At 43.6% G+C, this 72,089-nt stretch overlaps 1 protein-coding gene across 6 annotated transcripts; it reads right to left on the bottom strand.

Annotated features, from left to right (window-relative positions):
• Window positions 1-30,114: 30,114 nt before the first annotated feature.
• On the bottom strand, window positions 30,115-53,017 carry LOC309702328 (uncharacterized protein). 6 transcript variants are annotated; one of them, XR_014275441.1, is made up of 8 exons: window positions 52,149-53,007; window positions 44,324-44,429; window positions 39,057-39,653; window positions 38,545-38,731; window positions 32,379-32,495; window positions 31,840-32,088; window positions 31,323-31,416; window positions 30,115-30,980 (listed from the first exon to the last, which is right to left on the bottom strand). XR_014275441.1 is itself a non-coding variant. In XM_082527006.1 (8 exons), exons 5-7 carry the CDS (start codon window positions 32,415-32,417, stop codon window positions 31,363-31,365), a joined length of 342 nt encoding a protein of 113 aa, XP_082383132.1. In that variant the 5' UTR covers window positions 32,418-32,495; window positions 38,545-38,731; window positions 39,057-39,653; window positions 44,324-44,429; window positions 52,149-53,017; the 3' UTR covers window positions 30,115-30,980; window positions 31,323-31,362. The 6 variants fall into 6 exon arrangements, 3 of the variants coding, with proteins under 3 accessions (XP_082383132.1, XP_082383131.1, XP_082383130.1); XR_014275442.1 differs by having other exon boundaries at window positions 30,115-30,984; XM_082527006.1 differs by having other exon boundaries at window positions 52,149-53,017.
• Window positions 53,018-72,089: the final 19,072 nt, after the last annotated feature.

The raw sequence follows: 72,089 nt of genomic DNA on the forward strand, positions 1-72,089 counted from the left end.
GCTTGACCTTATCACTCAGCCTTCTACAGCAGGTGTTGATGAACCGGGTGTGCCTTACCCTGAGACTCTGAGAGCCTCCCTGCAGGAAGCTCACGACCACGCCAAAGCAGCTTTGGACTATAGCCATGACAGACAAAAACATTACTATGACTTGAGACATCGACATGCCACGTTTCGTGTTGGTGACCTTGTGAGGTCAGACGCTCAGTCTAACTTTACTGCTAAACTTGCACCACTGTTTCAGGGACCATTGTGCGTATCTCAGAGACTAAGTGATGTTAATTACAGGCTCACTTGGGTGGACTCCGGTGTGGATGCAGGTGTTTATCATGTTGTGAACATGCAACCGTTCCATACCCGGGACTCTCTCACTTCCAAAGAACATTCTGTTTCATTGCCTGCTGAGAGAGAGACCGCAGAGGGTCTGAACTCTGACTCTCAGGCCCACCCTGGCCCCCCTGCAGACACTGACATTGACTCTGAGCCATTCCCCTTTGATTTACCGGACATTGACTTGATTTACCGGACATAATGTGTGGTAGAGGTAGCACTTTTATTTTTGATATTGTAAATAAATGAGTACTTTTTGGAAAGTCAGAAGCTGTTGCTCATTCGCTATCCACCTGCACACCTCCGCGGCTGGCTTCATCTCCACTGCACGTTACAATATGTTGATTTTTTTCGCCTATTCATATCATCATTTTTTTACTCCTGGTTCTGTATGTTCATGTTCTGTTCTTTTGTAAACTTCATCTGTTTGTATGTTGTATACTCATTGTGTTTCAATAAAGTTCGATTTAAAAAAAGGTACGTTCTAAACGAAGCTTCAGACGTCACTGATCACGTGACTCTGGCCAAACGAATCAAGCCTCGACACGGTGCTTCTGAAGCAGCGTGTTGATCTTTCTGACACACCATCACTACCTCTCACATCTAAAGGTGTCAAGGTAACTTTGAACTGAGTTCAGTCAATCTGGAGTTTTTCCAAGTTTTCTGTTGCTCTCTGTGAGAGAAGAGCGTTAAAGGCGGGGCTCTCCAGAGTCCAGCAAAACAGGAAACCACAGCTGGGTGTGTGTAAGTATGCAAACCAATAGAATGCATCGTGGTGGGGGGGCATCACGGGCATTGGCAAGAAAAAAATAAAATAATCGGTCGTACCCATGGTTCCCCGACGTCATGCCAACGCATATTGGGAAATTCGTAGGCACCGATCAGTTTTCTATCAGCCATTTGCTGGGAGTAAGGGCGCCCTCCGTTTGCGAGGTGCGCCTGCTGCTGGCGGCACAGGGAGGAGAGGGCGGGGCGGCGGGGAGTCTCTGGCTGGCTGGAGCGGCATCTAATAACCAACTCGCAAAACAAAATAAAAACAACACAACAAACAGATATTATGATACAGACTTATAATCTGCACCCATGTTTTTTCTAAATTCTATAAAGTGAGCGCGAGAGCCCTCGGTGCGCCTGCGCGCTGCTGAAGTCAAAGTAAACTTTATTGTCATCTCCGCTACAGACAGTCCAGCATATAGAGAGACGAGACGACGAGGCTGCAGTTACAGCGGTGCAAGTAAACAAACAATAAATATAAGAAGAGTAAGAAAATAAATCTACACTTTAGGACTCAGGGTAAAGGATCAATAACAATTTAAATTTATAATTTACAGTTTGATGATTTAAAGTCTCACACAACCCGTCAAAAGGGGCGGGGCCGGCTGCTTCCAAGTAGAGCACATTTCATTTATAATGATGTAAATCCAAGCCCATCATGGATTCACGATCTGAATCCTGGGTTGTGTGAAATCCCAGAAATCAACCTTAGACAAAGTGAATCTGTGAACTAAGGTGTAGGTCTGTTAGGTTAATTGTGCTGATCCTCGGGTTGGGGGATTTGTGTTTGTACTGCAGCGCAGAATTCAAACCAATGGAAGATGGACAACAAAAGTTCAAAGCCATCAGGTGCTCAGGTTAGAAAAAAGAGAAAAGATGCAGGTAAGCAGACGTGTGATTGGATAATGGCAGGTCATCCTGAACCAATCAGACTAAACTCCAAACAATACATTATGTTACAGATTTTAATATTAATTAGTCATTGTTACTTGTTGATTTGTCCTTTTCTCATTGTGTGACGAATTATGACGACTGTTTGGTAGCTGTTATTGTCTCTCTCTCTCTCTCTTCATGTGTGTTTCTCTGGTGAAACAATAGTTTTGTGTTAATGTTAGGGCTGCACGAGTTTGCATAAAATGAGAACCACGATTTTTTGCTTAGAATTGAGATCATGATTCTGTCATAACAATAAATAAACATAAAACAACAAATGTCTCACGTTTTGTTGTTGCAGCAAAATGTTGTCCTGCTTGAAATTCCGTCTCCACCGTTGCTCGACGCTGCGTGTACAGAGCAGGTAGTGCAACAATAGAAAAATAGTTGCGGGACGGCACTGTGTAGCGTTTGTCTAAGGTGTTGATCGTTTTCCTAAATCCCTCGTTTTGCACAGTGTTGATGGAGCCATATCTTTGGTCAGGTGATAAGTGATAGCCTCCGTAATGTCTTTGTGCCTGCGGGAGTTCGACGTGTATAGGGAAGCGCTGTATAAGGTTCCCGTTATTGATGTTTGGGTGGTTGACCGGGACGGATTTTCTCCTGTCACTTTCTCGTCATCCCTGACGTGCTCTCCGTTGTTGTTTCCCTGCTAATTTTAGCATCACACGGCACAGCTTCTGTATCACGTGGTATAAGGCTCCGCCCTTGTCATTTGTTGAGCAGGAAGAGTGAGCGCTTGTTTTCATGCAGAGTACGTCCTGGAACAAAATGTGAAGTTTTACAAATCACCACTTCTTTAGTGAATATCATTTCAGTCTCAGACAACCTCGTTTCTCTTACAGAGGTTGAATGCACCTTCTGCGGATGGCGGTACCACACAGTGTGCGTGGACTTCCCCTGCACAGAAGGCAACTACAAATGCTGTGAATGCTAAATAAACAGAAACAAATGATCCCTGTTGTCTTTGCTTGATGATTGGTTTGAGTCTTGACAATCCACATTGCTGGTGTTGCATCTTTCAATGCCAGCAATGGCAGGTATCAGTGCTCAAACCTTTTGTGTTTGTTTCCAACAAGTTGCCCACCTCGGGAAACAACAATGTGTTCTTTTACTTGTCAGATGAACATATGAGACACTTTGACTCTTCAGTGCAGTGTGGAGCCTAACAAAGATCTGTTTTGTGTCCCAGCTGATCAGCAGGAGGAGGAGAGTCTGACGGAGCAGCAGAGGAACATTTTCAGCTACTTGGACTCAGCTCAGCCACTACAGAGGAAACAATGAGCTCAACACAGAAGGTGACAGACAGAGCAGGACCATATGACCAAAGATATTTATCACCATATACATTTGAACATTTGAACACAGCTCAGATTAACAGTGCAGTGGATCCTGCTTGTGCCGTGATGTTCAGGACTGCAAACCGAGCAGCATCACTGACTTTCAGCTTGTTGTGTTTGTGGATATATGACTGACTTTAATTATCCACAAAATCATCACATTCTCTGTCAGATTAAGGTCGACTATTGAACGGCGTATATTTTAAAGGCTTTAAAACCAAGTTAACGCTGAAAGTACAAACATCACTAATGTCACATAACTCTGCCGACAAGGCATAGCTATGGCTATGAAATGCTCTTTGTGTATCACTTCTTTATTATGAAAGATGTCATTAATGCACTAGTAATGTCTCATCTGGAGTATTGTTCAATCATTTGGTCAGCAGCTAATAAGACAGATCTTAACAGACTTCAGTTAGTCCAGAATAAGGCGTCCAGATTAGTGTGAAGATGTTCATACTATACTAATATTGATCAAATGCATAATAACCTTTCTTGGCTTCCTGTACAGGCTAAAATATTCTATGGCTTACTTGTAGTTCTAAATAAAGCAATTCTGTTAAACACACCACATTTATTCTGCTCAGCTGCAGTATCCAGATGAAATACATCATCATATTACACAGTTTTCAACAAGCTGCAATTTAGTAAATGCTCGAGTTAAAAGTAACGTTTTGTAAAACTGTTACATTTAGAGCAACTTTTAAGTGGAATAAGTTGCCTTAAAAAATTAGAGAATTATTCAAAACTTCAATGAACACTTAAAAGCCGATTTACAGAGCTTTTAGTTTTTGTAAATATTGTAAGACATGATTTGTTTTTGAAATTTGTGTAATGTGCCTCAATGTTATTGATATTATTATTATTATTATTATTATTATTATTATTATTGATTGCTTATATTTGAACAATTGTGAAACCTCACTGTGGATGTAAGAGTGAAATTATGTGGATATCTTGAATCCACTTTATTGTGTAATATTTTATGTGAGTATTTGACGGAAGACGAGCAACATCTGTTGTGGAAGCTAACGGGGTTCCTTTAGAATAAACAAACATAGGATTTATTATCACTGAATAATTCTGTATAAATCTATACAAATTATAGAAATATGTAATAGGAAACAACAAAATAATCTAAATTATAAAATTGTGTGTGTGTGTGTGTGTGTGTGTGTGTGTGTACAATCAGGAGGGATGGGCATGATTTTAGTGTTTGAACAGTCATGAATTATCTTTAACAGCAGGTTGGATGTAATGTGTTAGAACTACCAGCAGGTGGGGATAAGAGACCTTTAAGGTGTTTGGTGCCACGCTCCACCTTCAGGTTTAAAACTAGTGTTAATGGAGTTTGAAGGTTGAGTTTGTTCCACGACTGCATTTCACTCACTGCCTCTGTTTGTATCTCTGTCACTGCAGGACCAACATGGAGCCAGAAGTCAGCGCTCTCAGGAGGCCGACAAACCTCACAGAAGAAAGGGAGAGAAAAAACACACCTGTGACGAGTGTGGGAAGGGTTTTACTGTGAGGGCTTCACTAAAACAGCATCAGGTCATCCACACTGGAGAGAGACCGTTCAGCTGTGACTTGTGTGGGAAGGGTTTTACTGTGAGGGCTTCACTAAAACAGCATCAGGTCATCCACACTGGAGAGAGACCGTTCAGCTGTGACTTGTGTGGAAAGTCTTTTTCCTTGAAGGGTTCCCTTAAAAAACACCAACTCATCCACAGTGGAGTTAAAGCGTACAGCTGTGATCAGTGTGGCAGAGCTTTTACTCGCAGTAGCCACTTACAGAGTCATCTAGTTACCCACTCTGGAATTAAGCCATACAGCTGTGACATCTGTGGAAAAACTTTCAGCTGGAGAGGGAGCCGAAATATACACCTACGCATTCACACCAGACATGATCTGTACTGCTGTGAACAGTGTGGCAAAGAGTTTACAACAGACGCACAGTTACAACGACACATATTTACCCACACTGAGGAGAGACCTTATCAATGTGACCTGTGTGAGAAGACTTTTAAAGCTCCACATGACCTGAGAGAACACCAACAGATCCACACCAGAAAGAGACTCTACAAGTGCAGCTACTGTGAGGTATGTATTTATATTGTTATCTTGTCATTTTAGCCTGACTGTTTGGAACAACTCTGCTCATTAAACTGTGTTAGCATGTTAGCAATTCTACTGCATGGAAAAGCAGCTCTGAGTGATTATTCAGATTTTCCTTTCAGTTATGATTTTAGTATTACTGTAGTATTATGGTGGTAGTATTCTAGTTATTGCAGCCCAGTAAACTGAGTGTGTTAACTAGAGATGGACCGATCCGATATTACGTATCGGTATCGGTCCGATACTGACCTAAATTACTGGATCGGATATCGGAGAAAAATAAAAAATGTAATCCGATCCATTAAATATCACGAAAGCACCTAGCAAAACTTGCAACACGCCGTAACTCGCCTCAGAACGTTAGCACGTCGTAGCAGTATGCATCACGTGATAGAGCGGCTGTGGCATGCGGGGGACCTGTCGGTGGTCTGGATAGCATTTGGAGCTTCGCTAGCAACCTGGCATTTCATCTCTGACAAAGTTATCCCCGAGAGAAGTAAAGCAAGTGTGTAAGTCCATCTCTGAATGTTTGTAAAGCATTCCCACGTTAAGCTTAACGAGCGACTGCCTCTCGCTCTCCGGCTGCTACTTCAATCGTGAAACTGCTTAAATGATCAGCTGATCGGCTTTTCTGTCGCGAGTCTGTCCCTCTTGTTTATTTTTGGTCCACTTTGCACCAGAAAGAGGAAACCAGCGGCTGAACAACAGCAGCACGTTTAAGCTTGATAAGCTGTTGTTACAATTTATTTAATATTACTTTCTACACCAGGATCTTTTTCTATGTAGCTGACGCTGGTAACTGTGCAGGGGCGGATCTAGCAAAGTTTAGCCAGGGGGGCCGATAGGGCATTAACTGGGAAAAGGGGGCACAAAGACATACTTTTCTTTCTTATTCTCATTTAAAATGTCTAGCTTTTAATAAATAATTATCTGACACCCAAAGTTTTAATTTGATGTAAAATGAATAGAAGTCAATTACTGTATATAGTAACTATTAAGTCTAATATATATACCCTAGTAAGCTATAGTACTTTTTCCTTTGGGAAGGTACCATCTGTGCAGTCTGCAATTTTGTTGAAGAAAGATGTTGAATCTATTTAATATTTCTTGAAAAATAATTGATTTCTGTGCATTTTTTTTTTACACTGCATCAAATTAAGGTTGATTACGTCGATTAAGCATCATGAGGTGGCGCGTGAGGGGTGGTTCCCTATTTTTTATTTATTTATTTTTGTTGTTGCTGGGAGTTGGAACCCTATTAGTTAGGTTGCTTAATATTTACGCTAAGTACTCTTTAAAATACGAGAATAGGGAGGATGGTGTAGGTCTAAGTTTATTAGATTGATCAGTATTGCTGAACTATGAAATATTTTTTTTTTGTATACAGGTATAACAGAATAGCTTTAGTGTAGTTGTTGTTTTAAACTTGAGTATGAACTTGCAGACTTGCAAAATGCAGCAAGATATTTTAAAAAACAGTTTTGTTGATTAAAAAACACTATATCGGATTCATATCGGTATCGGCAGATATCCAAATTTATGATATCGGTATCGGACATAAAAAAGTGGTATCGTGCCATCTCTAGTGTTAACTGAAACAGTCAAATGTAGTTGGACGTCTGCAGAGATGCTCTTTATTTCAGGCGACGTTCAGGATACAAATGTTGAAGGACTGACTTACACTGTCTTTGTGTCTTTGTTTAGAAGCAGAGCGACACAGATGGATCCAGTTCTCAACCCTGTCATCACTGTGGTGGTGGGAAAGACTTTCATTGTGACCTCTGTGGAAAAACTTTCAGTCGGCAAAAGACCCTAAAACTACATCAACGTAGACACACTGGAGACAAACTGAAATACTGCAAAGAATGTGGGAGAAGCTTCACCACATCGGATCACTTAAAACAACATGAACTGATTCACAGTGGGGTTAAAAAGCACCTCTGTGATCAGTGTGGGTCATCCTTCACCACTGCAAGTCAGCTTAAAACACACAAAGGAGTCCACACAGGAGAGAAACCACACAAGTGCAGACACTGTGAGAGAAGCTTCTCACAGTCAAGTAATCGTAACATTCATGAACGTGGACACATGGAAGGAAACTACAGCTGTGACCAGTGTGACAAGAGCTTCAGGAATCTCAGTTCATACTCTGCACACAAACGATCCCACGTTACTAATAAACTGTTTCACTGTTACCAATGTGCCCAAACATTCACCTCATTGTCTGCTCTGTGCAAACATCAGCGCGATCACTCAGGGCTGAAATCACTCCCATCACTGGATCACAGTGAATCTGAAGACACAGAAAGATCCTCTGGTTTCCTCTGGTCAGACTCAAAAAGCTTGAGATCAGGCTCCACAGAGTTCAGATAGAATCATTTAAACTTGTGTTGAACTGAACTGGTTGCTGGGATGAACTTCTACATAATACAGATCTACATGGGATCTTCTTTTCTGTTGTTTTACTGAGTCAGTTTTGTCCTTTTTTCTCTGTCCTGGTTTTGCTCATCTGTAAATGATTGAAACTCAGTCAAATAGTTCATTGTTCTCCAGCAAAACGTTTTGGAAACTCATGTTTAACCTTTAAAACTCTGACATGTTTTAGCACACAAGGCTTCATCGGGGAGTTCACTCATGATTGGACCATGAGAACAAAGGTTTTTAGTTCTTTCAAAGAGAGTCTTGGAGATGTTTGATGTTTCTGTTTTTCTGAAACCACCTGAAAGAAAAACTATTTTTCTTGCTTTATGTAGTGTGGAAGTTTTTAATGTTTCTTCATCTGTGATGTTCTTGAATGTGTTTATGTGAAGATGGTACAAATAAACTGTCCTTTCAGCTTTAGCTCCTAATTTATTCATTATTTATGGATGTAGCACAGCAGCCGTCTCTTGATTAACACATGGAGGGCTCGGGATCTGATGGTGTCGTCTCCCTAATTTGCCCACTCAGTAAATCTCACTCATGGCCAAGAAATTGAAATAAACCTTGTTTCCCTGCTGGATAGTGATCCACTGTAACTCTGCTCCTCCTTCCTGTTTAGGATTTCTGTGGCTGAAGTAAAATTCCCTCCATCCATCACTTATCCCAGCTAACCCAAAGTGAAATAAAGTTTTGCTGGTCTTAAAAAAGCATTACAATAATGGGCATTACCAATGCAAACTGAATGATACAGAAGATGAAAGAAGAGACTTTGATCAGTTAATAAAGCTCATGATCTGGATTCATTGTGGCTGCTACACAGATACTTCTGGGTCACTTCTCTCAGTTAGGAACCTTCCTCACCAAACTGACTGTTGGACCACACCCCTGGTTTCATGAGAAATTGTTTCAGCCATGATTTCTCTTCCTGTATTTCAGAGTAAAGACTGAAGTGACAAATGGAAGCATGTTTAAAAAACACAATGTGAGAGAGACGTTGAGGTCCTTAGAAGTTACCCTGGGTTTTTCTGTCACCCTGCTAGATGTTACACACCTTGTTATTGGACTGATTTCTACTGCTGGACTACTCCTGCGGAGAGTAACAATACTCTTACTAATTAGCTCCCTTTCACAGCTTTGGGGATATTTATTTTTGTGTTTGCAGCGCTGTGAGCCAGAACAGCGAGAGAAAAATCTGCAACAGCGACGAGCCGAATGCTTACGTGAATCGCAGCAGCTGCACATGTGCTACGCTGAATTAGAGGATATCTTTGCTCTGGATTTCTATTTCTACTTTTTCATTTCTATATGATTCTTCTTGCATCTAAACAAAGATGATTCAATTTGCTAAATGTTGATGGCTCTTCGTGCTCAGGTGTAAATGAGACGTAATATTTGCTCTTGGTTTGGTTCTCCTGTACAGAACCTTGCAGTACAACAGAAACCTAAAAACATTATTTGTAGTTGTTATTCTTAGTTGTTCTGCTGCCTAAATACCACAGGGTCTGATTATGAAGTTATTGAGCTGCACATTGTATCCTGTCCTACCAGACGGGATAAAATGTTGGACCTCTGTTACGGATCGGTGAAGAATGCTTATAAATCCCTCCCGCTTCCTCCTCTGGGATCTTCTGACCATAACTGTGTGCATCTTCTGCCCATCTATAAAACTGTCTTAAAACGAGAGAAGACAAAGACTAAGGATGTTGACATATGGTCAGAAGAATCTGTGCTTACCTTGCAGGAATGTTTTAAGTGTACAGATTGGGAAGTTTTTATTCAGTCTTGTGGAGATGATCTCGACGCTTTGGTGGATGTTACTAGCTCCTATGCAGTATTTTGTAAAGACATGATTATACCCCGTAAGTGCGTTAAAATTTACTCTAACAATAAGCCATGGGTCACTAAAAGTGTCAAATCCTGTTTAAGGAAAAAGAGACAGTCCTTTAAAGAGGGGCTGTTACCGATTTTCAGACAGCTACCAAGGAAATGAAAATCGAGATCTTGAAAGCAAAACAGACAAAAACCTTCTTGAAAGCAAATTTGCTGCAAAAAATTTGGGGTCTGCCTGGACTTGTATGAAAACCATAGCAGGGTTTCAAAATCCCCAGAGCAGCAGTCAGGTCATTTTAGATGGTTTTAATTCAGACAGAGATTTTGCAAATGCTTTAAACATGTTTTATGCTCGTTTTAGTTCTTCTGATTTCAGCGAGGATATTTGGGAACTGAAACAGAAACTGAGAGATACTCAGCACTTTATCATTGAACTCAGCGATGTTAAAAAGGCCTTTCATACAGTCAATGTGAACAAGAGCCAGGGTCCTGATAATATTAGTGGCCGCCTAATTAAATCTTGTGCTGATGAACTCAGGCCTATATTGCAGGTTATTTTTAACAAATCCTTGCAAACACAACATGTGCCCTCTCTTTGGAAAGAAGCAGTCGTGGTTCCTGTCCCTAAATCTAAACGACTTCAGGCCTGTTGCCTCACTTCAGTTGTCATGAAAGTCTTTGAAAAAATCCTCAGAAATGTGATTATGAAAGAGACTGAAGGTCAGCTGGATCCAATGCAGTTTGCATACAGGCCCAACAGAGGGGTGGAGGACGCACTTTTGACTTTACTAAATCTGATTCTTAAACATGTAGAGAGTAAAGGGACTTTTGCAAGACTTCTTTTCATTGATTTTTCTTCGGCTTTTAATACAACACAGCCCCATATTTTAATTAAAAGACTTTTAGAACAGTTTGAAATCAGGAAAAACCTGCTGGGCTGGATTTTAGATTTTCTAACTGACAGGTCACAAAGAGTGAGAATAAATGGGGTTCTGTCTGACCCAGTGTTCTCCTCCACAGGTTCTCCTCAAGGCTGCGTCCTATCGCCCTTATTATTCACTCTCTATACAAACATGTGTCAGGGCAGACATGAAAACAGGGTCATTATTAAATATGCAGATGACTCTTATTGTCAGCTTACTGAAAGAGGGTGAAACTAACCACGGCCCAGTCATTGATGACTTTGTTCAGTGGTGGGAGGAGTCTTATCTCCAGCTGAACATATCTAAAACAAAAGACATGGTTGTTGATTTTAGGAAACAACAAAATGGGCATGGAGTCACTTTAATTAAAGGTCAGAAAATAGAGCAAGTGCAATCATATAAATATCTTGGGACCATAATCAATGAAAAACTGAACTTTGATCAAAATTGCAAATCAGTTTGTAAAAAGGGTCACCAGCACCTTTATTGCCTTAGGAAACTTGTTCATTTCCACATTGACCAAAAAATTTTAACTTTGTTTTATCGTTCTTTTATTGAGTCTGTTTTATCCTTTTGTTTGGTGGCATGGTTCGGTCAGACCTCTGTCACAGAGAAAAACTCTCTGAATCAGATAGTGAGATGGTCCAGTCGTCTGATAGGTGAGCCACAGTCTTGTTTAGCCTCCCTGTACTCTGAGCAGGTACAGAGGATGGCTTTATCAATCCTTAAAAATGGTTCCCATCCTCTAAGGGGTGAATTTCAGCTTCTTCCCTCAGGACGGAGGTTTCTATTTCCGAGATGCAGGACAAAGCGTTATAAAAACAGCTTTGTCCCTGTTGCTGTCACTGAATTAAATAAGAACTGTTTTTGATTCGAAATATTAAAGTATGTGTCACAGTGAGTTTTATATATTTACTAGGTATGTGTGTTTTTAAAGGGATGTCAAATGCTGTCATTTTTCTGTAAAGCAAATTTACCTTGCCTTTGGGTATAAATAAAGTTACCTTACCTTACCTTACCTTACCTTACCTTACCTTACCTTACCTTACCTTACCTTACCTTACATACTTTACGACCTGCTTAAGTTCGAGGTCACAGCGTCTGTAGAGCAGCTGGAACATAATGAAGTCTACAAGGTTAAAGTTTTCTCTTCAGTTATTGTTCTTTCTGCTGCTTGGTTTGATGGATCTGAGAGCTTTTGTTTTTATTATTGTTATTATAATTATCATTAATATTTTACTCTCTAGAAGCTTTAAAATAGTGTTTGTGTTTGAAAAAATTGATTTAAGAATTGAACAGAAACATCTGTCCTTCTGAAAATCGCCCAAAGGCACGGAGACAAAGTCAAAGGATGCAACCTGTAACTTTCTCTTCCTTCATGTCAGGACCATCATCCATGATTTATATAAAATGCATATAGCAACAGTAGCACTTTATTTTGGACTTTATGATTTCTGTAACTGGAAAATATTATTTTGTTTAAAGACAGAAGTGACCGCATAGTTGCAACATCAAAGGGAAATATTAATTAATTAGCATTAAGTATATTTGTTGCTTAAGCGTTTGCACTATAACTTAAGTAGGATTATAACTTTTAAGGAAGAAAAGATTTCAGATATTTAGTTCACTGTTTCAGTTATTTTATATGAAATTAAAACATTTACGTTGGTCAAATATGATGCTCTAAATCAAATAAAAGTTTGAAAATAAATGATGTATTTTTAAATGCTGCAACAAATGTTCACAAAAAGTAACTATAATTAAAACCAGTTAAACAAAATCAAATGTTTGAATCATGCTTAACCAAATGCCAGGCTGGAGAGCTGAACCTAAAGTATACGTAGAAAGATTTCAACATCTGAGCAGTTTTTAATGTTTTTATCACATATAAATGTCACAGCAGTGGGTCCTGGCCCAATGCTTTGTGTTTTTGCTTTTCTTTGACTCTTGTTTTTCTTGGTTTTTGTTCTTCTTATTTATCAGGCTCTCAGTAATCTTAGTTCTCCCTCCCTCAGTGTTCATTTCAGCCTGTGTTTAGTTTCTGTTCCCGTGTCCCACGTTTCATCGTTTCATGTCGAGTCAGCCCTGTCTCTCTGTTTCCTGTGTCTCCCCAGTCAGCCCCGCCTCCCTCGGGCACTCATGTGTGTGATACAGAGTAATAAACCTGACTACATTTGCTACACTCTCTTTATTACCTGTTACTTTAAAATTCATACACTAATTATGTCTGCCCATCTCTCTAATGTGAAGGTCAAAGGTCAACATCCCAGTGACATAAGAATAATCCCAAAGGGGCAAAGGCAGCAGTTAATTTAGCACATTTAGCATTAAGGGTACAGCAAGGATATACTTTTACTTATTGTGGCAGGCTGCAGTGGAGGCTGGTGGCGGGACGTTGGACGGCACAGGTGAGGGTGATGGAGCTCATGACTCTCCCCTTTATAGTGACGGAGGAGACTGGCGTGGGGGAAGCGTGTAGTGGAGGAAGCCGAGGAGAGAGCTGGTTTCTGGCTACAAAGACGGCGTCAAACCAGAAAAGATTGCTCGTGGTCAAATAATGTGTCAATCACCTCAGGAAGACGACTCACTCGCTCTTCTTCACTTCCTCCTTAAACATGTGGAAGGAGAGCAAAGTGCTGCCAGACTCTTATTTCTGACAGGAACAGAAGAAACCACAGCAAACTGGTCCAGTTCTTCATCTTCATCACAATCTGTTTATTTCTGATGGTGTCTTCAGTCTGAGGTTTGAAGTTTCCATGTCTGTGTGATGTGTGGTGTGAAGGCTGCTGGTTAAACTGGGACTCACTGTTTAAAGCACTGAGTGCTCATAGAGAGATGCTCCAGGAGTCCCAGTACAGACTACAAACATGGTGGAAACTTAGCTTTGATAGCCACACACTCTGCACGTCTGTGAGTAACTGTGATGAAGATGTGCAGAGATCTGTGTCCAAACAGGAGAAAGACTGTAAAGACTCTGTGCTTCTAACAGCCTCTGTTAACATATGTGAGGCTGTTTGTTGTTGTTGCCATGGAGCTTTGCACTGTTTGGGTCAGCAGGTCATGTGATCAGGTTTGTTCTGCTGGACGATGGTTCAGTGTCAGGGTTTGTTTGCATTCATCAATAAATATCTAAATAAATCAAAGACTCCATGTTTGTTCTTTCATCATGTGACCTCTGCTCATCCATCTCTGTATGTATCAGGATACATTTGGTTCATAATACACAGAAAAATCAGAGTTATTACCTGTAATAAATGTGAAAGATTCCTGCAGTGATAACCAGGCAGGACTGAAACACATCCAAGCTGTCACCACGGTAACAGCACCGCCCATCCACAGGTGAGGGGAGGAGCAAAAAGAGGGACTTTGACCATTTTATACTAAAAACACTCAACTAATGTTTCTAATATGAAACAAATAAGCCCACATTAATGTGAGCGTTTATTAAATAATAATAATCATGATTTCCTCCTGATCTCATTTCCACAGCAGAGAAAACTGTGGTGTATATTGAGGTGGAGGGTGTGGTCTGTGGCTCAGGTGTAGAGTGAGGGTGGGGTGCACCACACAGTACTGAAACACTCCAGCAGAGGGCGCTGTTAAGTCCTTATTGTAACACAGTTACTGTGTGCAGTTAGACTTCATACATAATCTGCACTTATTTCCATCAGACATGCTGTCAGTAAATGATTGGTTTCTATTGATTCTACTTCCTGTTGACTCGTTTGATGACAGTGAAACAATCACAGCTGATTGTGTGATGATGTAAACTGTCACTGTTACATTCAGTGTGTGTGACATAATGTTAGTGCAGGCTGATAACAGCCTGGTTCTGTTAGAAACACATGAACGTGTCCATAGATCAGTGTGTGTTTAACATGAGAGCTTCAGCCCTGCTGATGTGTTAAATAAAGACATGCAGGAAAACTGATGAGACTCTGAAATAACTCTTTATATTTATAATGTAACTCTGCATCAAAAGAACAACAAAGGATCCCAGACAGGTTTCTGTGAACAAAGACCATTCTGATGTTTCTGTGTTTCTAACACTTTGACATTATTAGTAAACAGACTGCAGTGAGCAGCATTTATAAAGAGCTTCTATATAAAGATATGACAGCTGTTTGACAAGTTTATCACTCTGTGTTTGGACCTGATCAGTCCAGCTGTTTACTTGAAACATGTTCATTTACCTGTTCTGTTATATTCATGTTCTTGTCTCTGTTGAAAACACATTTTAATGTCCCTCAGATTTTTCTCCCAGATGAATAAATATAAAAATGACACAAACTGACTGCAGCTACTTTTTGTCCTTTCTGTCAAAAACCTTCATGTGACTCATGAGAGACACGTTTCAGCTGTTTGTGACAGATCAGAGGCCAACAAGTCATTTATAACACTTTCCATCATTGTTTAGCACAAACACATGTTGACACAGCAGCGGGGCCGCAGTGAGAGTCAGAGCGAGGAGATAAAAACTCCTGTTTGACCACAGCCTCAGTTTGTTCCTGCACTTCAAACACTTCCTGTTGTTGACTGGGTGGAGTCAGGAAGCCAGCGAGGCCCTGCAGGACTGAGCCTTCAGACTGGGACGTGCTCTGTGATGGAGATCAACAGCATCACTGACTGTTTCTGTGAGGACACCATCATCCCAGCAGGGCTGTTTCCCAACAACAAGCCCTGGACCATCAGAGACCTGAAGCTGCTGCTGAATGAAAGAAGAGGATCTTCAGGTCTGGAACAAGGACCAGCTGAGAGTGTTAATAACGTTACTAATGTTCAGCTACACTTTACTAGGTCACATCTGTGACACACGTCACTTAAACAAAGAAGGAAATATTGGCTCTGTTTTATCTGCTGGGCCCAAAAGTGACTCCTGTATTTAAACTGCTATGAAGAACTTGTTGGTCTATAATATGTGAAACATGTGTCAAATGTGTCCATCATGAAAGACATCAGGTCATCTTGAGCCACAAAAACATTCCTATCATGAGGTAGAAGCTGGAATCAGTTTGTTGCAGACGTTTATATATCCGATATTTATCCAGTTAAAAGCTGAAATTCAAAAACGTCTTTTCCAGAGTCGTCTGTCCAAGAGGAGCAGAAGCTGCAACAAATATAACAACAGTTATTTAAGGCTGTTTTAAACGGCCACAAAGGAGCAGATTGGTTATAATGCAGCTGCTTCAGAGGAACAAACACTGTTTTTATTTCATGTGTGTTGGGGGAAAACTCTGCAAAAGACCCAGGAGAAATAAAGACACAATCAGACAAAGTTACTTTCTTTATCAAACGTGCGCACGGGTGAGCTGCGAACAACAACTCACGTCGTGAACAGAGGCTTGGCACTTTTTATAGGAGAGACAGTGAGAACAGGATAAGAAAATAATAAACAGATAAAGTAAACAACTCCATATGTGGCGCTAGTCTCGTCAGCAGAGAGCTGGGAGAAAGCTGTGAGAGATAAAACAATCAAAAACAATATGTCCCAAAACAATATGTCTTTGCTGAGAAAGTCTAAAAGGATAATTCTAAACTAATCTAACCATAGACAAAGGGCAGACAAAGGGCATCTTTGTACATTTAAAAGAAGGTAAAGAAACATAGAATCATTTTTCCTGTAACATTCCCTCCTGTTTTAACTTATTTTAAATGTGCAAAACAGTCGTCGGAAAAGGTTACTGATTAGTTACGCTTAGCAATTCTCTAATTTTCAAAATATCAGAAATGTAAATCATGTGGTCTAAAGAATTAAACAAATAAAAAGATAATAAAAGAACAAAGAAAAGTATAGTAAATGAAATAACAAAAGGAATAATCAAGAGAAAACAATAAAACTAAAACTACAAAAAAGAAAAGGATAAAAATCTTATATTGTACCTGCATAAACTACCAATGTGTTAATCAGTGCATGATCACTTGACAAGTCATTTTTAATCACCACGTCATTTATTAGCAGCTATTACAGGTTCTCCTCTAACAGAATTGCAACGTGATGCTGTTCTTCTTGAGGCACGGCAACATAAGCAGTCATTGTAGTTGTTATCATCTTTGAAATCATTACTCTTAGACATGGCAACACACACAACACTAATATGAGCAGTGCTATCATGATGAGACCTAGAAGGACAAACGGCTTTGCTACAGCAGCCAGCCATGAACCGCCAAACAGCCAGTCCAGCCAGCCTTGTGCTGTAGCTGCTCCAGGTGTGTGGTCAGTGACATATTTTTGCAGAACGGTCAAATTCTGCAAAGCTTCATAAATGTCTCCTCCAGCTTCGTATCCATCAGGGATAAACATGCAACATGTCTCCCCGATCAGCTTGCAAACTCCTCCTTGTGATGCTGTTAGCAGGTCTAGTGTCAGTCTGTTCTGCAGCACCATCGTTCTGATGGCCTTCTGTTCTCCTGCTAAGGCCGTTCCCAGGGTCTTAGTTAAGTTGATGTGTCGTAGCAGAGCATATCGGTTGATCTCCACGTGATCCCGCACCTCGGCAACTCCAATGCCGGGGGATCAAGCTCTGTAAGAATTTCACTCCTCCTCCCCAGATGCGAAACTCTCCCGGCACTCCGGTGTCCACTGTGATGCCGAAAGAATTGGGTGAGGCGATGTCCACTTCACGTCTCTGTCGGCTGCTGGGGTGATGTGCAACACTTTGCATGAAGAAGACGTGATCTGATAATTGCACCAGGGCGCACAGACCCCCCCAACCTTCAGGGAGTGACAGATAAGCCTTATTGCCACATAGGAAGTACCAGTCAGCCAAAACTCTGGTTCCTCTACTGCTTGGTTCCGTCCGTGCACATCCTGTCTGGTACTGAGTCTTTGTTTGTAGTGGCATTCGGTAGCTGTAGTTGGAACGACAGTTGATGCTCATCAGCGTCGCGTTACTGGCACAGGTTGCGTTGATTGAACAGGCCATACACTTCCTCTCGTTCCTCGGTGGGCAGAAAGTGTATATGTATTTACATAGGTGAGTAGGCAGCTCCCCCACTGCCCGCGATCCGTTGTTCATCACACATACTGGCAGTTGTGCTGCGTTCAGTTTGTTCAGTAGAATTACATCAGGCAGTGGGTCTGGGACTTGGGGCCAGGTCAGTAGGTAGGTCTGTCCGGAACAGTTCACATTCGTGAGTGACGATGACCTCCAGGTTGCTTTTGCTGGGATGCTGTAGTTGGCCTTGGACCAAAGAGTACCGTAGCCTGGATGTGTTGCCAGGCCCAACAGGCACCAACTGCGATCTTCAGGTATGCTGTACGGCCACAGGCCAGACGTCTTTGTCATACAGTGTCTGCCTTTTCTTCATATAGCGTGACTTGTTGTCCCTCACGGAAGCAAAGATGAGGAGCACGGCCAGGGTCAGGGCCGCTGCAGTTATTAGGAGCCACCACCTCATGACAACAGGACACACCCTCCTGTCGTGAGTAGACCCCCCGGCCAGAAAGGCTGGTCCCTCCACCGGGCGAGATCACAACAATTGGGCGAGCCTGTGTCGGCTGAGTTTAGATGGCTTCACTTACTCGTCTGCAGTTGGCTCTGATGGATCCAAGATGGTCGTTCCGCTATTTTGCAAGCGGTGGGCGTGGTGAGGAGAACCTGATGTGGTCCCTCTCACCTGGGTGCGCTCCAGTTTTTCCTTTGGAGCACTTTGATCAGAACCCAGTCACCGGGCTGTAATCTGCAAGACACTTGATAGACATCATTACATTCTTCGTTATTTACAATCATCTCTTTATTTTCCTACAACTTAGACATACATTTTGCTACTGAAATTGTATCTGCCTTTTTCACTGGGTAGATTTCTGGCCACTTTGAGAATACATCTATAACCACTAGGGCGTATTTCTACCCTTGGCATTCATTTAGCTCAATAAAGTTCATATGGATTGTGTGAAAAAGATAAGGTGGTGTGGGAAAACGGCCTCTTTTTGGTCTCAGGTTTTCCTGAGCATTATATTTTTGACACGTCATGCACGTTCTGACAAATTGTTTTGCTGAGGTTTCAGCTGTTTTGTGGAGGGATTTTGGCAACACTGGCTTGCCATAACACATCATTAAGTCGTTTGTCAGAACTGCACCGTGTTTTAGCCATTTTGCCTGCTCGGCTGTGCTTGCTGCTTTTTGTTCATTTTTCAACACATCCAGTGCAATCTGATGTGTGTTTACTGCCATCAATGTGATGTAATCATTTGTGCCGCCTGTTTTGCTGCTCTGTCAGCAAAGTTGTTGCCTGTAGTAATGAAAGAGCCAGTAGGCGTTGTAAGAGGTTGGCATGCTGAACCGGTTTTCCGGTTGATGTAATCATTCCTCTGTTTTGCCAATTTTTTTTTTGCAAAATGATGCACAGCAGAGAAAACATACTGGCTGTCTGTATGTATGTCAAGGCAGAAGTCTGCATATGTTGGCTTTTAATAGCATGCAGCTTCTGCTCTAAAAGAAACAAATAAATAAAAATAAAAGAAAATGTGTAACATGCTCATCAGCTTAGCAGTGTCTACATATTTAATTCAGCTTCTCAATCCTGTAGTTTTAGCTGTTGTCTACAGGGTTTTGCTTATTGGTTGTTATTATAGGTGTGCTCTATATCTCAGCAATGTGTCATTCTAGAATGATAAGTTTCAAGCTGGTCAAGTGCCTCTATGCACTTCATTAGTTTAGTTATTCTCTGTATTGTCTTCATCTCACATGTCATTACACTGAGTTTCAGCAAACCTTAAGCTTGATGCAGACTACTGCTTAACAATTATCCACCTCACATCATAACCGATTAAGGTGCTTCTTCATATTAATATTATGTCATTGTTAATATTATCCTCTTTGTCTTATATAACAGCAATAGCATATTATAATATTTTATTAGTGTGTATCACTATACTACTACTGAGCCAATTTGTTAGTTAGGATCATCTTATTCAGCAAACAGATAATTTAGAATTCATCCAATCTGCGGTCACATTTGTTCTCTCTGTTGCATGGCGGACCAGGCAGTTCTATTATAATATATTATTTATATTTTATTTTGTATCCATCAAGGGCTTCAGATGACCTGCAGTATCATCCTTTTCCCAAGGTGGAGACAGTTACCTTTTCACACACTGTCCTTGGCTGAACAGTGACACAGTCTTAATATACTTTATTTATTTTATTAAAATATTTTCGTGTGAATTATTTGCTTTATATTCATTTTATACATTGTGGGCATGGTCATCATGCCAACTGTGTTTCATTGATAATATCACTTTACAGGTTGTTATCCTTGCTATTATTAATTTGAAATACTCTAAAGAATTTCTACTGTAATTTTCCCTTTGTTTATCTTTATTTCGTACTTTTTATATTTATATCTACTCAGGGGGGTCTGTTTTCAACCCTTTTAAACTACTTCAAACTACTTTGATCTCTAGTTTTCACTTAATAAGGGATTATTATGTTCTTCCTGATATGGGTGGTGCTGCAGATGCGGCTGCAAGAATGGGTGATGGCTTTCTAAAAGGACTGTGGGGACTGCACAGTGTCTCGTCTTCTGGTTTTACTAAACTGGCAGTTGAGTTCTATTCTTCTGACTGTTTATATTTTTGTGGAATACACCAGGCACAGACACACGCACACACAGGTAGGTACAGCCAACTTCCACATTTATTGAAGTGTTGTTGTTTTGACAGCTGACTCAGTCACACAGTCTGACAGCTCACGAGCCCAGCTGATCTCTCCTCTGGCCGCTCCTCCTCGTCTCACTATAAACACAGCGGAGGGAGACCATCATCAGTCCATAAACAACATCAGCTGTTCTTACCGGCCTCGCAGCGCCGCCCTGTTGAGCCTTCCGCTCCACTCCTCCCCTGCAGCTGCGCCCGGGGCCACGCCTCCGCCACACACCCCCACCGCCCGTTCGAGGCCGGGGAGCCGTCCGGCCGAGCCAACTCCCCCCCCCGCGAGCGAGAGAGGAAATCGGCCACTGCCATCTGCGCCCCCGGCCTATGGATCACCTTGAACTTAAAGGGCTGCAACGCCAGATACCACCGTGTGATCCGGGCGTTGGCATCCTTCATGCGGTGGAGCCACTGCAGCGGGGCGTGGTCCGAACAGAGGGTGAATGAGCGTCCCAGGAGGTAATAGCGCAGGGAGCCGACCGCCCACCGGATGGCCAGGCACTCCTTCTCCACGGTGCTGTACCGGCGCTCGCGCTCCGCTAGCTTCCGGCTGATGTACAGGACAGGGCGGTCGGCCCCCCTCACCTGCTGGGACAAAACGGCTCCCAGCCCTCTGTCCGAGGCGTCAGTCTGCAGAACAAAAGGGAGGGAAAAGTTAGGAGTGTGAAGCAGCGGCTCCCCACAGAGAGCCTTTTTCACCTGCACAAACGCCGCCTGGCACGGCCCCGTCCACAGGACCAGATCCGGGGCACCCTTTCGAGTGAGATCGGTCAGGGGGCTGGTCAGCTGCGCAAACCCCGGCACAAAGCGACGATAGTAACCCGCCAACCCCAAGAACCGTCTCACCTCCTTTTTCGTCCTGGGGCGCGGGCAGGATGCGATAGCCGCCGTCTTCTCCACCTGTGGACGCACCTGCCCGCCCCCCAGGTGGTACAGTTCCCGCAGTGTACGAGACATAAACGACGTGCCCTGGTCAGTCAGTATCTCTTTCGGGATTCCGACTCGGGAGATGACCTGAAACAGTGCCTGCGCCACACTCTTTGCAGAGATGGTGCGCAGCGGAACTGCTTCCGGGTACCGCGTTGCGTAATCCACCAGGACTAACACAAAGCGGTAGCCGCGTGCACTCCGGTGAAACGGCCCGATGAGGTCCATGCCGATGCGCTCAAACGGGACCTCAATGAGGGGGAGAGGGCGCAGCGGCGCCTTCGGTATGGCCGGCTGGTTAACAAGTTGGCAGTCCGGGCAGGACGCGCACCAGCGGCGCACATCCGCTCGGATGCCTGGCCAATAAAATCGGGCCGTTATTCGCTCCAGAGTTTTCTCATAGCCCATATGCCCTGCCATGGGGTTATAGTGGGCCGCCTGGAAAAGCGTTTCCCGGCAGCCCTGCGGCACCAACAACTGGGTGTGTGTTTCCTCTGTCTGAGTGTCACGACTCACTCGATATAATCGGTCATTTAATAAGACGAAACGCGGGTAGGTCTGCGCGGCCTCAGGGCGCACCACGTGACCATCAATAGCCATCACTTGGTCAAAGGCTGAGCGTAGGGTGCCGTCAGAAGACTGCTCCAGTGGGAAATCACCCATGGGGGACACTTCCGGGGCCGGCAGGACGTCCCGTGAGGGACCCGCCGGCTCCTCCCCCCCGGAGTCGGTGTCGAACGACCCCGCGTCACCGCTGAACACACGCTACACCCCACTTCCGGTCGTGATCGCACCCCCGCGTACTGCCCCAGTAGCTGATGAAACCCCGGCCAATTGGTACCCAGAATCAGGGGGTGCGACAGGCGCGGGCTAACAACCGCCGTTACTCAATGCGTTTTGCCCTTATACTTTAATAACAGCGGCACTATGGGATACCTCAGGTGCCCCGGCTGCCCGCACTTCCAACACTCCGGCCCCGGCGTCTGTGCTCCTCTCCGTGGCGGCTCCACTTGGCTCGGCTCCCCTGGACGGCACCAACGCCGCGAAAGGGTTAGTGGGGCTCAGCGCCGGCAGCCGCTCTGCCTGCCCTAGTGCCGGCACACGGCGCCTCGGGGCCGGCACTGGGGCCTGTTTGTTCGGCCTCCGTCCGGCGTACCTGGGTTCCCCTGCTCCAGCGGCAAGGTGGTCCTCCGCCAGCGTCACCGCTACCTCCAAGCTTGCGGGCCGGTGGCACCGGACCCATCTCGCCGTCTCCGCTGGCAATCCCTCCGTGAACTGCTCCAGCACCACCTTGTCCACCAGCTTCGTCTCCCCCTCCGATGTTCCCAGTTGCAGCCAGCGCACCGCCGCGTCGCGCAGCTGCCGGGCCCAGGCGAATGGTCGGTCCGTTGTAGCCAGCCGACAGGCCCGGAACCGCCGGCGATGGTCTTTGGCGGTGAGCCCCAGCCTGTCCACCACCGCCCGGCTCACGTCCGCGAAGCTGCTCCTCGACGCCGGAGGCAGACTCAGGGCCGCTGTTTGTGCCTCCCCGGACAGCAGGGGGAGCAGCCGCGGAGCCCACTCCTCCCGCGGCCATTGGCAAGCCTCCGCCGTGGCACGGAAGGTCTCCAAAAAAACCTGTGGGTCGTCCCCGTCCCCCATCCGGGGCACCGCCACCGACAGTGGCGAGGGCTTCGGCGTGGCAGCGGCCCCGACCAGCCGCTCCAGAACTTGCGTCTGCCGGTCCGTCTGCTCCCGCAGCACGGCCAGGTGGGCACGCTGGTCGGCCGCCTGATCCCGGCTCATCGTCGCCATCTCCGCCAGCATCTGCGCCAAGAATTGCAGAGGCTGGGCGGGTGGCGCGGCCTGTGGGTCGGACATTTCCCCACCGGCACTTTCCTGGGTTTCGGCACCACTTGTGGAATACACCAGGCACAGACACACGCACACAGAGGTAGGTACAGCATATTTTGTTTTCTTAAATCTCTCAATTTACAGACACTGTTTTTGTCCGGCGTCTGGACTTTTCTTTTCTCACCACTGCTCGTCAGCAGGAGTGAGTTTTAATTTCACTTGCTTGATTACCCATCTTATTTATGTATTTACTTATTTTTGTTTAAGTAATATATACACGATACAGCTGCTATCACCTTCGCTGGTATTAGAGACGAGAGTGGTTGCTCACACGCCCTTCGACTTTCGGACTAGTTCCGAAAGCGGTGTGAACTTTACGAGACGGAACTTGACCATTCTCTCAACTCACCAGCACGTCAGTGAACAGTAGGAGCAGCTCAGTCTCTTATTGGACCGTGAAAATTCAGCTTGCTCCGTTAATTAAAACAATACACACACACACATTCACACCTATTCGCGCGATCGGAAACCTTATCATAAGGGGAGCTGCCAGTCTTTCTGTAGACGAGCTACTTACTCCCTAGACCCTGTCTAGACCCAGCTGGGGGAGCTACCCAGAGCTCCAAACCTAACCCACAGAGGTGGGGAGCTTCCAGTCGACGAGCTCCAAGCTACCAGCCGACGAGCTACTTCAAACCTAACCCACAGAGGTGGGGAGCTTCCAGTCGACGAGCTCCAAGCTACCAGCCAACGAGCTACTTCAAACCTAACCCACAGAGGTGGGGAGCTTCCAGTCGATGAGCTCCAAGCTACCAGTCGACGAGCTACTTCCGCTATTTTAAATTCCCTGAATTTAAAATACGCTTTTACGCAAGATTGTGTCAGTGTGTCTGTATCTACCTGGTCAGTGTCGCCGGGTCTGGTCCACCTCGATCGGGCCCCACCACCGTGGGTCGCTTTCTAAGACGTTGGCCAAGACCCGAATTTAACGTTCTTGGTCTTTTATCACACACCTGCTGTGTGAGCTGTCGACAGGCGAACAACGTGGACTGGTCACGGAGATGGGACACGATGGAGGCGCTCCGGCTCCGAAGGACCAAGAAATGTTGGCGGAAAACTCTGTAAAAGACCCAGGAGAAATAAAGACACAATGAGACAAGGTTACTTTTTGTCACGGCTGCCAAGGCGAGCCGTGTGGAGTTGGAAAAAGGACCCAAGATGCAGGCAGTGGATGAGATACCGGTGGTTTATTTACAGAGGTGTAGTGGCAAACAAACAGTGGGGCATAACAAATAACTAAAGACACCTAAACTGGGAGAACTAAAAATAACAGACCTGGGAGCATACGACAACGGGATGAGAAGCAGAGAGACGCAAACGAGGAACAGGACACCGTGGAACACAGGGTAACGCAGACTGACACGGAGTTACACAGACGAACCGGCAACAGGCAGGAGAACACACAGGGCTTAAATACACACACACCAGTAATCAGGGGATGAGAGACAGGAGGGCAACACAGCTGGGAGAAATCAGAGCTGACGGGACAGGGGAAATGTAAACTGAACACACTCACATCAGACATGAACCTTCAGAATAAAACAGGAAACTAACAGACACAGAGAACCAGACAGGACACTGAACTTGACAGGCAGACTCATGAGCAGACACAATAACACCATGGACAGACAGAGGGAACACAGAGAAGTGGGAGCAGGCAGGCAAAGAACAGAACCCTAACAAATGGCAAAATCACAACAGAATACACACTCTGAATGAACAAAAGCATAACGAAACACAAAACACTGAGTCCTCAGACTCAGGACCATGACAGTACCCCCCCCCTCCCCTCAAGGGCTGGCTCCAGACAGCCCAGCAGAAACACAAAAACAGACCAAAACAGAAAACGACCCGACCAGGGTGGGCGGAGGGGGCCCAGGACGGAGGGACAGAGACCAAAAAGGCCCAGATGGCCAAGTTCAGGGGGCCGACAGCGCTGGAGGCAAAAACAGTACAGTTCCGGAGGCCGACCATGCGAATGGCAACGGCAGTGGGGCAGGTCTGGAGGCCGGCCACGCGGAAGGCAGTGGCAGCGTGTAGGAGGTCGTCCACGCAGAAGGCGGGGGTGGCCACAGAAGTCCGGAGGGCGGCCACGTTGGTGATGATGCCCAACAAGCGGCCTGGCAGATGACCGACGATGTGGAGGTGGTAGTAGGGGACCCGAAGGGTGCGTGGCCCCTGCAGCACCAGGCGAAGCGGAGGTTGGACCAGACGAGGCAGAGGCGGAAGCCGAAGCTGGGCCAGGCGACGCTGGAGCGAATGCGGAGGCTGGACCAGGCGAGGCTGAAGCGGATGCGGAGGCTGGACCAGGCGAAGCTGATGAGGACGCTGAAGCAGAGGCTGGACCAGGCGAAGCTGATGAGGACGCTGAAGCAGAGGCGGGACCAGGCGAAGCTGATGAGGACGCTGAAGCAGAGGCTGGACCCGGCGAAGCTGATGAGGACGCTGAAGCAGAGGCGGGACCAGGCGAAGCTGATGAGGACGCTGAAGCAAAGGCGGGACCAGGCGAAGCTGATGAGGACGCTGAAGCAGAGGCGAGACCAGGCGATGCTGATGAGGAAGCCGAAGCTGGACCAGGCGATGCTGATGAGGAAGCCGAAGCTGGATCCAGGCGATGCTGATGAGGAAGCCGAAGCTGGATCCAGGCGAGGATGATGAGGCTGAAGCTGGACCAGGTGACGGCGAGGATGAAACTGCTGCTGCAAGCGTGGATGAGGCTGCTGGTGGAGCAGCTGGTGGCTGGACAGGTTCCTCGGGCCCCCCAGCTGACGAGGAAGGAGGCTGGACGGGCTCCTCGGGCCCACCAGCTGACGAGGAAGCGGAAGGAGACTGGACGGGCTCCTCGGGCCCCCCAGCTGACGAGGCGGGAGGCTGGACGGGCTCCTCGGGCCCTCCAGCGAGAGCAGTCTCAGGACCAGTGGGCACAGGGGCCCCTGGAACACACAGAACCAGTAGGCACACGGGCCTCTGGCAGGCACAGAACAGAACCAGTAGGCACACGGGCCTCTGGCAGGCACAGAACAGAACCAGCAGGCACACGGGCCTCTGGCAGGGACGCAACAGAACCAGCAGGCACACGGGCCTCTGGCAGGCGCAGGACAGGACCAGCAGGCACACAGGCCTCTGGCAGGGACAGAACAGAACCAGCAGGTGCGGAGACCTCTGGCGGAGACAGAACAGAACCAGCAGGTGCGGGGACCTCTGGCAGAGACAGAACAGAACCAGCAGGCACAGTGGCCCCTGGCAAACACATAGCAGACTTCAGCTGCCCAGAACGTTGACTCTGCTCAGGCAGTGACAGCCGGGTGCAGTCCTCAGCTGGGTTCCTAGCCTCCAGGGGTCCAGAGTGGGCTGAGGGCTGAAACTCAGCCTCTGGGGAGGCCCTGGAGCGCGTCACAGTCTCTGAACTGGCCAGCTTTTTAGGAATGATTACGTTATCATTAGGTTTGTCTCTCTGCTTAGAACAAACGGATGAAACACAGTTCCTTTTAGATTGATTTGACTGAGCTTGTTGTACCGGAGTAGTAAGTGACACAGGATGCAGGGCTAGTGGCTGCTGAACAGGAGGCTGAACTGAGGGTGACTGAAACAATGGTTTGGATGACGACAGTGGTGGAATGGGAGACTGAGCTTGAGGCCGGGCGGCTAACTGAGCTTGAGGCCGGGCGGCTAACTGAGCTTGAGGCCGGGCGGCTAACTGAGCTTGAGGCCGGGCGGCTAACTGAGCTTGAGGCCGGGCGGCTAACTGAGCTTGAGGTTGCGGTTCAAATGAATAAACAGTCCTAGTATTATCAGAGCTGGCGTTAATTGTCTCTGGGATATATGCCACAGTTTTAGCAGACCCTGGGTTAGCTGACACGGGTTTAACAGGTTCAGAAGAAACAGAAGAACAACAGCCCTTTGCTTTCACTGAAGTCTTAAAAATGCCAACCTGGGAGAGATTGGTTACCACGAAGGTAGGTAGGCTTAGCGAACTAGCTCCCACTGACACACCCCGAACAACCCCAGAAGAAAAAGTCTCAAAGTTCAAATTGGAACGGTTATGCTTTTTACTCACCACAGTCGGCCGCTCTGATATCCTGGGGTCCGACTGTGGCGAGGGGCGTCGACGGCGTGAGTGCTTTTTCCCATTTGAAGGCTGGACCGACGGGCCGGGCAGGACGCTCTCCGTCGGGTCAGGGAGTGAAGCATGAGTTGCAGGGTGGGTGGTAGCAAGGGGGAGAAGATGAAGCTCGTTCAGAACAAAATTCTCTGTGAGCGGGTGAAGTGAGCTGAGCAACCAGGGGAGACCAGAAAGTAAGCGCTGTAGCCGAACAGCTATGCCTTGGCGGAATTCTCTCCCCTCATGCTCCAGCCATAAGTTAATTAATTTGTCTACTGAGTAAATAATGTCCTCCCGGAGCTCCTCGGGCGGGTTGACTGCTGCTGGGTCCATAGTGCCGGTTCGTACTGTCACGGCTGCCGAGGCGAGCCGTGTGGAGTTGGAAAAAGGACCCAAGATGCAGGCAGTGGATGAGATACCGGTGGTTTATTTACAGAGGTGTAGTGGCAAACAAACAGTGGGGCATAACAAATAACTAAAGACACCTAAACTGGGAGAACTAAAAATAACAGACCTGGGAGCATACGACAACGGGATGAGAAGCAGAGAGACGCAAACGAGGAACAGGACACCGTGGAACACAGGGTAACGCAGACTGACACGGAGTTACACAGACGAACCGGCAACAGGCAGGAGAACACACAGGGCTTAAATACACACACACCAGTAATCAGGGGATGAGAGACAGGAGGGCAACACAGCTGGGAGAAATCAGAGCTGACGGGACAGGGGAAATGTAAACTGAACACACTCACATCAGACATGAACCTTCAGAATAAAACAGGAAACTAACAGACACAGAGAACCAGACAGGACACTGAACTTGACAGGCAGACTCATGAGCAGACACAATAACACCATGGACAGACAGAGGGAACACAGAGAAGTGGGAGCAGGCAGGCAAAGAACAGAACCCTAACAAATGGCAAAATCACAACAGAATACACACTCTGAATGAACAAAAGCATAACGAAACACAAAACACTGAGTCCTCAGACTCAGGACCATGACACTTTTTATGCTTTAACGTGCGCACGGGTAAGCTGTTCAGGACAACTCACACCATGAACAGAGGCACTTTTTATAGGAAAGACAGTGAGAACAGGATAAGAAAATAATAAACAGATAAAATAAACAACTCCATATGTGGCGCTAGTCTCGTCAGCAGAGAGCTGGGAGAAAGCTGTGAGAGATAAAACAATCAAAAACAATATGTCCCAAAACAATATGTCTTTGCTGAGAAAGTCTAAAAGGATAATTCTAAACTAATCTAACCATAGACAAAGGGCAGACAAAGGGCATCTTTGTACATTTAAAAGAAGGTAAAGAAACATTGAATCATTTTCCACTAACAACCTTAAAACAAACAAAAGGAAGCATCTCTATGGACAAACAAACCCCTCCACTTGGTTTGACCTGCTGATGTCATGTGTGGCATCAGCAGGACTTTAAAATGAGGAAATGACGGGCGGGCGTTTCCCCACACCTGACCCTCATGAAGACTGAAAAGACAAACAAAGTAAGAACAAATGACTTAATCTGTAACATAATAAAATGTAAAGAAACATGTAACTGAGTATTCAGCTTCATTTGCAGAATGTTTGATTTGCCAGCAACTGAATGCTTCCACACACAAACCCGGCATAGTGAGTGAAGCAATGTTACTTAACAAATAGCAAATCATAGCAAATACATAGAAACAGAATAATGTGTTTAATATGCAAAAGAAGAAGAAGAAGTAAACACATATGGGACAAATGGAGACCATTGCAGCTCATCCACCAGTGGGGTAAAAAGAGCAACCAAGAAAGTGGCAGCCTGCACGGCCACAGATGTGCTGGAGGAGCTAGAAGCTCTACCCATGGAGAAACTCCTGGAGAACCTTGCTAAGCCTAACAGGGGACAGGTACTTCTGCCCAACCTGGCAGCCACAAAGTGAACTCATTTAGGTAAAGATAACCACATGCACCTAACCAGCCTGCACCAGCCTGACATTTCTTCCTCCTAAGTAAAAACCAATGGATGGATTGAACTTAGAGTCTCAGCTCAGTTTTCTATTTTGACCACCTACACCCCAAGATACTCTTTTAAAAAGTGTTGTTTTCAGATCCCTTTGAAGTTCATAAAGGGCCTGTTCATTTTCATTCAAATGTTTTATTACATAAATGTTACTGTTTTCTTTTGATTTATGCTCCCACTACACTGCACCTCTACAAACAACAATGCCACGGACTGTCAGCTGCTTTTACATGCTGTGAACATGAGTAGGTTTGATCAGAGTTTCAATTATCAAAGAAAAGACAAACTGAGCAAAAAGAAGGAAAAAAAGACCAACTTCTTCCCAACTGACAAGAAAAATACTCGTCATGTTTTCATAATAAAGGATCAGGCTCCCCATTTATGACAGCTTGGACCAATAATGTATGTTACACTGATGCTACTGTAGAGACAGGGTCAACATCTCTATTTAAATATAATTAATATACAAAACACAATAAAAGTTATACATGAATTATTCATTATTTTTACTATTGATAAAATTCATGTATACTAATCAAAGTTATACATGAGTAACGACATTATTAATAATGATTAATAATAATAATTCTAATGCCAACATGATGACTGTTCATAGCTCCTGCTTTGAAATACTGAACTTAAACATTGACCTGATGAAAGATCACAATTCACAGTGGCCCACTGTCAGAATCATTCTGAATATAAACTCATCGAGTTAATCTGAACCTTTCTCAAATGTGCTGTGAATAAATGCTGCTGCAAGCCACTGTGGGAAAGCTGTGTTATTATCATGGAAACATCTGTGACACATTCACAGAGGACGAGGACACAAAGGGACGACACGCAGAGGCTGTGTTAAAGTCAAAAATCCAAATCTTTAGTCCTAAACAGGCAGTGGTTACAAACAGGAAGACGAGCAGTCCATTAAACAGTCTACAGGGTCAAACATACAGAGAATTCAAACAGCTATTAAAAACAAATAACTGGACACTGAAAAACTTCAGTGATGTGTGAGGCACCAAAGGGAAGCAGCTGAGTATATTCAATGAATTATCTTCAAATACAAAGACAGAAACTCCTACAGGCAGCATGCAAACTGAGCAGGATACACAAAGATCAGAGATTACAAAATAAATCAGAAAAGGATTTCAAACTTACTGAGAGCAAGGCCTCTGTTACAAATCTGTCTAATAGAAAAACATGCTGTACAGATACAATACGGTCAGTGTTCATGGTCATTTAAAAACTGGCTCTACCTGAACCACTTCAATATTTTATGAAGTCACTGAGTCGACCATTTCTACAGTTTGTTTCCTTCATTGCAGTTAGAGTGCGGCTGGTAAGGATGAAAACACACACAGAGCGTAAATTGTCTTTGTTAGTAACAAACGTCAGCAAAGAAAAGACAAAACACACAAACACTCTCATGATATTCATGAATCATCAGAAAGCATCCAAACATTCTGCTCGTGGACTTTTACAGTCTTATTTGCACTCGCTCATCTTCATAATCATCCTGATCAATACATGACAGGGGAGGCTTTGAGGTAGGCGGGGCTCTCTGCTGATGTCAGCATGAAAGGCAGGACCAGCGTCTGCCACATGTTGGTGAAACATCACAGTACACTGGCGTGGTTTCCTTCCCAGATGTTGGACGTTTGACACTTCAACATTGAGGCCAACAAGAAGACACAGTTTTGGGTCGGGTTGCTGCAGGGTTTCTAACTGAGCAAAAGCAGAAGCACACAGACCAACAGGGATCAGATGCTGAGTGTTAGAGGAACATCTGTGCTGATCACTGAATGCTGCTGTGGTCTCTTGTTGAAGTTGGCTGGTGGGACAGTCTAATAGTGATATCCTGCCCATCGGAGGAACACTTTTAAAAACACATGCAATACTTTGTTTGTATTACAGTCACAGTTTATGTTATTTTTGTCCTTTAAAAGTGTTGCTGTACTATAAAGTCCTATAATTTGAGGCTAAAATGGCTCAGAGAGTCTCTCTCTCAGAGGATCTCCTTTGAAAGTGGAGACGGCTTTATCCGCTGATCCACGTCACTTTACCTGGATGTTTTCTTTGAAGCTGGATGAAGACTCCTCTCCCTCACTCCTGCTGCAGCTGTGTGGTCCAGTTGGCCTCTGAGGTCACAGTCAACATCTGTAGCAGAAGAGGGGAAATAAAAGTCCAGGTTACCAAAACTGGGAGCTTTTCCAAAATAGAGCGTAACTGGACTTTTTCAGCCTTACAGGCAGATAGTCGTCTGAAGCTGCAGCTTTTTCTTTTTAGCTTTTTCCAATCTCTGCTCTCGGCTTTCTTTGAGAACATGTCTGCTTTCTTGGCATGGGTCTGTCTGCTGTTGGTGAAGAGACTAAATCCACATACTCGCTACTAAGATCTCCTCAAGTAGTCTCAACCAGATTACAGTTTAAGAGTAAATGTCTCCTGAGAGTTTCACCTTGGGGAGATGCTGTCTTGCTAACATGCAATCATGAGCATTAATCTATGAGGTGAAAAAGTAATTTTAAAAGCTCCAGCCTCAAGTTTTATTTCATCTGTGTTTTGGTCAGAGTCCCATCAGACCTCCAGAATGGTGTCAGAGTGTTTTCTATCCACGTGATGAGCACAGGCCTCAGGTCCAGACCTCCACGGGCACCATAGCCTCTTTGGAGCTAATAGGTGCAAGAAGGTTTTGTTGGGATAGGAACTGAAGAGGAAACTGACGAGGAAGGCAAGGATCTTCTTCAGCTCCTCCAAGCCGGGACCTCTTTGTGTAGGCCAGCATTGGCCAGGTAGCCCTCCAGCATCGCTGGATGGCCGACAGTGGAAAACCTAGAGGAGTAGGAGAGAAACAGCAGCTTGGAGCATGTCTTTATACTGTTTAGTTTTTAGAGCCACAGACTTTCTTTTAACGTCATTGTTCAGGATCTATGACTGATTATGTATTTATTGTATTCCTCCATGACTGTGTGACAGCAAGTGGAAAAAACCAGCTTGACCTTTGTTGATATGCTTGTAATTTTAATATTGATTAAATGGCCCATGAAATAATAGAAAGCTCATATATGAAAATGTATTTTAAGAAGTAAAATGTTAATCTGAGTACAAAGGAGTACACTCACCTTCTGGTAGATGGAGGTGTAGCGAGCGCTGGTGAACATCCAGGCCTCCTCGTAGAACTGATCACTGATTGGATCCAAAACATCGATGGAGGATCTGTGTAAGCGCTGAGGATCGTCCTGAGGGACAGAACAGAAGGAGAGTGAGACAAGTGAAGATATACTAAACAACACTGTGACATGAACTGAGCCACACACAGTTTGATTCACAGGTGATTGACACATTATTTGACCACGAGCAATCTTTTCTGGTTTGACGCCGTCTTTGTAACCAGAAACCAGCTCTCTCCTCGGCTTCCTCCACTACACGCTTCCCCCACGCCAGTCTCCTCCGTCACTATAAAGGGGAGAGTCATGAGCTCCATCACCCTCACCTGTGCCGTCCAACGTCCCGCCACCAGCCTCCACTGCAGCAGGCCAGAGACCACACCCCTGCCACAATAAGTAAAAGTATATCCTTGCTGTACCCTTAATGCTAAATGTGCTAAATTAACCGCTGCCTTTGCCCCTTTGGGATTATTCTTATGTCACTGGGATGTTGACCTTTGACCTTCACATTAGAGAGATGGGCAGACATAATGAGTAAAATATTAATGATAATTAAAATAACAATAATAAAAACAAAAGCTCTCAGATCCATCAAACCAAGCAGCAGAAAGAACAATAACTGAAGAGAAAACTTTAACCTTGTAGACTTCATTATGTTCCAGCTGCTCTACAGACGCTGTGACCTCGAACTTAAGCAGGTCGTAACGTATGTGCAGCTCAATAACTTCATAATCAATTCAATTAAATCTTTATTGGCAGACTTCATGTCCATAAAAACAAGACAAGAAACACACACACACACACACACACACACACACACACACACACACACACACACACACACACACACACACACAACACAAGGTATAAACCATTAAATATATATATGTATATAAATAAGTATATAAAGCATTTGTAAAAATATAAAACCATAATATACATAAAACACAATTACTTAAAATAAATCAATAAATACACAAACACTTTAACCAGTGCTTTCTGAGACTGGATGAGTAATGGGAACCACTCACTGTCGGATTTGTAAGTGCTAAAATTATACTGTTACTCGAACCATCCAGTCGTTCTCTAAAATTGAACATTAACTTTCTTAAAAGTGCTTTAAAAGTCCAGACACCCACAGCTACAAACACCTGGCTGGCACTACCACTTCTAGGTATCCTGCAAAGGATTCTCATCGCATCATTATATGCAACATGCAGCTTCTGCATGCTACATTGTTTGTAGGATGACCACAAGGGGGCAGTATATAGCGGTGTGCAATACGCTTTAAACAAAGCCACTTTAACTGGAAGTGAACAAAAGCTGAATTTGCGTGCAATAGTATTTCCCTGCACATAGAGCTTACATCGCTGTCTGTATATGTCATCATCATCATTCATTTGCTCAGTAATAAAGTGACCGAGGTATTTCACCTTTTTATGAACTTCAAGAGTTTTTTGTGCCAGTTTAAACAAAGGGAAATTTAGCTGTTTATCCTGCTTGGTTCTACATATCAGAACAGCACTTTTAGCAGCATTGTACTCAATGTCATATTGCACACCATATTCAGTACAGACATTAAGAAGATCCTGTAACCCAGCACTGCTTGGACTAAAAACAACCAGGTCATCTGCATACATGAGATGATTTATCAGTGCTTTACCTAATATACACCCAGTGTTACAGGCTCTCAGCTGTATGGACAGATCATCAACATATATATTAAATAAAATTGGAGACAAAATCCCACCCTGTCTGACACCATTGCTGACACCAAAGGGGGCAGAAATACTGCTTCCCCATTTAACCTGCATGTTCTGATGAGCGTACCAGTAAGAGAGAATCCTCACCATGTATTGAGGAACTCCCCGTGTCTTCAGTTTATCAAAAAGTTTTCTGTGGTTCACTCGATCAGAAGCCTTAGAGGCATCAATGAAACACATGAGGACAGATGAATTTTTAGCCCTGTACAAACTGACTATTTCCTTGAGTGCATATATGCACATGTCAGTGCCGTGCTTTGGTTTGAAGCCAAACTGATTATCCAGAGAAGAGATGAACACACTAACTCTGTCAAACAAGATTCTTTCTAACACCTTAGATAAAATACTGGCTAGTGCAATCGGCCTGTAATTATCCAAACAGCTCACTTTTGCAGCTTTGTCTTTCATAACTGGTACCAGTAAAATACACAGCATTGAGTCTGGTAATATGCCATGAATCATAAACCCAGTAAAACAGAGCGCTAAAAGAGGAGCTAGCCTTAAACTAGCATGTTTTAAATGTTCTGCAGTGATGTGATCCAAACCAGAGGATTTATTATCAGACAACCTATGAATGGCTTCATATACTTCACGTGTCCTTACACTTATTGTGTCATTACTCATGTCAAGATTGTCCTCATATGGATCACTTTTTATACAGTTAAACAACGCACTGTAATGCTGTCTCCATGACGCTGCAATGCTATCTGCCCCAGAAACACCTTCAACAGTTGATGGTAGAGATGGTTTACAGTTATTAAGAGCTTTCACCTCTTTCCAAAAATCTGCCATATTATTACACAGCATTTTCCAAAGAATCTGCTCTCAGCATTTGCTCATTTTTAGTTATAAAGCGAACAGCATACTTATATCTGGCATTCGCACATTTTTTCTGTTCAAATTCTGGGCCTTGTTTAGGTCTTCCAGCCATGGCCCAACATTTATAAGCTATGCGAGCTTCATCATGGTACATGGATACATGTTCTTTCCAGCCAGGTCTGATGTTAGGTTTCTTATGCTTATATTGTTTATCAAGCAGTGTACCACTTTCATGCAGAGCAGTCACTATATCATCATACATGGAGCAGAGTAAAGGTTTATGCACAGCATTCTTACAGTTGACATCCTTGCACAAAATAGCTTCTTTGGGCAAAGAAATGTTGTTCAGATGTATATCGGTGTTACTATGATAAGCTAAGAAATCATCTTCACTACAAGCTGACCAGTCTAATTTTACACTGGTAGCAATATTGTTTCCAGTTGTTGCTGGCATTTGTTCCACATTCACAGTAAAACCAAAAGGTATATGATCTGACACAGTTACCTCATACCTGATAGTCATGTTTGCTAAAGCTGCATGTCCATCAGCTGTACAGATACAGTGGTCCAGCCATGATGTACTATGCCAGGCTTCACTTATGTATGTATAGCTGTCTGCAGGCAGTAACACTTTGGTAGACAGGATAAGATTATTAACTTGACAGAAGTGAGTTAAGTGGTTAGCAAACTGAGAACTGCTGTCTGTGAGATCAGCATTAAAATCACCCAAAACATATATGCTGTAAGTATCGTTGTCTTGAATAAATGCATTAATAAAAGCCAGCCTACTGAGGTATTCTTGCTCATTTTGACAAGATTCATAGGGAGAATAAATATTAAGAATGATAAAACTACTATTGTTCTGTGTATATTGTATACCAATACACCAGTCTACATCCAGTCTAATGGGCTTTATCACAGGGTCTATTTTTTTGTGCCAAAGCACAGCAACCCCTCCAGGTATTCTGCCTCTGACTATAGCTGTGCTGAGATCAGTTGTTGATTCCCCCACTCCCAAAAAACTTGCATTTAGACAGTTAAGTTTTCCCAGGTCCTGTTTGGACAACCATGTCTCCTGCAAGCATAAAATGTCACATTCTGCAAGGAGACTGTCCACAACAATCCGTCGAGCTTTGTCCCCTGCACTCTGTCCCAAACGTAGACCACGACAGTTGTAAGATAATATCCTAATAGACATCTTCATGTTGATACGTTGGTACCAGAAGGCGCAGTTATCTCTCCTGCTGGATCCACTGAGCTTGGCACCAGGGCTTACGAGGTTCATAAAAACGCCGGACCAGAGCCCCTTCAGGCCAGAGTTCAGGATTGTACATTTCACCCACATCATTACATTCAGCAGTAACCTTGAAAGAGCTGAACCTGCTACGTTTACTAGCAATTTTTTGACAGGTCACATCTCTTTTAAGTTTCTCTCTCAAATACAGAGCAAGAGTTTCTGCATCTACATCCAGGGCAAATTTAGTGGCAAACACGCTCACCAATTTAGACCCTGTGGTATTTAGGCAGCAGAACAACTAAGAATAACAACTACAAATAATGTTTTTAGGTTTCTGTTGTACTGCAAGGTTCTGTACAGGAGAACCAAACCAAGAGCAAATATTACGTCTGATTTACACCTGAGCACGAAGAGCCATCAACATTTAGCAAATTGAATCATCTTTGTTTAGATGCAAGAAGAATCATATAGAAATGAAAAAGTAGAAATAGAAATCCAGAGCAAAGATATCCTCTAATTCAGCGTAGCACATGTGCAGCTGCTGCGATTCACGTAAGCATTCGGCTCGTCGCTGTTGCAGATTTTTCTCTCGCTGTTCTGGCTCACAGCGCTGCAAACACAAAAATAAATATCCCCAAAGCTGTGAAAGGGAGCTAATTAGTAAGAGTATTGTTACTCTCCGCAGGAGTAGTCCAGCAGTAGAAATCAGTCCAATAACAAGGTGTGTAACATCTAGCAGGGTGACAGAAAAACCCAGGGTAACTTCTAAGGACCTCAACGTCTCTCTCACATTGTGTTTTTTAAACATGCTTCCATTTGTCACTTCAGTCTTTACTCTGAAATACAGGAAGAGAAATCATGGCTGAAACAATTTCTCATGAAACCAGGGGTGTGGTCCAACAGTCAGTTTGGTGAGGAAGGTTCCTAACTGAGAGAAGTGACCCAGAAGTATCTGTGTAGCAGCCACAATGAATCCAGATCATGAGCTTTATTAACTGATCAAAGTCTCTTCTTTCATCTTCTGTATCATTCAGTTTGCATTGGTAATGCCCATTATTGTAATGCTTTTTTAAGACCAGCAAAACTTTATTTCACTTTGGGTTAGCTGGGATAAGTGATGGATGGAGGGAATTTTACTTCAGCCACAGAAATCCTAAACAGGAAGGAGGAGCAGAGTTACAGTGGATCACTATCCAGCAGGGAAACAAGGTTTATTTCAATTTCTTGGCCATGAGTGAGATTTACTGAGTGGGCAAATTAGGGAGACGACACCATCAGATCCCGAGCCCTCCATGTGTTAATCAAGAGACGGCTGCTGTGCTACATCCATAAATAATGAATAAATTAGGAGCTAAAGCTGAAAGGACAGTTTATTTGTACCATCTTCACATAAACACATTCAAGAACATCACAGATGAAGAAACATTAAAAACTTCCACACTACATAAAGCAAGAAAAATAGTTTTTCTTTCAGGTGGTTTCAGAAAAACAGAAACATCAAACATCTCCAAGACTCTCTTTGAAAGAACTAAAAACCTTTGTTCTCATGGTCCAATCATGAGTGAACTCCCCGATGAAGCCTTGTGTGCTAAAACATGTCAGAGTTTTAAAGGTTAAACATGAGTTTCCAAAACGTTTTGCTGGAGAACAATGAACTATTTGACTGAGTTTCAATCATTTACAGACGAGCAAAACCAGGACAGAGAAAAAAGGACAAAACTGACTCAGTAAAACAACAGAAAAGAAGATCCCATGTAGATCTGTATTATGTAGAAGTTCAGCCCAGCAACCAGTTCAGTTCAACACAAGTTTAAATGATTCTATCTGAACTCTGTGGAGCCTGATCTCAAGCTTTTTGAGTCTGACCAGAGGAAACCAGAGGATCTTTCTGTGTCTTCAAATTCACTGTGATCCAGTGATGGGAGTGATTTCAGCCCTGAGTGATCGCACTGATGTTTGCACAGAGCAGACAATGAGGTGAATGTTTGGGCACATTGGTAACAGTGAAACAGTTTATTAGTAACGTGGGATCGTTTGTGTGCAGAGTATGAACTGAGATTCCTGAAGCTCTTGTCACACTGGTCACAGCTGTAGTTTCCTTCCATGTGTGCACGTTCATGAATGTTACGATTATGTGAATGTGAGAAGCTTCTCTCACAGTGTCTGCACTTGTGTGGTTTCTCTCCTGTGTGGACTCCTTTGTGTGTTTTAAGCTGACCTTCAGTGGTGAAGGATGACCCACACTGATCACAGAGGTGCTTTTTAACCCCACTGTGAATCAGTTCATGTCGTTTTAAATCACTTGGTGTGGTGAAGCTTCTCCCACATTCTTTGCAGTATTTCAGTTTGTCTCCAGTGTGTCTACGTTGATGTCTTTTTAGGGTCTTTTGCCGACTGAAAGTTTTTCCACAGAGGTCACAATGAAAGTCTTTCCCACCACCACAGTGATGACAGGGTTGAGAACTGGATCCATCTGTGTCGCTCTGCTTCTAAACAAAGACACAAAGACAGTGTAAGTCAGTCCTTCAACATTTGTATCCTGAACGTCGCCTGAAATAAAGAGCATCTCTGCAGACGTCCAACTACATTTGACTGTTTCAGTTAACACACTCAGTTTACTGGGTTGCAATAACTACAATACTACCACCATAATACTACAGTAATACTAAAATCATAACTGAAAGGAAAATCTGAACAATCACTCAGAGCTGCTTTTCCATGCAGTAGAATTGCTAACATGCTAACACAGTTTAATGAGCAGAGTTGTTCCAAACAGTCAGGCTAAAATGACAAGATAACAATATAAATACATACCTCACAGTAGCTGCACTTGTAGAGTCTCTTTCTGGTGTGGATCTGTTGGTGTCCTCTCAGGTGACGTGGAGATTTAAAAGTCTTCTCACACAGGTCACATTGATAAGGTCTCTCCTCAGTGTGGGTAAACATGTGTCGTTGCAAGTGTGTGTGAGTTGTAAACTGTTTGCCACACTGTTCACAGCAGTACACATCATGTCTGGTGTGAATGCGTAGGTGTGTATTTCGGCTCCCTCTCTGGCTGAAAGTTTTTCCACAGATGTCACAGCTGTATGGCTTAATTCCAGAGTGGGTAACTAGATGCCTCTGTAAGTGGCTACTTTGAGTAAAAGCTCTGCCACACTGATCACAGCTGTACGCTTTAACTCCACTGTGGATGAGTTGGTGTTGTTTTAGGGAACGCTTCAAGGAAAAAGACTTCCCACAAAAGTCACAGCTGAACGGTCTCTCTCCAGTGTGGATGACCTGATGCTGTTTTAGTGAAGCCCTCACAGTAAAACCCTTCCCACACTCGTCACAGGTGTGTTTTTTCTCTCCCTTTCTTCTGTGAGGTTTGTCGGCCTCCTGAGAGCGCTGACTTCTGGCTCCATGTTGGTCCTGCAGTGACAGAGATACAAACAGAGGCAGTGAGTGAAATGCAGTCGTGGAACAAACTCAACCTTCAAACTCCATTAACACTAGTTTTAAACCTGAAGGTGGAGCGTGGCACCAAACACCTTAAAGGTCTCTTATCCCCACCTGCTGGTAGTTCTAACACATTACATCCAACCTGGTGTTAAGCCAAGAAAGGTTATTGTGCATTTTATCAATATTAGTATAGTATGAACATCTTCACACTAATCTGGACGCCTTATTCTGGACTAACTGAAGTCTGTTAAGATCTGTCTTATTAGCTGCTGACCAAATGATTGAACAATACTCCAGATGAGACATTACTAGTGCATTAATGACATCTTTCATAATGAAGAAGTGATACACAAAGAGCATTTCATAGCCATAGCTATGCCTTGTCGGCAGAGTTATGTGACATTAGTGATGTTTGTACTTTCAGCGTTAACTTGGTTTTAAAGCCTTTAAAATATACGCCGTTCAATAGTCGACCTTAATCTGACAGAGAATGTGATGATTTTGTGGATAATTAAAGTCAGTCATATATCCACAAACACAACAAGCTGAAAGTCAGTGATGCTGCTCGGTTTGCAGTCCTGAACATCACGGCACAAGCAGGATTCACTGCACTGTTAATGTTAGCTGTGTTATATTGCTGCCTCTGTTCGGTGGTGTCGAGCCAAACGCACTTTAACGTGTGTTTGAACGAGCTGACGGTTCACTCGTTAAGCTGAAAGAAAGATGCTTTAATCACAGCAGTCACACATGCGTCCACTGCACCATCTGGAACTCTTCTTGTTTACACTCGTAATAACACAAACACTAAATCCTGCTTCTCTGGTGCTGTTGTGTAGCAGTGTGTACACCTGAGACTGTCACCTGTCTGTCTGTCCTGCACTCTCTCTCTGTTTCTTTCTCTCTGATTGTGGAATAAAAGTATGAACATGTGTTTATAAGTTACACTTGTGTTTGAATCCTGCTTATCACACATTTGATTTCCATGTGTGATAAGCTGCAAGTGTCCAGAGTGAGGACAGACTGAGGGAGCCACTGCTGCACATCATCTGTGAGGCTTTGCAGCCCTGATGATCCACCAGGACAAACTCAGCAGTGTGTGAGGAAGAGGAGGAGGAAGAGCCAGCAGCAGCTGACAGATGGAGAGAATAGACAGACTGTTCCCTGTTTGTGAAGGACTGCTAGGAAAGTTTAACATAACTGTCTGTGCTGAATCAGTCTTATTAGGTAATGTTCAAATAATGTGATCATCCCAGTGTTTCCAGTGTGGGAGAAAGTACTCAGGGCCTTCAAGTTACACACTATGAAAGGCAGCAACAAGTTTAATGTTCAGAAACCTAAAGTCTGTATCAGCAGTAGAATGGAGCTAAAAATAAATGTTGGTTTCAGTTCTATGAAGCTTTGAGTATTTTGGATCAGTAGCTGCTGTGTTTGTTGCATCATATTGCTGTAACTGTTTATATGCTTTATATATTCTGAGCTAAGTTGATCTATAGTGTTAAATCATATTCTATAAGGATGTTATGTGTTTGTAGACTTTCTGCCCAGTTTGACCCATTTAGCAGAAGTCAGCCTGTTTAAGGCTCTGATATCTATTCTGTGTGACTTAAAGCAGTTATGACATGGTCTGATTTTCTCACCCAATAAAGGAATATTTCATATATCAGTCTGCTCTTCATTCTATCAGACACAGTTATCACAGCTCCTACATTTGCTTTTTACACATACCGTATTTTCACGACCATAAGGCGCACTGTGCTAAAAGGCGCAGTCTCAGTTATGTGTGCCCTTACTGTATTTAACACACACATAAGGCGCACTGGACCATAGGGTGCATACAAGTACCGTATGCGTATTTAAAAATAAAGCGGGAGCAAACCTGAATTCGGTACCTTACTCACATTTCTATTGCCGGTAATCGTCATCATCAACAACACACAAGCATACAAGTGTGCGTATTTAAAAATAAAGCAGGAGCAAAACAAAGTTTGGTACTCACATTTTTATCATCAATCAAACCCATCGAAGTCCTCATCCTCTGTGTCTGAATTGAACAGCTGCGCTAAATCTCCATCAAACATGCCAGGTTCACTTTCTTCACTGTCAGAGTCACTTTCCGTGCCGTGCGGCTCCTCGGAAACGATGCCGGCTTTTGCGAAAGCTCGAACAACAGTGCCAGCAGACATGTTAGCCCAAGCATCTACAATCCATTGGCAAATTGTGGCGTAACTCGCCCGGCACTGCCTCCCACTCTTAGTGAAACTGTGGTCTCCACCGGTCATCCATCGCTCCCAGGCCGCTCGCAGCCTTACTTTGAACGGGCGGTTCACACCGATGTCCAGCGGTTGGAGTTCCTTTGTCAGGCCTCCCGGAATGACAGCAAGCTCACAGTTCAATTGCTTCACAAGTTTTTTCACATCGGCTGTGAGATGGGCACGCATAGAGTCACAGATCAACAGCGATGGTGATGCGTGGAAAAAAAACACCTGGTCTCCTTACATACACCTCCCTCAGCCACTCTTTCATCATTTCCTCATCCATCCAGCCCTTTTCATTTGCCTTAATGATGATTTCTGCTGGAAACTTCTCTTTAGGCAAAGACTTTCGCTTAAAAATCACCATAGGCGGCAGTTTCTGTCCATTAGCATGGCAGCCAAGCACAACAGTAAAAGAAGACTTTTCATACCCCGTTGTGCGTATCGCTACCGTGCTGGTCCCCTGCTTCTCCACAGTGTGACTCACCGGGATGTCAAAAGTGAGCGGGACCTCGTCCATGTTTGTGATGTGGCTGGGCTGGATGTGTTTGTCGCCGATGTGTTTGCTGCAGTAGGAGCGGAAGATGGCCAGCTTTTCCTTATAATCCGCTGGAAGTTGCTGCGCTACCGTAGTCCTGGTCCGGATGGAAAAATGGCACCGTTTCATAAAACGAAAGCACCAAGACGGGCCTCCTTGGAAATGTTCAATGTTCATCTCTTCAGCTAGTGAAACTGCTTTTAGCTGAATGGTGACCGTCGAAACTGCTTCTCCCGCTCGCTCTTTGCTCGATGATCCACCGCTCGAGTCTTTCCTCCAACTCGAGCCACCTCGCCTTATGTCCGCGGAAACTCAGCTGCGTTTTCTTGACCTGCCGGAGCTTGTTTTCCAGCTTCCTCCATTTGCGAACCATCGATTCGTTAATCTTAAATTCTCTCGCCGCTGCTCGATTTCCATGTTCCTCCGCGTAGCTGATGGCCTTCAGTTTAAACTGTGCTTCGTAAGCGTGTCTCTTTGCCATTTTCAGGGTTGTTAAAACAACGATGTCCTGCATAACGCACATACCTGTTCTTTTATACAGGTATGTGCGATTGTCCCGGTATATACGATCAACGCCCACACTTCACCCTTTAATGTTCTTATGGTGTTCTCTACTACGTCCTCCTTACAACACATAGGGCGCACCGCGCTATAGGGCGCGCCGCACTTTTTGAAGAAAATCTAAGTGCGCCTTATGGTCGTGAAAATACGGTATATGTAAGCATTGAGCCAAATTTAGTACCAACATACTGAAGGAACAATATTTGTCTCTTATATATGATACATCTATATAAACACTGTCACAGATACTTGTCTGTGAGTGAAGTGATTAATATGATAACTATAATATTGGCCATATTATACCACAGTGAGATGACTTTAGTCTCATGAACAACATCAGCTAATTGTTATTTACAGCTAATCTTAAACGACTGTTCAGCACAGAAATGAAGCCCAACAATCATGTTTCACAGTCCCGTGGTCTCAGCCTCAGATACTCATCAAATCACACAGAGCTCATGTAGAAACAAATGAACTAAATATGTTCTCCTTCATTTCTGTCAAACAAAGCTGTATGAAACATTTCCAGCTGTTAGTATCATGGTTGCTAGGCAACCTGGGCAGCGCGACGGAGGCTAGACGTCCCATTTCACGAGCCTACGAGCCTCGCACTTCGGCCTTAGCGGTCTTTGAGTACGCGGCCCTTGAGGACTTTAAAGCTGCAGAACCTGAATCGGGATACAGCCATGATGATCTCCAGCCTCGTGCTCGCCAACATTCTCACCTGAGTTAAGAAGACGATCACTGAAATGGTCTCAGCAGGTCCTTTGATGACAGCAATGAAATGCAGCGGTAAGGCTTTTTGGGGATTAAATTCGTTTTCATGGCAAAGAAGGACGATGCAGTTCATCTGATCACTCCTCATAACATTCTGGAGTGCAGGCAAAATGCTATTATAAAAACTTAAGCAGCAACTTCTCCAGGTTCCAATATTTATGCAATTCTCAAACCTTTTGGCCACGACTGTATAACCTCTTCTGAAGTTTAGTGGATATTATACATGGTTATGCTCAGGATGTGTCGGCCAGTTTCCACTGGAAACGCCTTTTGGTTAAACTGTCAGCGAGGAATTTGCATTTGCACTGTTACATTTTTATATAACTTTAATGCACATAAACAACAGCTGCTTGTTTCAGTGAAAATACATTGATGGCTTTTTAATAAAGTTGTGCAGCTGTAAAGTATTTTGTCTGGTGTCAATTCTATCGTCAGCTACATCGTTATGGCAAATGTTCAAATGTATATGGTGATAAATATCTTTGGTCATATGGTCCTGCTCTGTCTGTCACCTTCTGTGTTGAGCTCATTGTTTCCTCTGTAGTGGCTGAGCTGAGTCCAAGTAGCTGAAAATGTTCCTCTGCTGCTCCGTCAGACTCTCCTCCTCCTGCTGATCAGCTGGGACACAAAACAGATCTTTGTTAGGCTCCACACTGCACTGAAGAGTCAAAGTGTCTCATATGTTCATCTGACAAGTAAAAGAACACATTTTTGTTTCCCGAGGTGGGCAACTTGTTGGAAACAAACACAAAAGGTTTGAGCACTGATACCTGCCATTGCTGGCATTGAAAGATGCAACGCCAGCAATGTGGATTGGTTTGAGTCTTGACAATCCACATTGCTGGCATCTTTCAATATGTTTGAATGCACCAGTGTAAGTGCAGCCACTCAGACTCAATGTGTTCATAGAAACAGGTGCACATGTGTCACGAGTTCATCCAGCAGTAGCTATGGCACTTGGCCACAGGTGGCAGCAGTGGACTGACCTGCATTTGAGACTGCTCCAGCTGCTCTGTGACAGTCAGTAGATCTGCTACAAATTGCAGATCATATGCAAGTTTTGGAAATGACATTATAAATATTCCTAACTTAGCCACGGCAGCCATGTTGATGCATTACCTATATTGGCTGAAAATGTTCATTTGCAGAGAAAAGACACAGGCAGACTGTGCTTACAGGACAACAACAACAACAACAATCTTTATTTATAGAGCACATTTAAAAACCAACGGCATGCCAAAGTGCTTAACATAGAACAAATTAACACAAGTATAATCAGAGTCATAAAAATAAAAGTGTAGAATTATGTTCACAGGAAAAAGCCACCAATAGAAAAAATATAACTATAGCACATAGCTATAGCACAATATAACTGTGCCATCAACACACAATGGGGATAAGACATACACAGCGCAAATAAAAAGCAAGATAGGAAAATTAGTAAAATAAATCACTGCAGACAAGGCCAGCATTTAACCAGTAGAAAACGCAAGATTAAACAAATACGTTTTAAGCCGTGATTTAAAAGATTGAATAGAGTCAGACGCCCGAATGCCAATGGGAAGGTTGTTCCACAACTCTGGTGCGGCCAGGGCAAACGCTCGATCACCTCTAGACTTCAGCCGAGATCTAGGCCGCACCAACAGTAACTGTGAGGATGATCTTAAAGCCCTAGCAGGAACATATAAGCTTAAGAGTACCTTAAGATAGCTCGGTGCTGTGTTATTAGTGATTTTAAAAGTAAACAGCAGAATTTTAAATTGGATACGATATTTCACAGGCAACCAGTGCAAATCAGCTAGGACGGGAGTAATGTGGGCAAACTTCTTAGTTTTGGTTAGAATGCCTGCAGCAGCATTTTGGACTGTCTGTAAACTATGGAGGAGGGAGAGTGGAGTCCAAAATAGAGTGAATTGCAGTAATCCAGCCTCGAAGTTACAAAGGCATGGATGAGTTTTTCCAGGTCTTTATGCGGGATGTACTGCCTGGCCTTAGAAATAAGGCGGAGTTGGTATAAACTCGATCTAACAACAGCAGACACTTGTCTATCAAGTTTAAATGAGCTGTCAAGTAACACGCCCAAATTCCTAACAGTGTCGGAAAAGGAGCTAGTGAGAAAACCAAAAGCATCACGAAGTTTGGCACGAAGGACGTCACTGCCAAAGACCACAATTTCAGTTTTCTTATCTTTAAGGATAAGAGTATTTGCCAGGAGCCATTGCCTGACCTCACACATGCACTCTCGAAAACTATTCAAGGACAAAGCTAGGTCATCATTTAACTCAAAGTAGATCTGAATGTCATCAGCATAATAATGAAAAGCGATGTGATATTTCTCAAAGATAGCGCTTAATGGAAGCATGTACAATGAGAACAGAGTAGGGCCTAACACAGATCCCCGAGGGACACCACAACAGACAGGTACAGCGAAGGAAGAGGAAGTGGCCAAGTGAACCGAGGAGAGCCGATTGGACAAGTATGATTTAAACCAATCCAAGGCAACACCCTTGATGCCTACAGCGTGCTCAAGTCTCGCCAATAGGATTTTATGATCAACCATATCGAAAGCTGACGATAAATCCAATAGCACTAGGACCGAGGAGCGCCCATTATCAGCCATTAGTAGAAGGTCATTGAGAACTCGGAGCAGCGCTGACTCAGTGCTATGATGTGGTTTGAAGGCCGATTGGAATTTATCATTAATGCTATTCTCATCCAGGTAGGCCTGGAGTTGAAGCAACACTATCTTCTCAAGAATTTTGGCCAAGAACGGAAGCTTGGAAATCGGCCTATAGTTCGCATAATCATTATAATCGAGGTTCCTTTTTTTAAGAAGAGGCTGAATTATAGCATGTTTAAAGGCTGATGGTACGCAACCAGAGAGCAAAGAAGAGTTCAAAAGGGACAATATACTAGGTCCAATTGCACTAAAACAGTCCTTAACTATACGAGATGGAAGAACATCATATACGAGATTAGTATTGTTCAGTTGTTCAACCAGACGCTTAAGAGTAGGGAGTGAAACGGGTTCAAACTGATAGAAGAGGAACAGTCAGGGGTAAACGCAGGGCCTGTCATTAAAGGAAGAGCAGATTTAAGAGATGAGACTTTATCTAAAAAATAATTTAAAAATTGTTCGCAAAGAACCGTGGAGCACGGCAGCGGCATAGTGGGGCAGGGGTTGACCACAGAGTTAAAAATTTTAAATAAAATTCGAGGATTGTTACCATGGGTAGAGATAATTTTTGAAAGAAAAGCTGCTTTAGCCATTTTGGCAGCAGTTTGAAATTTCAAGCGACTAGTACGTAGGATGTCGTAAGATGCCTGGAGTTTATCTTTCCTCCACCTTCTCTCATCCCGCCGACACGCACGTCGTAGAGCGCGAACAGAGTCACTTAACCAACATTGTGAGTAAGTTCTGGGGCGCTTCATTTTAATAGGTGCCACAGTGTCGAGGATGGAGGAACATGTAGTTAACAGGGTATTGGCAAAATTCTCAACCATATGAGGGGTAAGACAATCTGACGTAATAGATGCAGAATACACAAAAGAAGCAGAGAATTTCACCACAGTATCAGCATTAACAGTACGCACATCACATAATAACGTTACATGTTATTATGTGATGTTACTGAAATCATCATGAATAACAGGAGTGGTGATTCCTGTAACTTTGTGTATATAATTTGGCATTTTTTACTGATGTAGGCCAAAAATAAATACATAAACTGAGCACCTGATGGCTTTGAACTTTTGTTGTCCATCTTCCATTGGTTTGAATTTTGCGCTCCAGTACAAACACAAATCCCCCAACCCGAGGATCAGCACAATTAACCTAACAGACCTACACCTTAGTTCACAGATTCACTTTGTCTAAGGTTGATTTCTGGGATTTCACACAACCCAGGATTCACATCGTGAATCCATGATGGGCTTGGATTTACATCATTATAAATGAAATGTGCTCTACTTGGAAGCAGCCGGCCCCGCCCCTTTTGACGGGTTGTGTGAGACTTTAAATCATCAAACTGTAAATTATAAATTAAATTGTTATTGATCCTTTACCCCGAGTCCTAAAGTGTAGATTTATTTTCTTACTCTTCTTATATTTATTGTTTGTTTACTTGCACCGCTGTAACTGCAGCCTCGTCGTCTCGTCTCTCTATATGCTGGACTGTCTGTAGCGGAGATGACAATAAAGTTTACTTTGACTTCAGCAGCGCGCAGGCGCACCGAGGGCTCTCGCGCTCACTTTATAGAATTTAGAAAAAACATTGGTGCAGATTATAAGTCTGTATCATAATATCTGTTTTTTGTGTTGTTTTTATTTTGTTTTGCGAGTTGGTTATTAGATGCCGCTCCAGCCAGCCAGAGACTCCCCGCCGTAATAAACTACGTATTCTCTTATTGCTGTTACCAAGTTCCTGTGAAAAGCAGATTTTTCCCACTGCTGACTCAGCTGGATCAGGGAGAGTGACTGAGGCAGATATTGAGATGTCAGTGTTTTTATATAACATTAAAGTCCCTGAGGGTATGGCACCAAGCACCATTGAGAATTCCCCAACACTGTTTGACAAGTTTGATGAGCATCTTGACTTTTGGTCTTTGGATATTAACAGTCCTGGATATGTGACTTCTTGTTTAACAGAAATGTTACAGAGAGCATTTGCAGTGCAGCCTTTAATTGCTAGTAATTCACATTTTTTCTAGATTTCGACATAAAGCAGATGCCTCAGAGAAATCACTAATAACACTAAGGGCTGGACGGATTTGATTTGCATTCTTCAAGAAGAGTGTGGTGTCATCAGCTAGCTGGCTGATGATGAGCTCCTTATCAGCTGTGCTGATTCCTTGTATAACAGGTCAAATCTCGGGGTGGAGTCTTAATCATTTTAATTGAGCTATTGCCATTCGTGTACAAGGTTTTGATAGCTTTACAGAAAAATGCCAAATTTTTCCAAAGAGTGGAAAATAAATTGATGTTCAATTGTATCAAAAGCCTTTTAAAAATCCAGGAAGAGAATGAAGCTATAGTCAGATACCAAATCAGAGTAATCAAGTAGATCTAAAACCAGTCTCATGTTCTTAGAAAGGTGTCTGTTTCTCATAAAGCCTGATTGTGTCTCATCGATAATTGTGTCCAAGAACTCTTTCATTCTGTTAGCAAGTACTAAAGCCTTAATCTCATAGTCATCATTGAGCAGACAGATGGGTCTCCAATTGTCAATAAGAAGTAAGTCTTTGTTTGGCTTTGGAATAAGTGTTATGAGACCCTGAGTAAGAGTAGGAGGGAGGATGTTATTCTCTACACTTCCTATGAAAAGCTGCAGTAAGAACGGAGCCAGGAGATTAGAAAATGATTCATAAAACTCTGCAGTTAAACCATCTGTGCCGGGAGATTTGTTGGCCTTAAGTGCAGAAATAGGATTACAAACATCCTCCACAGTCAGAGGGCTGTCACAGTGACTTCTATCTTCCACAACAATAGTTTTTAGGTTTTTAATATTATTGAGAAACAGCGTTGAGACATATATATATATATTCTACTTTTCTAAATGATTGACTATTTCAATGGAGAACCTAAATGACACGGACCCGTGTTTGTTATTACATATCTCTATTTTGAATGTGACAAGTCTATCATTGCCTGTTATTCATAGGTATTAACAGAGTTTTTGGCCTTTTTTTCCTCTATAAAAGCTAATTGACTCTTTACAGTGGCCTGCTATGGTTAATAATAACATGTTCAGTCATGAGTGAAATCAAAGCTTTTCTTCACTTTAGCATTTAACATTCCCAACAATATAATGTGATACCTTAATTAAAACACAGCTAATAAAACACAATTTTCTTAATGCAAACATCAGTGACTCAACATTAGCAACCAAAGGGTTCAGTCTGCAGCTCACACTCATGTGAAGCTACAGCCTCCCCCTTTAGTCTCTGTCATCCTTCTGCTCCTGCACAAACAAAGCAAGACAAAACCTCCACCCTTCTTCTACAGGCTGGGTGAATTGTTGTGGACATTCACTAATCCTAAAGTCGGCACCGTTTTTGTCTCAGTATCAAGTCAGTTAAACTTTTAGTCGTCAGTCCATCACAGTCCAGTCACATGCATACATCCACACACATTCATACCAGATATTGCTGATAATGGAGTCTCACGCGCAGCCTATTCGAGCCTCCATCACCAGCAAGATGACGTCATCATTTTAAAGGAAAACAGCTCCTTGTTTTTGGACTGGATTGACTCGCTGCAATCCTTTTAGGCTCAGGACTTCTCATGTGATCAATGTCACATATAAGTGAATTTCTCCCAAGCCCATTATAATCATGGAGAAAAACACTTTGCCACTGTTTCCAGTAAGAATATTTTATAGCGCTTTAAAGTTCAACCTCTCAGGTCTGGATTAAAGAGCTGATTTGTTAAATCGGGAACTCACAAAATACCAAAATATCACCAGCGGTGGATCACACCTCTCAGATGTTCTTATCTCAGTGCACTGTAACAAAAGCACAAACAAACGCAACCAATAAAATACTAATAAAGTAACAAATACTGGGGCCCATTGCAAACATGTCCAAGCATAAAACCATCTTTCTCTCTCTTAGAGAAAGAAAACAATCCAAACCTCACTGATAAAATCAACCTAGTGTCAAGCAAAACCCAAAAATCAACCAAAACTTCACCAGAAAGTTTTCCTCCCTCCCGGGACAATATTGTGCAGGAATACAGGCACCGTAACTCCTTTTGCACTGACAAAAACATGTTGGATTGACTTGATTCAATAGTGGACACTGGTTGCACACAAAGGTTTTGCTTTGGCAGAAACTTAAACAACTGAGTTAAATCAACACAACCTTTTCATATTCAGTAAACCTGCATGTTGTGTTCATAAAACACGATTGAAACATGTTCAGATGGAGTAAGTTGAGCTCCTGGAACATTTTAATCCTTCAATTGAAATTGAATGGGTCTACAACAACTACCATCCTCCTATCTCTATCCTGGTTGCAGCAGGGCTGGGAAATAACCCTGAAGTGATAGGTTACCAGGCAGGGTACACCCTGGACAGCTCACCAGTCTATCAGATAGAAACACACAGCCGTTTACATTCATGGATAATTTAGCCCAGGACCTTCTTACTGTGGAGCAACAGCACTAACCAGCATGCCAACAATGGAGGAAATACAGGAAAGCTATGATTTCCTGTATTTGAGGCAGAATTATTTTGTTCTTGCCCTTGACAGGTTAATCCACAATAAATAGCAACAGCATGCATGTGGTGTGTGTGTCATTGTCTGCCTCTTATAACTCCAGTGATTTTCCTGTAGTTTGAAATCTTATGCGGTGTTGACACAATAATTTGTTGTAAACCAGGAAATTCCCAACTGTGGTAGAAAGCACAGCTTAGCCTTAGCAAATGTTCAAAGAAAAGTCGTCACGTCCTGATTTCTGCTTCACTGATAAATATTGTCACACTGGGGTTTTTGCAAATGATATCAGTGAGCACTGTGTGGCAGCTGGAGTCAGACAACTGAAGCTCCCACAATCAAGACCACAAACAGCTTTCAAAGGAGATTTGAAGCTTTTCTGGCAGCAAGCTTCATGATTTATGGGACTGGAACTGGAACAGAAACTACCTGATCACCAATGGTGAGCTGGCATGGAATTATTTTTATGACATTTTATCAAAGTTATAAATAAGCGTGCCCATTAACACATAGTGAGTGAGCATGTTGTCTTCCCACGCAGTGAACAGCGGATGCTAATGTTTTTGTCACTTTTTACAGAGTCAAACTCAAAGTAAGGTCAGTGCTTCCACGCTTTAAACGCTGCACGCTCACACTCTCTCCACACTCGATAGATTATCCATTGTTCATCTGCACACAGCTGCGGTTTTAGTAACGCAGTAACGCAGCGTGCTTACGGGAAAGTAACAGTAATCTAATTACCTTTTTTGCAATAGTAATCCCTCACTTTACTCGTTTCTTGAAAAAAGTAATCGGATTACTGCCCATCTCTGGTTGGAGCTGTGCACTTGTGGGTTCAACCTTGTGTACACGTTTATCTTTGCTGTGTGTACTTGTACCTCTGAGTGGAAGCTGAACTCTTGAGTTCGAGTATCGAAGCATCAGCTGTGACGTTAAAGTCCAAACAGCTCGTTCATTTGCACGTCAAATGAACGAAGGTAACGCCGTTTTCATGTGGATGTGTCACTGAGACACTTTCCACATCCACAGCTCACAAAATGGGAAAACTATAGAAGTATAACAATGAAGAAGTTACTATGTTACGGGTCCCAAGGATGAAGACCTCGATGACAAATATGTTACCTGTAAAAGCAGGTGAAGAGCAGAGTAAGGAAGACACGATGCGTCTCTGCTTTCCTCCAGAACGTGTCTGAGTCTGATTTATTTCACACAAATAAATGCTATAAAACACTAAACATGAGCTTTCAATATACTGTTCAGCTGGTTCCTCATTCACATCAATTACATTTACTTATTTCACAACATCAGTGAAATATACTCTTTTTAACTGGTTCAGTTTCTCAAGTTCACACTTCTTTCCATAACAGCTACATCCTTTTATCATATCAATAAACACATCACATTGTCTTCTGCAGTGTCTTACTGGCTAAACAGTTCTATTCAATAACAGCATTGGTAAATACATTACATTTGTTCCCTCCAGTAATTTACTGGCAAAATCACTATTTAGTGCATCATGAAACACAGCTTGTTTAATCAACCCATGAATGCCTCTGTTAGCTACACAGAGTTGCTCAGAGTGCTTGTGTTACACTAGCTAATCTACTCAGTCACTTTAACAGAACTATTAACATTCACATCTCACAGAACTGATTTGATTGGAGCATTACAACACGTTTGCACAGAGCATAGGAGCGCACTGACTCTGCTTCACGAGCGCTCCACCTAACGAGAGGGCTCGCGGTGCGGTCGCGCGGGACACTCCTCTGGTTTTCTCCCGTGTTTACATATAAATAACTTTGGCGGACCGCCTTAACTCTCCCATTCACATTAACGTGGGTAACCATGGTGACAATAAACAACATTTTCGGTGCGAGCACCGTGTACCGACCTGTAAAAGCAGGTGAAGAGCAGAGTAAGGAAGACACGATGCGTCTCTGCTTTCCTCCAGAACGTGTCTGAGGAAGCAGCGGAAGGTGGGCTCCACTTACTGCTCCCCGAAACCCCGGAGCAAGCACCAAAGTTCCGCCCTCACTGCTTTCTAACATAAAATGAATCCCTGTTACATGGATTTTCTATCCTCTTAAAGAAACTGAAAATAAATACATATAGCAATGAAAAATGTCCCGTTACATGAGTGTTTTACACAAAATAATATTAATGTGGTCATTCCCTCACAGGGGTGCCACAACTACACTGCTGTTTTGACAGAGACACAGTGTGTTTATCTAACTTGGCTGAAGCCAAAGTTCTCCAGACAAATTCAGTCTGTTTCTGCCAAGTGTGAACTCACTAGATGAGCGCCAGATACACAGAATCAAAAAGGGATAAATTACTTTTCTTATGTCATGTTCCCGTCACAAACTGGCTCAAGGAGAGGGGAAGCAGGAGTCCACAGATGAAATGTTCCTATAAATAAAGTGGAATTTATTCAAACTTTACCAAAACTTCAACACATCAAATACAAGCAGTTCAGCAGGGAGTGGATGTGTGTTGCATGTGCCAGGTGGATGCAGAGAGAGGCCAGGGCCACGTTCAAACCTGAACACGCTGCACAGTGTTTTCTTCCATTTGTTAGGGATGAATGAAATGCTTCCTTGAAAGGATGTGTGCAGTCACCAGTGGGCGTGGAAGCATGTGCGCCCTCATTTGGTGGGTGTGCAAGAAAAGTCATCCTGTCACACAGCAATGCCTACATAAATCACACCACTCTGCTTAAAATAATAATGTTTAGTGAAGCAGGTGAAGCAAAGGGCTGCTTTTAATAGGCTGGGAGACCCAGGTGTGCTGCTTTAGCTGCTGAGCCTCTTATGACAGAACAGCGGAGAGTGGTAAGAAGGGAGGAGGGGGTCTGGCTGTGTTTGTGAACGATAGATGGTGTAACTCTGGGCATTTCTCTATCAAAGAGACGCTATGCTGTAAGGACATTGAGCTGCTAGCGGTTAGCATGAGACCGTACTATCTACCACGAGAGTTTACACACGTGATTATGATAGCTGTGTATGTCCCGCCCTCTGCTAACGCTGCAGCAGCCTGTGAGGTCCTGCACACTGTAACCAGCAGACTCCAAACACAGCACCCTCAGGCCCTTTTCCTGATCTCTGGGGACTTTAAAGATGATGTAACCATTTAATTATGGTTACATAATTAATTATGTAATTAATTATGCAAAATGCAAAACGCTCAGCTGTGTCTCCAATCAAAGCTCTGTAACTTCAGAGGTGATGTTCATATGTTGACTAATGGTTTTCTTTCATTTTTGATGTACTGCAGAATATTTGTATAAAATCCAGGCCAGGAAAATCTCCTTCATGTGTTTCTGTGTTTTGTCTTCAGCTACGTTGACACAAAGGCCTCTGCTGTGACGCTCACACCTTTGATAAAGTCTGGAGAGTGTCAGCTTCCTGTTTATAGATACAAAAATATGTAATGTTGTGAACTCTGGCCGCAGCGGCGCAAGAAAAAGGAGAATTACGGGAAGCACTCACAACAGGTAAAATCAAAATAACAAAGTAAAGTAGGATAAAATAAAAAACAACAAAAGAACAACACAATATACTTCCCCGTACTGTTACTGCTAACCTCTGTTAACCTAGTAACTCTTACCTTCTAACTGACAGCTGGTCAATAAACGAGCTCCATAAACGCTCCATATTCACCTTTACATGGAATATAAAGGGAAAAGAAGAAACACAGTGCTGTGTCAGCGTTAGACATATAGATATATCCTTGCTTTTAATACATTTGAAGGTGGGTGGGAGAGGTGCTTCTCCGCGTAGTCTACGGTCTCTTTGGGATCGGTAAAGCTTTTCCTCACATCACCATGGGTCACTAACAGCTTTGCAGGGTATAGCAGTCTGTACCTGACGCCGGTCATCCCACGTAGTCTTCCTCTCATATTTGCAAATGCGGCTCTGCGTTTCCAACAGAGGGAGGGAAATCTGGGAGGATGTTTATTTTAAAAACCCTTATACATCAGGTTCTTGTTCTCTGCAGCTTTCAGCAGAATTTCCTCACCAATGTGGTAGTAGTGCAATCTCAAGATGATGGGCCGAGGAAGATGACTTTGTTTGGGACGCTGGCGATTCACTCTATGTGCTCGATCGATGAGTGGCTTCTCCTCGAGAGATAGCGCCTCCGCCAACAGGTGTGAACCAACTCAGTCATCTTGGGTCCCTCTGTGCCTTCTGGTATTCCTGCAGTTCTTAAATGATTCCTCCTGGAGTGCCTCAAGAGCTCCACATCTCTCATCTAACTTCTTTACCTCCGCAGACAAACGCTCCACAGTGGCCTGGAGAGTGGCGATGGTGTCAGAGTGGTTCGAGGCACAGTCCTGCAGTTCAGTCAAAGTGTTATCATGCCTGGCCACGTCGCTTTTTATGTCCGAAATTGAGGGCTGGATGCTCTGGTTCAAGGATGATATCTCGCCTCCTATGGTGGTAGAAATCTCTAATATGCAAGTGTCCAGTGCTAGTTAGTTAGTTCTAGTTCTAGTGGTTAGTGGGGCTTTATTTGATGATTCTAGTGTGTGTTACATTGTTGAGTCGCAGAGCTGCACAGTGTTACAGTTTCTGTAGAGTCTGGTATAAGGAACTCAGATCCCTCTGTGAATAATGTTCACTGACACTGATCTGTAGTGTTAAGGTTCAATATTGAGGAAGGGTACAAGAGGTGATCGAAGAATAACCACACCGATCCGGCCGGGTGAAGTCAAACGATGATTTTAATGAACACACGTGTGGGAAGACACTCTGTACGCAGACAGCCAGTAGTCCTCGACTTAATCAAAGCATGAACAGATATTTTATAGCATCAGGGTTTGTTTACTGACGCCCCTTCATACGTCACAGACAGGATATATACATACGTCAAATCAAAACCACAATGACCTTTTAACACAGTTTAAAAGAACATCGTCTTCCATCTTCATAACAGGTGCATCCTGTCACTGCCGGATGCTCGCTTGTCATCTTGACACCTCAGCAGCAGTTCTGCGACAAACTGCTCTTTTTGCCACCCCAAGCAAAACATGATTAAACTTTCACCTATAAATGATTCTCTAACTGAGTGTGTGTGTGTGTCTGCGTCTGTGTGCTAACCACAATTGCACCCTGTTTCACCTCGCGACTAGCTCCTGACCCCTCACCAGACAGAGAGACAGAAACCACTCTCGTATATGTAATAATCGAACTGAAACTATGGATATGACTTTTACTAAATAAATGTTTTAATCAAGAACCTCTACTAAACATAATAACTGTGTGCATAAGCAGAGAGTTCTGCAAACTCTCTGCAAGCCTGTTTCCTGTCAGCCTGTGACTTTTAGCCTTTCTGAAAGACACACACTGTTCTACCCCTGAATGCAATATAAACTCCAGATTATATTATTAATGCAATGGTAATAATGACAATTATTTAACAATAGCAGTAAAATAATTTCCCTTCTCCACAGTAGTTAATGAACTAGTCAGGATTTACACTAGAGAATGTTTCTGCCATTACATGGCCTGTATTTGTAGAGCGCTTTACTCGTCCCTAAGGACCCCAAAGTGCTTTACACATCCAGTCATCCACCCATTCACACACTGGTGATGGCAAGCTTGTAGCCACAGCCACCCTGGGGCGCACCGACAGAGGCGAGGCTGCCGGACACTGGCGCCACCGGGCCCTCTGACCACCACCAGTAGGGAACGGGTGAAGTGTCTCACCTAAGGACACAACGACCGAGACTGTCCAAGCCGGGGCTCGAACCGGCAACCTTCCGATTACAAGACGAGCTGCCAACTCTTGAGCCACGATCGCCCCACATATTGTTGTCTTTTGTTGCAGACACCAAGTGTTGAGATCCTGTCTCAACCTCCTACATTCTTCCAGCAGGTTACACATTATTTTTTGTATTTGGAATCAAATATATGTGTCAGTTGGGCCTAGTGCAGGGGTCAGCAACCTTTAACACCCAAAGAGCCTTTTGGACCCGGTTTCCACGCAAAGGGTCAGGGTTCGGGAAAACACTGGGAGCCGCAAATACTTTGTGACATCTAAAATGAAGATAACACTGTGTATATTGTTTTTACCTTTATGCTTTGTGTGAACAACTACAGTGTGTTGCTTATGAAATCCATGAAGTGCTACAGAGAAAATTACATTTGATTTATGTAATGAACACATTTTGAGCTCTTAAAGAAATATAACAAAGGAAAGCTGAACTACAATGATCCATGTAGCAAACACAAACTGTTATATCGCCTTTGGGCTTTTGGAGCCTTGACCTGACTTTTAAAAAAAGCGCGTTCATGCAAACATCGTCGGGTCTGCCGTGATATGTTTACAACGGGACTTCTGCTCCTGAACCTCTGCGCACAGCGTCTGCAGGTAAGGTAACTTTATTTATACCCAAAGGCAAGGTAAATTTGCTTTACAGAAAAATGACAGCATTTGACATCCCTTTAAAAACACACATACCTAGTAAATATATAAAGCTCACTGTGACACATACTTTAATATTTCGAATCAAAAACAGTTCTTATTTAATTCAGTGACAGCAACGGGGACAAAGCTATTTTTATAACGCTTTGTCCTGCATCTCGGAAATAGAAACCTCCGTCCTGAGGGAAGAAGCTGAAATTCACCCCTTAGAGGATGGGAACCATTTTTAAGGATTGATAAAGCCATCCTCTGTACCTGCTCAGAGTACAGGGAGGCTAAACAAGACTGTGGCTCACCTATCAGACGACTGGACCATCTCACTATCTGATTCAGAGAGTTTTTCTCTGTGACAGAGGTCTGACCGAACCATGCCACCAAACAAAAGGATAAAACAGACTCAATAAAAGAACGATAAACAAAGTTAACATTTTTTGGTCAATGTGGAAATGAACAAGTTTCCTAAGGCAATAAAGGTGCTGGTGACCCTTTTTACAAACTGATTTGCAATTTTGATCAAAGTTCAGTTTTTCATTGATTATGGTCCCAAGATATTTATATGATTGTACTTGCTCTATTTTCTGACCTTTAATTAAAGTGACTCCGTGCCCATTTTGTTGTTTCCTAAAATCAACAACCATGTCTTTTGTTTTAGATATGTTCAGCTGGAGATAAGACTCCTCCCACCACTGAACAAAGTCATCAATGACTGGGCCGTGGTTAGTTTCACCCTCTTTCAGTAAGCTGACAATAACAGAGTCATCTGCATATTTAATAATGACCCTGTTTTCATGTCTGCCCTGACACATGTTTGTATAGAGAGTGAATAATAAGGGCGATAGGACGCAGCCTTGAGGAGAACCTGTGGAGGAGAACACTGGGTCAGACAGAACCCCATTTATTCTCACTCTTTGTGACCTGTCAGTTAGAAAATCTAAAATCCAGCCCAGCAGGTTTTTCCTGATTTCAAACTGTTCTAAAAGTCTTTTAATTAAAATATGGGGCTGTGTTGTATTAAAAGCCGAAGAAAAATCAATGAAAAGAAGTCTTGCAAAAGTCCCTTTACTCTCTACATGTTTAAGAATCAGATTCAGTAAAGTCAAAAGTGCGTCCTCCACTCCTCTGTTGGGCCTGTATGCAAACTGCATTGGATCCAGCTGACCTTCAGTCTCTTCATAATCACATTTCTGAGGATTTTTTCAAAGACTTTCATGACAACTGAAGTGAGGCAACAGGCCTGAAGTCGTTTAGATTTAGGGACAGGAACCACGACTGCTTCTTTGCAAAGAGAGGGCACATGTTGTGTTTGCAAGGATTTGTTAAAAATAACCTGAAATATAGGCCTGAGTTCATCAGCACAAGGTTTAATTAGGCGGCCACTAATATTATTAGGACCCTGGCTCTTGTTCACATTGACTGTATGAAAGGCCTTTTTAACATCGTTGAGTTCAATGATAAAGTGCTGAGTATCTCTCAGTTTCTGTTTCAGTTCCCAAATATCCTCGCTGAAATCAGAAGAACTAAAACGAGCAGAAAACATGTTTAAAGCATTTGAAAATCTCTGTCTGAATTAAAACCATCTAAAATGACCTGACTGCTGCTCTGGGGGTTTTGAAACCCTGCTATGGTTTTCATACAAGTCCAGGCAGACCCAAAAGTTTTTGCAGCAAATTTGCTTTCAAGAAGGATTTTGTCTGTTTTGCTTTCAAGATCTCGATTTTCATTTCCTTGGTGGCTGTCTGAAAATCGGTAACAGCCCCTCTTTAAAGGCCTGTCTCTTTTTCCTTAAACAGGATTTGACACTTTTAGTGACCCATGGCTTATTGTTAGCGTAAATTTTAACGCGCTTACGGGGTATAATCATGTCTTTACAAAATACTGCACAGGAGCTAGTAACATCCACCAAAGCGTCGAGATCATCTCCACAAGACTGAAGACGGGGCTGTACGAAGTCACTTTATCTCTACAGGACTGTAAGCTGTCGTCTGTGAGGCATGAGCGTGTTTGTTTGAACACAGTTCACGGTGGAGAACAGCTGCTGACATAATGTGGATCCAAGATCCATAACTGGCCTACCTGGGGCTGAAAGTCTCCATAAATGCAGGCGTTTCGGCGGCTACACCGGCTTCCACGAGTGTGACGCTTATTTTGAGAAAATAATAGAATATAAATGTATTTTTATATTTCAATATCACAATAATCTTCCAATGTAGAACTACAAGTTAAAAAAGAAGTAACATAAATCAAATCCACTTCAGCTAAATACTTCTCATTTATTTCCATCTTACATGCTGTGACTGCAGCCATTCCCACATCTCTGTGAATGGGACTCATGGACATGGATCAGTGGTTGTTGATCAATGGTCCTGAGAATCTGCATAATTAAGATGAAGGAACGGAGCTCCCAGCCCATCGTTCCTGCAGCTGCTTTCAGTCTTTATGCAAATGTCCTGTTTGTAAGACTGAAACCTGCAGCTGAGACTGAAGACGTCACCTGATGATGACGACACGTTTCTCCCACAAAACGCTGCGTCCAGATGAACAGAAGCAACAGACTCACTTTCCTGGATGATTGAGATGCATCAAGACTTCATTGTGTGTTACTTCTCATTCAGCACAGACACATTATTCCTGTTAGGTCATGTCAGCTGTCACTCAGTACAAGCACAACTGTGAACAACACAAACTTCTCTTCAATGTGTCACAGAAACACTAAGTGTGAGAGCCTGTATGACACACAGGACAGACTGTAAGCTCTGCTGGCTGCACAGCACTTTGTAGCAGTTTTCCAACATGTCCTCCACCCGTGATGTCAGTGGTGGGACCCCAGTCACAGCACTCAGCACCACCTCCTTTAAATGGATTTTATAGCAGTTCCTCCCGTTACTCGGTGCAACGCTTCTTAAATGTGTTTTTGCAGGATAAAACACAGCGAGGACGTCAGCTGACGGAGCAGAGGGAGGCAGACTGTGGATAAATGACAGAGTGAGAGGAGAGCAACCATGACAGAAGCACAGGTGTGGCAGATAGAAGTGGCTTTATAGACACTTATTGTCAGTCCTCGTGCATGCTGTGGAAATAAGTGTCTGTGTCATGAGGTGACATGTGAGCTTATCTTTGGTCAATAAAGCTGAACGACCAGTTTTCACTTTGCTTGTTACGCTTGTTTAGTGACGTCTGGGTTTCTGTGGAGCCCGAATTTTGATGAGTTCTGGTGAAATCATCTGAGATCATCTGAGCATCGGTGAAGAGTCAGCAGAGAAAGTGTGGGACAGAAGTTTGCTTTGGACACATGGACTGAAATCAAAAAGGAACAAACAGGATTTCCAATGGACAGTATGGAGAAGTGAAAGTACACAAAGGCTGTGCTGGAACACGTGTGTTACACTTTTTGACAGCTGAGAACAAAACACAATATTTTGCATCATCTCTGCAGTGTCTCTTCTTTCCTCTGCTGTTGTGCTTTTAGCTCCAAACTGTTTCAAATGGTTTGTCAGCAAGCTGACCTCTGACCTCTGCAGTACTAACTCCTGACCCGTACAAAGAGTGGGCGTTTCTGACCTTTGACCTGCAGCTGTATGTCTCTCAGTCTCAGTTCTTCTCTCCGTCACTGATGGAGCAGGTGTAGTTGCTGCTGACAGTCAGTCGTTTGTTTTCTCAGAGTGAGGCTGAAGTCTGAACTGTTCAGAGCATCAGGTCTCATCAACGTGCGCTGCTGTAACGCCGCTTTGTCCTCTGAGATCACCAGGTATGAAACCTGAGTGCTGACAGAGCAGCATGTTCCCCCTCATTCACCTCCACCACCACAGCCAAGGCATGCTGGGAAACTGAGGACACACAGACGGAGAACTGAAGTGTCTGCTGTGTGTTCATCTCAGAGTCCTCACAGGTGACACATTAGCTCCAGAACACCAAGCCAGGTGTTTGAAGCCTGACAGGGATTCTTCCCATCCAGAGGGAGGATTTAGCTGCACAACAATGAACATTAGTGTGTAGTTTAGAAACACAGACTGTGCCTGCACTGCATCTAGTGAAGAAAAGTGTTACTGCGAGAGAACGAGGCTCCTTTAAAGCAGCTGATATTAAGGTTGAAAAATCAACAATAAGCTGATGTAATCAACGTTTCACAAAATGGTCAGCAGCTAAAATCTGGAGCCGTTCTTTGGTGGTAATTAACAGTTTGTTCTTGTTAGCTAATTATGTAATTAAAGGTAGCAGCAGAAGCCTTGTGTTGAAAGCCCATTCACTCACACATTCACACAGCATGTGTGTGTCTGTGTTACACTGTGGACATCCCTTCTGTTGGAGCGCCATCTTGTGGCAGGTTTAAGAAATGTTCTTCTTGTAAATCCAAACTGATGCACCTCCATAGCAGACTGTGGAGGCTTTCAGTGACATGAAGACTTGATTTATACTGTCATATTCTCCTGTCATATTTAAAGTCACCAAGTACAGTGCAGGTGTGCGTCTCCTCTGCAGGGAGAGTTCAGGTCCAGGATCAAACAGGGACATCAGGAACAGAAGCAGCTCCATTGATCCGACTCCTCTGATGGCTGAGCGATCAGTTCATAGATCCTCTGAACTGTGACAGAGGTCTCACTCTGGAGGAAGCTCTCAGCACTTTCCAGCAGCTCCTCCATCATGGAGGACGTTCCCTCACTGTAACAGGTGGAGGAGAGAGGAGAGGAAGCACAGGTGGATCCTCTGAGGAAGAGGAGCGTTCCTACAAACCACGTGATCACACGAGCAGAGGGGCGTGGCCTTCAGTGGTAGTAATAAAGGAACAGTCCACATGTTCCACTTTGAAGGCTCCAACAAAAAAGACCTGTGATCACTTTGACTCAGTATGATGGATTCTTTGGATTTGCCTTTGTTTCTCTGGCTTTTCTTGTGTGTCTGTAGCTGTGTCCCAAAACGTCAGCCGCATCCTTCGGAGGACCCGGCCTTCCTAGCCTACGTGGGCCGGTGTTAAGTCTAATTGTTGAATGTTGCCATTGTGTTTCTTAAATTTGTACAGTCTTAGTTTAAGCAGTAGGATCAAAGCCATTCCTTAGATTCTGACTCTGACCACCTCTCCAGCCACTCTGTGCTGGGGGAGGTTTTATTGTAGATACATCCTTTCTGAAAGGTCTGTTTCTTCTGATGTAAGCTTCCTGGGTTTATGACCCTTTGATCAGCAGACACACACACACACACACACACACACACACACACACACACACACACACTCAGTGTATGTCATTTACATACAGTGCCTTGTCTTTGTAACCAAAGGGGGGTTGCAAGGGGAGGTGTTTTGTAAACTATTGTTTGAAGTTTGTCAATAAAAGGCAGCGAGAGGAGGCCACCATTGTGGTCATTTCGACGTGCTGGTCACAGATGGAAGGGCCTCCCTTGCGCAAGAAATCGATCGAACACTGTTGCCTTGTTTTTCTTTCATGGGAATAAGTCCTGGATACAGCGGGGTCTGAGTTTAGACCCAACAGCCGGGTCCTGCAAAGACCGAGAAGGCCAGAAGTGCGAGGCTGTGAAATGGGACGGTCCAGCCTTCAGATCTGTGTCACCGCTGTGTGGGTGGAGTTTAATAAACTCGCCGTCTGCTCCTTGCTATCTAAAATATTACAGGACACTGGAGTAAACTCTCGACCGTCTCACACTTCTGTTTCATCAGTTTTCTGTTTGACGTTTATTCAGCTGTGTGAAAATCCCGGAGGAACTTTGATCTCAGCCAAACCGATTTACTCCGGAACAAATAAAACACAGAAAAAAGGCAAACAATTACATTTTTAAGTTATCCGAGTGACTTATGGTAAATGGCCTGTACAGCGTTTTACTTGGTCCTAAGGACCCCAAAGCGCGTCACACATCCAGTCATCCACACATCCACACACTGGTGATGGCAGCTACAGTGTAGCCACAGCCGCCCTGGGGCGCACTGACAGAGGCTGCCGGACACTGGCGCCACCGGGCCCTCTGACTTATATATCGTGTTTAACCTGAGTAGCCAAAGAGCAGGGGTCTGAAAACGATGAAGCTGGGAGTCCGCTGCTCTCGCCGGCTGGAGTGACCATTGAACCCCCCGGCTTGCTATCGAGCGGGTGGGTAACAGACGTCTCTGAAAACGTCGGCGCGCTTTTGCAAATATGCGATGTCTTGATGAACCCAGCAGATATTTGAAGTTTACACAGCTACTTTCTCCCCTTAATATATGTTAAAAATTTATTTTGTGGCCCAGAAAGATTAATAAGACTAATTTTAAAACTTAGTAGCGGCCGCCATTGTTGGCAGCTGAAATTAGCTGGGCCGCGCTATGAATTCTGGGATATGGTGGGCCACGAAGGACACACCCGACCCATCCTTCAAACTCGGGGGAATGAAGGACGCATTTGAAGAAGTCGAGAAATCGGGACAGCCTTCGTCGCCTGGCTGTGACGTCATCGGCCTTCAAATGCGGCCTCCGGAGGATGCAGCCGACGTTTTGGGACACAGCTTGGGTGTCTTTGTTGGTCATGTGACCTCCCAGGGACTACACATGGAAACGAGCAGTTTAGCTCAAATCTGGCAGGTTTCCATCGTCTGTTTTTGTCCTGATGTCCATGAACATGAACACTGTCCCTGTCAAACACGTCCAGATAATCTGATCCAGTGTTGTTCTTCTTCTGTGGTGTTTGTGATGGAGCAGCAGCTGCTGATCCTGATGTCCTCCACCAAGGGGGCAGCAAATTCAGCTGACTGTCATCATTTATTAAAAAGATGTAACAATGTGACATAATGCAATATAATAGTGTCAGTTACACATTGTGGGTTGCACTGTGGCCAGAATGGACATTACCTCCTGCCTAATGGAAGCTGTCAGCCATCCTGCAACCATGAATTAGATAAGCAGAAGTGAAGGGATTGTTAACAACAATTTAATAATAAAATGTAATGTGATAGTTGCACTTTATTAGCTACCCACAATCGTATGAATAATAACCATGAATGCACTGCATGCTCATAGCAAGTTCTTTAGGTTTAAAGTGAGATCCTGCTTTAAAGGGCGCTTCATCTGCTGGGAATGACATGTTTCTTCTAGTATGTAAGGCTCAGCCCATCTTACTGGGACTTACTTTTGTAGATCCACATGCTCTAAACCTGGTGCTCCATGATTGGTGCAGAAGCTTTAAGCTACTATTAACAAATAATGACCATGGACTTAGTTGTTACTACAATAACTTATCATTGAGCAACTTGTATATTTAATTTTACTTGTAAAACTATGCAAGTAGAATTGAATGGGGCACAGTGAGCTGAGCACAGGCCCACTCTGTGACACTCAGAGGTTTGTGGATATCATACTGAGAGTATTGGACACAGTGCAGCCAGCTTGCAGCCACTTTCCCACCACTTTAGCACAATGTTTACATGAGACTCAGCCACACTAATGTTCCTGGGCAGACATGTGGTGCAGCATGGCTGATGGCACTGTACCTGCAGCTGTCATGGACAAGAACCACTCAATACCTCACCCAAGCCAAGCCTGTGCTGATGTTGTGATCTGAGACCGAGACACTAACCCAGGATCATGATATGATGTTGTGAGAGTTTCACTAAGAATTAGCTCTGATTACAAGATTTCAATCTATCGTAACTCTAATTTGTATTTACTTCAGTTTGTTCATCTTGGAGCTGTGTGCAGCTGAGGACAGTCTTATTATTACCAGGTGAGGATATGTAACAGCCACAGTCTGTAGAGATGATGTCACCATGGAGTGGTGATGTCACTGGAGCTGCCAATATGTGCTCCAGCCAAAGCTACACCAGAGGGTTGTGCTGTGTAACAGGTTGGTGCAGGTGGTGTTATCTACATTTGAACATTAGGCAACAGTCTCATGAAGACACTTTCTATTGTTCACTAAAGACCAACAATAACAGAGACAAAGGGAGAGCAGCAGAACTAGTGCTAACAATTAGCACTGCTAGCCTGCCCACCAACACCAGCTAATGTTCTAAAAACGATGATCAATGATTTTGCTGTAACGGCTCCAGCTGTCTGTGTCAGGGACACGTTGGAGATGAAGTGAGTGATCCAGTGACAAAGGTTTGGAAAGCTGCAGTCAGCTGAGACTAAAGGAGTCACCTGACCGAGAGACCAAATGTTTCACTGAGAACGTCCAGATGAACAGAATCAACCTTTGGGATAATCTGTTCCACACATCCATGTTTCACTTACTGCATTATATTTCCTCATTGCTGTGCACACAGGCCTGTGGCTTATAACCAACTCCAAGTTCAGACTCAGAGGCTGCTGAAGCTGTTTTCTGGAACAGAGACGTGTTGGATATAAAACCAACTCTTCTTTATGTGTCAGCACTGAGGAAAGGAGCAGCTTCGTTTCTAAGTGTATGAAGGACTGTAGCAGTGTGTGTGTGAGCTTTATTTCACAGACAGAACCATGTCAAAAACACAACTTCAGGTAAAAACAATACAAAATCAAAGAGTCTGATCAGAAGGATTAAACAGAGGAGTGTGGGACTGTTTTTAACAGACAGCAGGTTAAGCCAGGCTGGAGGAGTAAACTGAGCCTCGGTGTGAGCAGCAGTGTGTTTGACAGGAAGCTGAGATAAACAGTCTGGAGCCCATTTAGTGCTTCATATGAAAGTGTGAGGATTTGAAAGCAAATCTAAAATCAAGCAGGAGTCAGTGTGAGAATGATTTGTGCTTTTCCTCAGTCAGATGCTGGGAGTTTCAGTTCATCCATGTTCAGCGTGCTGTGCTTTGTGTAACAGGAGAATATGACAGTATAAATCAAGTCTTCATGTCACTGAAAGCCTCCACAGTCTGCTATGGAGGTGCATCAGTTTGGATTTACAAGAAGAACATTTCTTAAACCTGCCACAAGATGGCGCTCCAACAGAAGGGATGTCCACAGTGTAACACAGACACACACATACTGTGTGAATGTGTGAGTGAATGGGCTTTCAACACAAGGCTTCTGCTGCTACCTTTAATGACATAATTAGCTAACAAGAACAAACTGTTAATTACCACCAAAGAACGGCTCCAGATTTTAGCTGCTGACCATTTTGTGAAACGTTGATTACATCAGCTTATTGTTGATTTTTCAACCTTAATATCAGCTGCTTTAAAGGAGCCTCGTTCTCTCGCAGTAACACTTTTCTTCACTAGATGCAGTGCAGGCACAGTCTGTGTTTCTAAACTACACACTAATGTTCATTGTTGTGCAGCTAAATCCTCCCTCTGGATGGGAAGAATCCCTGTCAGGCTTCAAACACCTGGCTTGGTGTTCTGGAGCTAATGTGTCACCTGTGAGGACTCTGAGATGAACACACAGCAGACACTTCAGTTCTCCGTCTGTGTGTCCTCAGTTTCCCAGCATGCCTTGGCTGTGGTGGTGGAGGTGAATGAGGGGGAACATGCTGCTCTGTCAGCACTCAGGTTTCATACCTGGTGATCTCAGAGGACAAAGCGGCGTTACAGCAGCGCACGTTGATGAGACCTGATGCTCTGAACAGTTCAGACTTCAGCCTCACTCTGAGAAAACAAACGACTGACTGTCAGCAGCAACTACACCTGCTCCATCAGTGACGGAGAGAAGAACTGAGACTGAGAGACATACAGCTGCAGGTCAAAGGTCAGAAACGCCCGCTCTTTGTACGGGTCAGGAGTTAGTACTGCAGAGGTCAGAGGTCAGCTTGCTGACAAACCATTTGAAACAGTTTGGAGCTAAAAGCACAACAGCAGAGGAAAGAAGAGACACTGCAGAGATGATGCAAAATATTGTGTTTTGTTCTCAGCTGTCAAAAAGTGTAACACACGTGTTCCAGCACAGCCTTTGTGTACTTTCACTTCTCCATACTGTCCATTGGAAATCCTGTTTGTTACTTTTTGATTTCAGTCCATGTGTCCAAAGCAAACTTCTGTCCCACACTTTCTCTGCTGACTCTTCACCGATGCTCAGATGATCTCAGATGATTTCACCAGAACTCATCAAAATTCGGGCTCCACAGAAACCCAGACGTCACTAAACAAGCGTAACAAGCAAAGTGAAAACTGGTCGTTCAGCTTTATTGACCAAAGATAAGCTCACATGTCACCTCATGACACAGACACTTATTTCCACAGCATGCACGAGGACTGACAATAAGTGTCTATAAAGCCACTTCTATCTGCCACACCTGTGCTTCTGTCATGGTTGCTCTCCTCTCACTCTGTCATTTATCCACAGTCTGCCTCCCTCTGCTCCGTCAGCTGACGTCCTCTCTACACCACCTGCTGTGTTTTATCCTGCAAAAACACATTTAAGAAGCGTTGCACCGAGTAACGGGAGTAACTGCTATAAAATACATTTAAAGGAGGTGGTGCTGAGTGCTGTGACTGGGGTCCCACCACTGACATCACGGGTGGAGGACATGTTGGAAAACTGCTACAAAGTGCTGTGCAGCCAGCAGAGCTTACAGTCTGTCCTGTGTGTCATACAGGCTCTCACACTTAGTGTTTCTGTGACACATTGAAGAGAAGTTTGTGTTGTTCACAGTTGTGCTTGTACTGAGTGACAGCTGACATGACCTAACAGGAATAATGTGTCTGTGCTGAATGAGAAGTAACACACAATGAAGTCTTGATGCATCTCAATCATCCAGGAAAGTGAGTCTGTTGCTTCTGTTCATCTGGACGCAGCGTTTTGTGGGAGAAACGTGTCGTCATCATCAGGTGACGTCTTCAGTCTCAGCTGCAGGTTTCAGTCTTACAAACAGGACATTTGCATAAAGACTGAAAGCAGCTGCAGGAACGATGGGCTGGGAGCTCCGTTCCTTCATCTTAATTATGCAGATTCTCAGGACCATTGATCAACAACCACTGATCCATGTCCATGAGTCCCATTCACAGAGATGTGGGAATGGCTGCAGTCACAGCATGTAAGATGGAAATAAATGAGAAGTATTTAGCTGAAGTGGATTTGATTTATGTTACTTCTTTTTTAACTTGTAGTTCTACATTGGAAGATTATTGTGATATTGGAATATAAAAATACATTTATATTCTATTATTTTCTCAAAATAAGCGTCACACTCGTGGAAGCCGGTGTAGCCGCCGAAACGCCTGCATTTATGGAGACTTTCAGCCCCAGGTAGGCCAGTTATGGATCTTGGGATCCACATTATGTCAGCAGCTGTTCTCCACCGTGAACTGTGTTCAAACAAACACGCTCACGCCTCACAGACGACAGCTTACAGTCCTGTAGAGATAAAGTGACTTCGTACAGCCCCGTCTTCAGTCTTGTGGAGATGATCTCGACGCTTTGGTGGATGTTACTAGCTCCTGTGCAGTATTTTGTAAAGACATGATTATACCCCGTAAGCGCGTTAAAATTTACGCTAACAATAAGCCATGGGTCACTAAAAGTGTCAAATCCTGTTTAAGGAAAAAGAGACAGGCCTTTAAAGAGGGGCTGTTACCGATTTTCAGACAGCTACCAAGGAAATGAAAATCGAGATCTTGAAAGCAAAACAGACAAAAACCTTCTTGAAAGCAAATTTGCTGCAAAAACTTTTGGGTCTGCCTGGACTTGTATGAAAACCATAGCAGGGTTTCAAAATCCCCAGAGCAGCAGTCAGGTCATTTTAGATGTTTTAATTCAGACAGAGATTTTCAAATGCTTTAAACATGTTTTCTGCTCGTTTTAGTTCTTCTGATTTCAGCGAGGATATTTGGGAACTGAAACAGAAACTGAGAGATACTCAGCACTTTATCATTGAACTCAACGATGTTAAAAAGGCCTTTCATACAGTCAATGTGAACAAGAGCCAGGGTCCTAATAATATTAGTGGCCGCCTAATTAAACCTTGTGCTGATGAACTCAGGCCTATATTTCAGGTTATTTTTAACAAATCCTTGCAAACACAACATGTGCCCTCTCTTTGCAAAGAAGCAGTCGTGGTTCCTGTCCCTAAATCTAAACGACTTCAGGCCTGTTGCCTCACTTCAGTTGTCATGAAAGTCTTTGAAAAAATCCTCAGAAATGTGATTATGAAGAGACTGAAGGTCAGCTGGATCCAATGCAGTTTGCATACAGGCCCAACAGAGGAGTGGAGGACGCACTTTTGACTTTACTGAATCTGATTCTTAAACATGTAGAGAGTAAAGGGACTTTTGCAAGACTTCTTTTCATTGATTTTTCTTCGGCTTTTAATACAACACAGCCCCATATTTTAATTAAAAGACTTTTAGAACAGTTTGAAATCAGGAAAAACCTGCTGGGCTGGATTTTAGATTTTCTAACTGACAGGTCACAAAGAGTGAGAATAAATGGGGTTCTGTCTGACCCAGTGTTCTCCTCCACAGGTTCTCCTCAAGGCTGCGTCCTATCGCCCTTATTATTCACTCTCTATACAAACATGTGTCAGGGCAGACATGAAAACAGGGTCATTATTAAATATGCAGATGACTCTGTTATTGTCAGCTTACTGAAAGAGGGTGAAACTAACCACGGCCCAGTCATTGATGACTTTGTTCAGTGGTGGGAGGAGTCTTATCTCCAGCTGAACATATCTAAAACAAAAGACATGGTTGTTGATTTTAGGAAACAACAAAATGGGCACGGAGTCACTTTAATTAAAGGTCAGAAAATAGAGCAAGTACAATCATATAAATATCTTGGGACCATAATCAATGAAAAACTGAACTTTGATCAAAATTGCAAATCAGTTTGTAAAAAGGGTCACCAGCACCTTTATTGCCTTAGGAAACTTGTTCATTTCCACATTGACCAAAAAATTTTAACTTTGTTTATCGTTCTTTTATTGAGTCTGTTTTATCCTTTTGTTTGGTGTCATGGTTCGGTCAGACCTCTGTCACAGAGAAAAACTCTCTGAATCAGATAGTGAGATGGTCCAGTCGTCTGATAGGTGAGCCACAGTCTTGTTTAGCCTCCCTGTACTCTGAGCAGGTACAGAGGATGGCTTTATCAATCCTTAAAAATGGTTCCCATCCTCTAAGGGGTGAATTTCAGCTTCTTCCCTCAGGACGGAGGTTTCTATTTCCGAGATGCAGGACAAAGCGTTATAAAAATAGCTTTGTCCCCGTTGCTGTCACTGAATTAAATAAGAACTGTTTTTGATTCGAAATATTAAAGTATGTGTCACAGTGAGCTTTATATATTTACTAGGTATGTGTGTTTTTAAAGGGATGTCAAATGCTGTCATTTTTCTGTAAAGCAAATTTACCTTGCCTTTGGGTATAAATAAAGTTACCTTACCTGCAGACGCTGTGCGCAGAGGTTCAGGAGCAGAAGTCCCGTTGTAAACATATCACGGCAGACCCGACGATGTTTGCATGAACGCGCTTTTTTTAAAAGTCAGGTCAAGGCTCCAAAAGCCCAAAGGCGATATAACAGTTTGTGTTTGCTACATGGATCATTGTAGTTCAGCTTTCCTTTGTTATATTTCTTTAAGAGCTCAAAATGTGTTCATTACATAAATCAAATGTAATTTTCTCTGTAGCACTTCATGGATTTCATAAGCAACACACTGTAGTTGTTCACACAAAGCATAAAGGTAAAAACAATATACACAGTGTTATCTTCATTTTAGATGTCACAAAGTATTTGCGGCTCCCAGTGTTTTCCCGAACCCTGACCCTTTGCGTGGAAACCGGGTCCAAAAGGCTCTTTGGGTGTTAAAGGTTGCTGACCCCTGCACTAGGCCCAACTGACACATATATTTGATTCCAAATACAAAAAATAATGTGTAACCTGCTGGAAGAATGTAGGAGGTTGAGACAGGATCTCAACACTTGGTGTCTGCAACAAAAGACAACAATATGTGGGGCGATCGTGGCTCAAGAGTTGGCAGCTCGTCTTGTAATCGGAAGGTTGCCGGTTCGAGCCCCGGCTTGGACAGTCTCGGTCGTTGTGTCCTTAGGTGAGACACTTCACCCGTTCCCTACTGGTGGTGGTCAGAGGGCCCGGTGGCGCCAGTGTCCGGCAGCCTCGCCTCTGTCGGTGCGCCCCAGGGTGGCTGTGGCTACAAGCTTGCCATCACCAGTGTGTGAATGGGTGGATGACTGGATGTGTAAAGCACTTTGGGGTCCTTAGGGACGAGTAAAGCGCTCTACAAATACAGGCCATGTAATGGCAGAAACATTCTCTAGTGTAAATCCTGACTAGTTCATTAACTACTGTGGAGAAGGGAAATTATTTTACTGCTATTGTTAAATAATTGTCATTATTACCATTGCATTAATAATATAATCTGGAGTTTATATTGCATTCAGGGGTAGAACAGTGTGTGTCTTTCAGAAAGGCTAAAAGTCACAGGCTGACAGGAAACAGGCTTGCAGAGAGTTTGCAGAACTCTCTGCTTATGCACACAGTTATTATGTTTAGTAGAGGTTCTTGATTAAAACATTTATTTAGTAAAAGTCATATCCATAGTTTCAGTTCGATTATTACATATACGAGAGTGGTTTCTGTCTCTCTGTCTGGTGAGGGGTCAGGAGCTAGTCGCGAGGTGAAACAGGGTGCAATTGTGGTTAGCACACAGACGCAGACACACACACACACTCAGTTAGAGAATCATTTATAGGTGAAAGTTTAATCATGTTTTGCTTGGGGTGGCAAAAAGAGCAGTTTGTCGCAGA

This window comes from Aulonocara stuartgranti (assembly GCF_965226115.1).
Source record: "Aulonocara stuartgranti genome assembly, chromosome: 3".
NCBI lineage: Eukaryota > Metazoa > Chordata > Actinopteri > Cichliformes > Cichlidae > Aulonocara > Aulonocara stuartgranti.

What these genes read in the sequence shown, in the direction of transcription:
- LOC309702328 (XM_082527004.1), bottom strand. An exon ending in ACAAGTGCAGCTACTGTGAG is followed by an intron (nt 38,732 to 39,056) that starts GTATGTATTTAT and finishes GTCTTTGTTTAG; the next exon opens with AAGCAGAGCGACACAGATGG.